The following is a 72,089-nucleotide window of genomic DNA, read 5'->3' as shown; positions in this document are numbered from 1 at the left end:
GGTTCTTCTTGGAATGTTTAGTAAAACTCCCCTGTGACGCTGTCATTGGTGATTCTTATGTGAGAAAATTACTGCAAATGTGAAGGCCAAATGGTGATTTTTAAATTCTATAATTTCTTCTTTATTAGTTGTTCTATCCTAAAAAAGGAAATTATTCTTATCCAATGCCTGTTAGTTTTTTATTTATTCATTTATATTATTATGTATTTGTTGATTCGTATTCTCTAAGTTATAATCCATTACTGTTGTTATTCATTTTATAGCTTTGGGTGAGTTCATTGCTTTCAAGGATCCTAAATGGTCTCAGAGAAGCCAACTGGGAAATATATATAAAAGAAACATGTTTGCCCATAGCAGGTGGGTCCGAGCAGGACAGAAAGTATGAGGATGGGAACAGTATAGATGATGATATATAACATGTAAATTGCAATCTGTTTATACATTTAAAACCCAGGAGTTTGAATTGATAGCTCCAGTTCTAGTTTGACACCATAGAGTCCTTTCCAGCCTCTCCTTTTCCACGTACAGAGCTCCTTTCCCAGAGTGAGGGTCACTGCCTTTTCCTCAATGGTTGCTTATGCGCTGAATCATTGGATACATGGCGACTTGTTTCAGAACCTTGAACTGTTAATGCCATGCAATGTACAACTTAACACGTTGTTTTCAGTGTTTTATTTTTAATTGAAAGATAAATATAAATTCTGGTTTCAAAAATATCTTAGGGTACTTATTTATTTTTCCCCTTTACTCTAACTTTGGAGTTAATTTGAAATATAGTTAAGTACATTTGATTTGTTTTATTCTACTTTGCGTTATTAAACACCTTTAATATTTATGTTTTACTTGCAAAAGACAGCATAGTCAATACTACACAAATAATTCTACTCATCTCCTCATCTCTTCTGCCCCAACTCCTGTCGGTAAACAATTTCATTAGTTTCTAATTCATTCTTCCTGTTCTTCTTTCTGCTCAAATGGGCAGACACATGTCTATTTTATTCCCCTTTGTTTTTGCATAAGAAGAAGCATGCTATAAATACTCTTTCACACATTGCTTTTTTCATTCAGCAATATATTCTAATATTTCTCCACATGGACTTATAGATATCTTTGTTCTTGTTTCCTCACAGTTGAAAAATACTCAGTTGATGTTTTATAGAGTTTTCTTTAATCGTCATGAAATGAGATATTGGTGATATGTGTCCTAAATGCCACTGAATTGTATACCTCAAATACCTAAGTAGAAAGTAAAAAGTGGTGCCTGCATACAGCACAGAAAAGAATTATAAAATAATAATAATAATGTATGATTAATATGTTAATAGAGGGAAAATGGAACTGAATATATCTATTTACTTAAAACAGAGGAAGACAAGAGGAGTATATGTGAAACAGATGAATCAAATGGCAAATATAGTAATAAGGAAAATATAAATTCTAGTGTATTATAATTATAGAATATGTCCATAGACAGTATATCCAGAAATATAATAATTGTTGTTTTACATAAAATGAACAATATCCAGCATTACATATTGAACAATGCACACCTCACAGATATAAGGACAAAGAAATGTTTAAATTGATGGAAAAGAAATACCATTTAAACACCAACCAGGAGAAAGCTGCATCCTGACTGTACTATACCATATTTACTATACTACACTACACTACGCTATGCTGTGCTATGCTATGCTATGCTACAATACACTATACTACACTATACCATGCCATAGCATGCCACGCAACACTACACTACACTACACTATACTACACTACACTACACTACACTACACTATACTATACTATAGTACACTACACTATACTATACTATACTATGCTATGCTATGCTATGCCATGTCATGCCATACCATACCATACCATACCATACCATACCATACCATACCATACTATGCCATGCCATACCATACCATACGATACTATACTATACTATACTTTACTATTCTATGCTATAGTCGTATCTATATATCTAGCTGTATGTCTATCTGTATATGTATCTACCTCTATACAGATACAACATATTTATATTAATATCAGAAGTAGATGAGGTATTAAGGTAAGACCCATTACTAGAAACTCTTCCTAATTATAAAACTAGTGGTGCGCTCTTCAATGCATTCCTAAAAGTCTCTTTCTCCAACATCCTTGCTTTGTGGGACATACCAATTTTCATAGTGTAATTATTCTTATCATGCCTGATGGCAGTCAGCCAACATTAGGAAGAGATGTGCACAATCAGCCAGAAGCCAACAAAAGGCAGCATTAAAAAAATCAGGTAATAAAAAGGGAAGATTATGAGGAGCAGATCATGATGCTTAATAAGTGGCTATTTGATAACATAAAAATTTTAAAAATGCATAAGCAAAAAGTGGCATATCTCAAAACAGAATGAGACAAAACCACAGTTATAATCGTACAACATGTTTTGCATAAGACTATGTATATATATATATATATATATATATATATTTTTTTTTTTTTAAGAGATGATGGGCATGTGAAAAATATTGATTTGGAATAAAGAATTATTAATAATCCAAGTAGCAAACTTAACATAGATGACAGATTAAAAACACTGTTCATATGACAGAAAGTATATTCTACAAAAGTTATATGCAGATGTCAACCATACAATAATTTTAGATCTATCTCACTGTGCTCCTGGCTACAACAGGAGGATCTAGTGATTGCGGATTAAAGAACTTAACCCTATTGACACACATCTCTAAGGCCTGTTTTATATCTCTGTTCCTCAGGCTGTAGATGAAGGGGTTCAGCATGGGGGTAACTACCATGTACATGACCGAAGCAATTATGTCTTTGGAATCCCATGATGAGGAGGAAAGGTAAACACCAGCAAGTGTCCCGTAGTATAAAGACACCACAGAGAGATGGGAGCCACAGGTAGAAAAGGCTTTAAACAGTCTCTTAGTGGAGGGCACCCTCAGGATGGTGGTCCCTATACGAATATAGGAGCACAAAATAATACCAAAACTTAAAAACAAAATCATTGCTCCCTCGGTGAATATGACCAGCTCATTGAGAGAGGTGTCTGAACAGCTCAGCTTCAGGAGTGCAGCGAGGTCACAGAAGTAGTGAATGATGGCATTGTCAGCACAGAAAGACAGTCGGACCAAGAGGAGGGTGTACAACAGGGATTGGCCACATGAGAGAATCCAGGAGCCAGCCACCAGCAGCACACACAGCCCCTCCCTCATGATGGTGGTGTAATGTAGAGGGTGACAGATGGCCATGTACCTGTCATATGCCATCACAGCCAGAAGAAAATTGTCAAGAGTACTAAAAAGTATGAAAAAATACATCTGAGAAATGCATCCCACATAGGAGATGGATTGTTGCTGAGTCTGCATGTTCATGAGCATCTTAGGGACAGTGACAGAGGAGAGAGAAATGTCAGAGAAGGCCAAGTGGCTGAGGAAGAAGTACATGAGCGTGTGCAGGCGAGAGTCCAGCCTGATGAGCAGGATGATGAGCAGGTTGCCCAGCACCGTGGTCAGGTACATGCCGAGGAACAGGGTGAAGAACACGCCCTGCTGCCCTGGCGGGATGGGGAGCCCCAGGAGGAGGAACTGGGACACGCTGCTCTGGTTCTCAGGCCTCATGCTGCTCTTCTGTCTGCTGGGGATGAAGAATGTGTGGGAATCTCAGGAACCTAGAAAGAAGACCAGAACCATCACATCTCATACTGTCATTCTCTGGGAAAACCATTAATTTTTAAATACTTTCATATTAATATCACACACTTGTGGATGTATGCATCTTCCCTCTATCCCAGCCTGGCTCCAGGAAAACATTGAACCCCAAAGTAATCAACAAGATCTCATCACATAGAAGTAAGAGGGGTTCACTGTTCATTCAAATATTACTATTAACATTAAGACTGAGTTGAGACCTCTACTAAGGACTGAAATGCAGCAGTGAACAAGAAAAGCAAGGTGCCCAACTCTATGAGTTTACATCTTTTTTGTGTGTGTGTGCTTAAAACCAAAGTGCTGTATATGCTTCAAGTATTAAGTGAAAACAATGCATTAACAAGTAACAAAAACCGGGCAAACTTCATGTTGTAGGCCATGGGGTCTCCCCGCTGGGCCTGTAGTATGAGTTTACATCTTGATGAACATGGAGGGATCATTTCTACACCAGGCCAAAGCCAAACCATAATGATTCACTGTGGCAGGAATGGAAGGTGAGCCCCTGCAAATCAGTGTCAGTTATTTCTGCCTGAAAGTAGTGTGAGACTCCAGTGCTGAGCGGGTGTTGTTGGAGCATTGTCAGACCTCCTGTGAACCTGCCGGCTCCCATTGACCCTCAGCTGTAAACTCAGGAACACTCTAAAATGGGTGGCCATTGATAGCCACTGGATGCCAGAATATCTCCAAAACCAGAATAGTTCACAAAGTATCTATATATATAAAAGGATGATATGCTAAGTGTCTCTCTGACCATGTGATCAGTCTCTTTGACGCACACTGACCACCAGAGGGCAGACGCTCAATGCAGGAGCTGCTATGATGTGCACTGGCCATTTACAAAGAAATGGCTCCAGGGACCTGGCACCAACAGAGCAACACTTGGCTTCCCCCAAGTGGGATACAGGCTCCACCACCTCCCCAGAGTGACAGCCAAAGCTGCTGAGACCCTAAGGTGCAAATTTCGGCCCACAGCCCAGCCCAGTCCAGATGAGCCCGGAAATGGTGGCTGTGGGCGCTGGGTAATGATGTCACGTAGCAACACCCGGCTTAATGATGTCACATAGCAACACCCAGCTTCCTCTTCTGAGTGACTAGCCTCCTTGGAGTTTCTTCAGCCCAGGAGCACAACTTGCTTTATAGCCAGGTGGAAGCATTTTACACTTTAACCAAATGTCTGTGAAGCTTTTTCAGGTGCCTCATCTCATTTGATCCTCACAGAAGTCCTGGAGCAGGTAGATAGGAGACTCGGTAGAATCCTATTTTCTTTTCATTAAATGGAAAATGGGGATTTAGAAAGTTTAGAAACTTGACCCAACTAAAAAGAAGTAAGAAATGGTGGAACTTTAAAATGACTTTAGGTTGGAGGACAGGTAAGGGAGGGTGGGGGTAAGGGGGAGAGATCAACCAAAGTACTTATATGCAAGCATATAGGCCTAACCAATGGACACGGACAACAGGGGGATGAGGGCATGAGTGGGGGGGATAGGGGGTAACGTGGGGAAAAGGACACATATGTAATAAATTAATCAATAAAAAAATAAATAATAAAATAAAATGACTTTAGGTTTTCTCTCTGCGCAGAATATAGTCAAACACTGCAGCAGTTATATATTTTACCCTTTGTTCTCCCTGCATGATATACAATAGTAATCTGCTTCATGTTGATATTTACTGCTGTGTTGCTGACAATTACCTGAAAGAGAAGTTGGGGTGCTTCACTGGGCTGGGAAAAGTTTAGGTAAATAGAAAGCAGGTCTAATTAAGCAAGTTTATCTATATATATATATATAGCTCTCACTGGCGCCTATTGCATGCGTGTGTTTCCATCTGTCATTGCCATTGTGATTTTGGTTGACACGTCTATTATAGAGAAAAGGCAAATAGCGATATTAAAATATTTCTTCTAATTAATTTCCTTTCAATGTGCACAAATTCGTGCACCAGGCCTCTAGTCTTTCATAATAATGCTGAACATTTAGATGAACATTTGGGTACCAGGATAAGGCCTTTACCTACATTTCCCAATTAAATTCACACTCAGCCTTACATTCCCAGATTTTAAAACCTCTTCACAGCTGCTCTAAGGATTTGTATTCTTTGACCTATTTTAGTTTTAAAGAAATAGAAACATAAATGACACAAATTCTGTAGGCACACAGCAGTACAGCAGGGACAGAATGGTGCACAAATACACATTGTGTATATCAGTATCTATAACATATGTGATATGTGATTTTATAACTTGATATATATGAAAAAATACCATTTTCTATAAATTAAAAATCGCCAACTGTTAGCTACTTCATGGGGTTCAGTCTAATATATCTGTGTGATCAGAAACCATGATCTTAACTGTTACACAGGGAAACTTCCCTTTTCTTGCTTAGGAGCCAAGCACAATATATTATTTTAGAGCTGTGAGGACCCAGAACTGTCCAAAAAATTTTTATTCCCTTTACTAGATAATTATAGTCCTTCATATTTATTTACTTTCCAACTGACAAAGAATTCTCAAATACATTAAGGTCTATTTATGCAATAACTATTTACTAAGAGTGTCTGCAAGATTCACAAAACTTGATTCATTCTTTCAATTTTATAGACGTGAAAGTGAGACCAATGTTTTATATAACTTCCCCAAGGTCCCATCACCATTTAATTCTAATTCTACCCAATACCTTCCACATATCATGATGCCTGGATTTTATGCTTACTTTTTTGTTTGTTTGTTTGTTTGCTTCCCTGGAATGTTTAGTAAAAATAAAGAAAGGTTGGAAAATTCTGAGCAACTCAGTCACACTCAAGTACATAAAAATGATAGCAAATCCATTTCAAGAAACAGGGTGTTGCTTAGAATTTGAGTATCTTAGGTAATGGTGCCCCAGGAGGAGGACACTTTAGGAAATACTTGAATCATGGATACAGATCACACACACACACACACACACACACACACACACACTGCTGATTGCAGAATGTAAGTCACCCCTGACCAAATTTCCATCCTAAAGGAAGAATAGCCAATATGTGGCTCACCTCATAAACACCCATATCTATACATACAAGTCAGAATTAACACAAAGTTGGACATACACACATACAATAATATACCTCTCACCCCAAAACACACTCACAATGCACATCAACACACCTGCTTCATGATGCACCTGGTGAACACTCACCTCACCACATACACATAACTCCAACACTACACACACTTCACCAAAAACACACAAGACCACAAACAATTCAAAAATCTTACAAGACACACACACACACCACAATACATATGCACACCCAGCCACACTCGCTACAACAAACAGTATACACTCTCCTATTAATGAGAGTGTATTAATGAGCTTCCCTTTTTCTGACCTTCCCCTTGCTGGGGGAGGGCAGTCAGCATAGGGCAGTTAAGTATATTCAGTCACAGGCACAGTCATTAAACCAAAACCAACACTCATGCATATGGTCACACACACATGGTCACATATACACAGAGAAAATCCAATAACATAACTTCCAGCTCTCATACACGAGAGTGTCACCCCCAGGCACAGCTCACATGTGCACCACAACACACTGCTGAGCAGAGGTCTGAGCTCTCTCTGAGCTGACCTTGGTACCTTATGAGGTCGGCATCTTCTTGTCCAGCAACAGAGACCACAGTCTCACTCCCGGTGCTCAACTGTGATGCCAGTGTTTACTATCACAGACATGAGTCAGGAGTCCCAACCACACACCAGGAGGCTGAGAACTTAGTCTACAAACACTAAAACGAGACTGTGAGTCAGATCCATAGCACATACACACACAACTATCAAACAGCACATATACAAGCATACACAATACGTGCACACACACAGGGTCATGGACACAGAGTCTCACATATGAACCCACTAGCACACAGGCAGGTCCATTGGCAAGTGCAGATTTCCAGCTCCTCTCACCTGAGCTTGTCATTGGTGAGTTCAGACACCTTCTGCTCCAGATTATCGCCCATCTCCTCAGCTTTTCTTCAGGAGACCTAACATCAGACACACAGAAGCAATAACTGTGGCCTTGGCACTTCTACAAACTTTCCTTTTCCTTAACCAGCTCCAGAGAAATGAGTCAACAGATGACACTTAACTGCTAATGAGAGACTGCAACCAAGTCCCCAAGCTTGTGGCTGATTTCTGACTGCCCTTTGGGGAGCTGTGTGTCCAAGAGCCAGAGGGACTGGAGTCCTAGGGGACAGTGTCCCTGATTCCAGTCATGCCCTGGACTGCTTTGTTCTTTGGCGTTGCTCCAGCTGGGAAGAAAGATTTTTCAACTTTCTATTTTGAAATGATTTTAAAGATATAGAAAAGGTGTAATAATGATATTAAGAATTCCTGGGCAATCTTCAGCCAATTCCCCAATGGTTAACATTCTACCTTCTTGTGTATATATATTTATATATGTATGTATGTTTGTGTGTATATTTCAGGCTTAGATTTATAGCTGATATACCAGTGCATATTATCAGAAGGCATAAGATAATGTTTCCAGTAGCTAGTGTTTTTATCCTTTTTTAATAAATTTTCAAAAAAATTATTGTTGAAAGTATTACATATGTCCCTTTTTTCCCCCATTAACCCTTCTAGCCTGCCCCACTCCCTACCCTAGACCTTCACCATACTAATATCTGAGTCCATTGATAATGCATACATGCATACAGGTTCTTTGGTGGATCTCTTCTCACCCAACCACCCATGCCTGCCTTCCCTCTGAAAATCGACAGTATGTTCCATGCTTCTATGTCGCTGGATCTATTTTGTGCATCAGGTTTTTTTTGTTCATTAGATTCCATATTTAAGTGAGATCATGTGATACTCGTCTTTCTCTGACTGGCTTTTTGCTCAGTGTAATACTCTGCAGGTCCCTTCATGCTGTCTCAAAGGGTAAATGATCCTTCTTTTTTACAGCTGCATAGTATTCCATGGTGTAAATGTACCACAGTTTTTTTATCCACTCATCTACTGGTGGGCACTTGGGCTATTTCTGGATCTTAGCTATTATGAAATGCGCTGCTATGAACATAGGGGTGCATATATTCTTTCTGATTGGTGTTTTGTGTTTCTTAGGATATATTCCTAGAAGTGGAATTGCGGGGTCAAATGGTAGTTCCATATTTAATTTTTAAGGACACTCCATACTGTTTTTCATAACAGCTGCGCCGATCTGCATTCCCACTAGCAGTGTATTAGGGTTCCCTATTCTCCACATCCTCACCAGCACTTCTCATTTGTTGATAAGTTGATGGTAGCCATTCTGATAGGTATAAGGTGATATCTTATTGTAGTTTGAATTTGCATCTCATCTCTCTGATGATCAGTGACTTTGAGCATTTCTTCATATGTCTCTTGGCTATCTCTGTGTCCTCTTTGGAAAAGTGTCTATTTAGGTCTTTCACACATTTTTTATTGTATTGTTTGTCTTCCTTTTGTTTAATTGTATGAGTTCCTTATATTTTTGGATATTAATCCTTTATCAGATGTATCATTGGCAAATATGTTCTCCCATACAGTAGGCTCCCTTTTCATTATGTTTATGGTTTCTTTTGCTGTTAGAAGCTTTTTATTTTGATGTAGTCCAATTTATTTATTTTCCCTTTTGTTTCTCTTGCCCTAGGAGATGTTTCTACAAACATAATGCTATAAGAGATATCTGAGAGTTTGCTGCCTATGGTTTCTTCTAATATTTTTATGGTTTCACGACTTATATTTAAGTACTCTATACATTTTGAGTTTACTCTTGTGCATGGTGTAAGTTAGTGGTTCTTTCTTTTTTGTGTTTTATTTTGCATGTATCTGTCCAATTTTCCCAGCACCATTTATTTAAATTCACCATAGCTAAGATTTGGAAACAGCCTAAGTGCCCATCAGCAGATGAGTGGATTAAAAAAACTGTGGTACATCTACACAATGGAATACTATGCTGCGGTAAAAAAGAAAGAATTCTTGCCATTTGCACCAGCATGGATGGACCTGGAGAGCATTATGCTAAGTGAAATAAGCCAGTCAGAGAAATATAAATACTACATGATCTCACTCATTTGTGGAATATAGTGAACAACATAGACTGATGAACATGGACAGATCCAGAGACAGAGAAGCAGCGATCAGACTGTCAAACCTCTGAGGGAAAGTAGGGGAGAGTTGGGGTAAGGGGAGAGATCAACCAAAGGACTTGTAAGCATCCATATAAGCCTAACCAATGGACACAGACAACAGGGGGATGAGAGCATGAGTCGAGGGAGGGGGTTGGGGATTAATGGGGGGATGAGGACACATATGTAATACCTTAACCAATAAAGAAATTAAAGATTTTTTTTAAAAAGACTGTCTTTACTCCTTTGTTTGCTCTTGCCTCCTTTTATTACTTCCTCCTTTCCAAGTTGGATGCCTTTTATTTTTTCTTCTTGTCTGATTGCTGTGGCTATTAAAACTCCAATACTATGTTGAATAAGAGTGGTAAAAGTGGACATCCCTGTCTTGTTCCTGTCCTTAGGGGAAATGGTTTTAGTTTTTGCCCATGGAGTATAATTTTAGCTATCAGTTGGTTATATGTGGCCTTTATTATGTTGAGGTATGATACCTCTATTCTCACTTTGCTGAGTTTTCTTTGAATCTTTATTGTTGAAAGTATTACATATATCCCCTTTTTTCCCCAAGGACCCCTTCTAGCTTGTCCCCCCTCTGCTCCAGGCCTTCACCATGCTGAGTTTTTATTAAAAATGGGTGTTGGATTTTGTCAAATGCTTTTTCTGCATCTATTGATATGATCATGTGATTTTTGTCTTTCAGTTTGTTTATGTACTGACATTTACTGATTTGCGAATATTTTACCAGCCTTGCATCCCTGGATAAATCCCACTTGGTTATGGTGTATGATCTTTTTAATATGTTGCTAGATCAAATTTGGTAGTTGTTTTTTTTGTTGTTTTTTTTTTTGAGAATTATAGCATCTATGTTCACCAGGGATATTTACTGTATTTTCTTTTTTTGTTGTGTCTTTATCTGGTTTTGAAATTAGGATAATGCTGGATTCATAAAAATTTGTCCTTGATCAGTTAGCTAAGGTAGTATGTGCCTGGTTCTCTACTGTAAACCTGCCATTTTTTTAGTTACTATTTTAACCTTATATTTAACTAGAGGCCTGGTGCATGATATTTGTGCACTGGGAGCAGGAGTGTCCCTCAGCCTGGCCTGCACCCTCTCCAATTTGGGACCCCTTGTGGGATGTCCCATTGCCAGTTTAGGCCCTTTTGGGATCAGGCCTAAACCGGCAGTCAGACATCCCTCTCACAATCTGGGACTGCTGGCTCCCAACTGCTCACCTGCCTCCCAGCCTGATCACCCCCTAACCACTCCCATGCCAGCCTGATCAATGCCTAACTGCTCTCCTGCTGGCCCAATCGCCCCCAACTGCCCTCCCCTGCCGGCTTGGTCACCCCCAACTACCGTCCCCTGCCAGCATGGTCGTCCACAACTGCCCTCCCCTGCTGGCCTGGTCACCCCCAATTGCCTTATCTCCCCTTCCAGCCTGGTACCCCCCCAACTGCCCTCCACTGCCAGCCCAATCGCCCCCAGCTGCCCCCCCTGCCAGCCTGGTCACCCCTAACTGTCCTCCCCTGCAGGTGTGGTCCCCCCCAACTGCCCTCCCCTGCAGGCCTGGTCACCCCTAACTGCTCTCCATGCTGGCCTGGTCACCCCTAACTTCCCTCCCCTGCTGGCCTGATCGCCCACAACTGCCCTCCCCTGCTGGCCATCTTGTGGCAGCCATCTTGTGCTGACATAGGGGTGGCCATTTTGTGCAGTCAATTTGCATATTACCTCTTTATTATATAGGATAGGTATCAGTTAAGTACATATTTTGGTACTATGTAACCATAACTTTTTGCTCATTAAAATTTCACCTACTATACTTAACATCCATTGGTGATTTTCATGAGAAAGCTATTACAAATGTGCTGGCCAAATAGTGATTCTTCCAATTCTATAATTTCTTATATATTTATTAGTTGTATTCTCCTATAAGAAGGAACTTGCCCATATTCCACTCTCATTTATTTTAATTAATTAATTAATTAATTAATATCATTATGTACTTGTGTATTCTTATTCTCTAAGTTATAATCCATTACTGTAGTTATTCATTTTGAAGCCTTAGGTGTGTTTATTGCCTGCAAGGATTCTAAATGATCTCAGAGAAGCCAACTGGTAATATATATAAAAGAAACACAAGGAATAGAAACTAGAAACTAAGAAACTAAAGGAAAATTTACTCACAGGAGGTGGGTCTGGAGTGGGACAAAAAGAATGGGGAATGGGAACAGTATAGATGTTGACATATAAGCTATAAGTTGCAATCCATTTATACATTTTAAACGCATAATTTCGAATTGATATCTCTAATTCTAGTTTGACACCATAGAGTTCTTTGCAGCGTCTCCTTTCCCATGTACAGAGCTCCTTTCCCCCAGAGTGAGAGGGACTACTTTTTCCTCAATGTTTACTTATTTGCTGAATCTTTGGATACATGATGAGTTGTTTCAGAGTCTTGAACTCACACCACTGTCAATGACACTAAATACAGCTTAAAACTTTATTTCAAGTGTTGTTGTTTTTCACTTGTGAGAGTATATAGACAAAATTTTGGGTTCTAAAATTAACTTACTTATTTCATTTCCCCCTTTAGTCTAATTATGGTATTCATTTGAAATACAGATAGGTTCATTTCTTTTGTTTTATTCTTTGATTTTGTTTTATTTTATTCTTTGTTTTTATTTTGTTAAAACTTATCTGAAGATATTTGCCATTGATTTTAGAGAAATATTGTTAAGTTCATTTGTTTTGTTTTATTCTGTGTGTGTGTGTGTGTGTGTGTGTGTGTGTGTTTATTGATTAAGGTATTACATATGTGTTTTTATTCCCTCATTTACTCCTCTCCCTCGTTCATGCCCTCACCCCTCTGGTGTCTGTGTCCATTGGTTATGCTTATTTGCATGCATACAAGTCCTTTGGTTGATCTCTCCCCCTTAACTTCACCCTCCCCTACCTTCCCTCTGAGGTTTGAGCATCTGATCGATGTTTTTGTTCTGTTAATCCTCACCAAAAGATATTTTCCCATTGATTTTTAGAGAGAGTGGAAAGGAGAGAGAGAGACAGAGAAAAATATCAATATGACGATGACTCATCAATTGGTTGCCTCCTGCATGCACCCCAAACAGGGCTGGGGATCAAGCCTGCAACTGAGGTACGTTCCCTTGACTGGAATTGGACCTGGGATCCTTCAGTCTGAAGGCTGACACTCTCTCCACTAAGCCAAACTGACTAGGGCTTTTTTGTTTTCTTCTATTTTGCTTTATTCACCACCTCTTCTGTTTATATTTCAATGGCAAAAGACAGCATAGTCAAAAGTATACAAATAACTGTACTCATCTTCCCATCTCTTCTGCCTCACCTCCTGTAGGTAAAATTCTCATTAATTTCTGTTTTATTGAATTTATTGGGGTGACATTGGTTAATAGAACAATACAGGTTGCAAATGTGCAATTCAGTAAAACATCATCTGCATACTGCATGGTGAGTTCTCCACCCAAAGTCATATCCCTTTCATCCCCATTTATTCCTTTTGTTCACTTCCACCTTCTACCACCCCTTTCCCTCTATCACATATTGTGGTTTGTGTTTATCTGTCATATATATAACATATTGTATTACATTTGTAAATATATATATATATATATATATATATATATGCTTTATCCTTCACCTGTACATCCAGCCCCAGTAACCACCTCCCCTCTGATAGCTGTCAGTCTATTCTGTGTATCTATGCTTCTGTTTCTATTTGTTGAAAAATATTATTTGTCCATTAGACTCCACATATAAGTGCGATCATATTGTATTTGCCTTTCTCTGACTGGCTCATTTCACTTAGCACAATAATTTTCAAATCCACCCATGCTGTTGCAAAAGATAACATTTTCTTCATTTTTATAGCTGCGTAGTATTCCATTGTATGATGTGCCACAGTTTTTTTATTCACTTATCTATTGATAGGCACTTGGCGCCTCCTTCCCTCCCTCCTCCCCAGCGGAGCTCCCCCTTTTCTTTCTCTCTCTCTCTCTCTCTTTCTCTCTCTCTCTCTCGTCCTTGGCTGCATTTGAACCTCAGGCCCTTCAATCCCCGGGCCAATGCTCTATCCACTGAGCCAAACCAATCTGCACTCCTCTACCTCTCTTTTTTTAGGGCCTAAGGTAGAGGGTTTCAATCACCTTCTTTTTTCTTGTAGATTCAACTAAGACCACTTGTTGAGGTTAAAGCACTCACATTTGCTTCTTGTTGATCACTGAGAGAGAAAGAATTCTATAGGGCCCCGGTTATGAGTGCCTAGGTCCTGATAAGCCTTCTCAAACTCTGAAAGAATAACAGGGTAACTCCCTGTGGACTAAAAGGCATCTATGGTCAGCCTCGGTCTTGAAGAATGTCTTGGCTTAGTAGTCCTTTTCCAGAGAACAGGTTGCCTAACTTAGTGAAGAAGTTGCACCATGGGTATGTTTTCCATCCCGTTCCTCTGACCTCATCCTCTTAGATTTCTTCTCCACAAAACCAATTTAACAGTTATATCTCAGACCCAGGATCAAAAACCTCTCGGATGAGTTGTCACACCTGTATCCTACTCTCACCTCACCCTAGCATAACCACGTGCACATGTTTATGTACATTAAAAGATGGTGAGAACATCAAGAGAGAATATTGGGAGAGAGATGGGTATATTGACTACTTATTACCTCATCCTAATCTCTAATTTATTATTGCAGTTCTTCCAGAACACTAGTATTTTGCTGTGCTTTTCTCTCAAGTTTTCCCTTCCCCTGTACTTCACCATGGACTGCACCCACTCTACAGGGACTGTCATGTGTTAAAAGCACAGTGTAACTAATAGAAATAAACAGTGCAATGCCCCCTCCCCTAAAGTACTCCTTCTACATGGAGTCTCACTGATGGTCAAAGACAAACAACAGGGTAGATGGATGGTAGAAGGTTCAGTGGGAATGGGTAGCAATTGGAGAAACAAAACCTTAAAAGAATGGTTCTTTCTCTTGTTCTTTTCCTTTTTCTTTTTGGAATGACCTACCTGTTGCAATTCCAGTGTGACTGGTTGAATGAGAAGGAACTGGGATCTTCTCTCACCTGTAAGAATGAGCTTCCCTTCTGAAATGCTAATCGACTAAGACTTTATGAAACACTGACGGTAGGGTGGGAGGGAGAAGACTGCTTAGACCTGCCAGTAGGGAAGGGAAATCATGTGGAAAGGGAGAGGAAGGTGACATTACGTCCTTCTTGTGAAAAAGTCAGCCCTTAGATTCTGAGAATATGGGGTTCTCTTCACAGAAATAAGGTGGATGAACAGCTTGGAAAGAAAGGTTCTGAATTGGATTATATATATGTTGATTTTATTAATCTTTTTGCTGGACATAAGTAGGTGGACTGTTTGGTTCCCAGTAAATTTCTTGTTGAAAATACCCTTCATAGCTCACCCCTTTCTCTGGGGAATCCTTTTTCTTTCCCCCACCTTCCCCTCACACCTACACATAAAGCAAAAATGCAGTCAAAAAAAGAAAAAGAAAATGTGGCATATACATAGATCTATTTTTTTATCATCTGTCTATTTCAGCCATTAAAAAGAAGGAAATCCTGTCATTTGCAATAACATAGATGGACCTGAAGGGCATTAAGATAAGTGAAATAAGTCAGAGGAGACAAATACTATATAATCTCATTTATATGTGGAATCTAAAAACAACAAAAACCCACAAAACTCATAGAAACAAAAAGTAGATTGGTGGTTGCCAGGAGCAAGGACTGGGCAATGGGAGAACTGGGTGAAGGTGGTAAAAGAGCACAAACTTACAGGTATAAGATGAGTAAGTTCTTATTGTAACATAACTTACAGCATGGTGACTGCAGTTAACTGTAAGACTGTATTGTGTAGTTAAAAGGTCTTAGAGAGTAGATTTTAAAAGTTCTCATGGATGGAGCTGGAGAGCATTATGCTAAGTGAAATAAGTCAGTCAGAGAAAGATAAATATCAGATAATATCACTCGTTTGTGGATTATAATGAACAACATAAACCAATGTATAAAAACAGATTTAGAGACAGAGAAGCATCGATCAGATGCTCAAACCTCAGAGGGAAGGTAGGGGAGGGTGGGGGTGAGGGGGAGAGATCAACCAAAGGACTGGTATGCATGCATATAAGCATAAGCGATGGATGCAGACAACAGGGGATGAGAGTGAGGGCAAGACTGGGGGGATGAGGGGACAATGGGGGGATAAAGACACATTTGTAATACCTTAATCAATAAAAAATAAAACAAAAATAAATAAAATAAAAGTTCTCACCCAAAAAGGAAGTTCTAATATGTGAGGCAACAGATATGGTAACTGACATTGTGGCAACCATTTTGCAATATATACATTATCAAGTCATTGCATTGCACGCCTTAAACTTACACAATGGTATATGTCAAGTCTACCTCAATACAGTTGGAAATAAATGAGTAAACATTAATGATTGAATGAGTGGAAAGAAGGAAGGCCACATGAATAGTTGGTGGAGGAGGCAGGACTCAGATCCAGGGCTTTCTGTCTCTGTAGTACTTACTCTTCATATGTAGGTTAACATTTAAAAATTAAACTCAAGGCTGAGGGAAAAGGCCCATGTATTGTGTGAGATGGTGGTTTACACTGAGAGCTATAGAGAAGTGTGCTTGTATTTCCTATAAAAATGTTGTAGATGATGTTCATCAGATTACACGATACTCTATACGAAATTCAAAATGAAATCTGTCTGGTTTCAGTGCCAGGAATAGTTGTTATCCTCATTTTTCGGATGAAGAAACTGAGGCTCATAGAAGTTAAGTAACATATTAAAAGCAACTAACTGGCGAGGCCAGCATTCTAATAAATATCTCCTTCCCTCAACTCTAACCCTCAAAACACTGCTCTGCGCCTAAACTCAGAAAACATTCGTTTTCCAAAGCCCCTTGGCTATATATGACAGTAGCCTTTGCCTGACTGTGTGCTTTAAATATACGTAAATTAGCCTAATCCGACTTAGAAAGAGTCTAATCCACATGCCTGCCCAGACACTGGGGCACACATACACACCATTGATCTACCCTCACTGAATCCCCTGAACACTGCAACATCCATGTATTGACCTATGACTTGCCCGATTCCAGAATACACCTCAGTCCTCATCAGAATCCCCAAACATAAAAATATTCCCCCACATAAATGTCTGCACACCCTTGCTAACCAACCCATAGTTGGGGAAACTGAAGCATGCCCTTGAGATGTTAAGAGGTTAAGAAGCTCTGAGATTAGCTCCAACATCTAAACAGGAAGCCTCGGGGGTCCCCTTTCCCCTTTGGAGTCAGCTCTAACTGTGATTCCCTGTCTGCTTTCTCTGCCCAGAGAGATCACAGGAGAAACTCCCCTGAGAGAGCTCACAGCACAACTCCCTCCCCTAACAGGAGCCCCAGAGGCCAGCAGAATGGAGCTCAAACTCATGAGAAGCTGAGTGAAGAGTCCTTGCCATTGAATGAGGGCATCTCTGCCTTCTGAGATGTGGAGCTGGGAAAAGCAGCCACATGCTGCGGACCAGACGTTAGGAAAGAAATGGGGGTTTGAGGCCAGCGAATGGAACTGTCTTATCCCTTTAGAGTAGTCCACCAGCTCCTCCCTCCTTTCCTGTTTCTCTCTGGGTTAATCAGCTCAGGATTTCATGGGAGAAACATAAGGGAGCTGAACTTCGGCTGAGAGCAGACTCGGAGCTGATTAGCAGAGGTGGTGCAGATCAGCTTCTGGACCGGGAAGGAAAGAAAAGCATCTGGATATGGAGGTGAGCTTCAGGAAGCTGGTTATGCAGTATTCACTTTGGTGCTTATTCTTTCCTCCCTGAGAGTTTCAAATATTTCATGGATTAAGAAGTCATAGGGTGCAACTAAAGCCTCCATCTGGCTTTAGGTTTTAAGTCCATCCAGTTGGATCTCTAGGCCATCTACCCTGTACCTTTCGGTGGAAGCAAAACCCCATCAGTATATAAAAAACAAAACAACAACAAAAAAAAAACCTATTGTATTCTCAGCCTCATCCACTCACCAGTGCTTTTAGAACTGTTCTTTCTGATTCTCAGATCCAAGACCTTCTTCCCTTTTTCCTAGTCATCAGCATGGGTGATCCTCACATCTACAATCGAAGCACTCAACTTCATTAATGAACCCAAATCTCTGCTCATTTTTTGCATTCCCCAGGCAGCCCTTTCACAATTGACTCATTTGTGAACTGACCTGGGTTTGACAAACTGATTTTCAGACATGGAATCTCCCTTGCTAGTCATAAAACATCAGGCATCAGCTTGTGGACAGGTGACCCCTTCCCCACCCCCCATTATGTAGTAAGTCCAGGGCACTGTCCAGTGCGCGACCATAACTCCATACACTTAGACACACCCCATGCATGGCCAATTTTTTCCACCCGGTTTTGGCCAGTTAATCATGGATATTCAAGTTTTCAAATTCCACCATCTGTACAACACAGAAACATAGGTCACTTCTCTTACAACTACAGGCACAGATTCTGAACGTGGGAGTAGAAAGCTTGTCAGTCAAGGGGGATGGAAGGGTAGTTCATGGGGAAATGACCACAGTGAGGAAAACAACATAGATACCAAAACACAAGGAGGTGGATCATCAGGTTTACAAGCATGAACTTCAGAGTGAGTCAGCTTGGGTGTCAAGTTTGATTGCTACTCACTTCCTAAGTGATCTTGAGCAAAGCACTTTACCTCTGTAACCTCTGTAAGCCTCAGTCTCCTGATAGCAACATATGCCTCAGAATCCCTCATCATGGATTTAGTGAGATGTAATAAATTTTCAATAAACATTGGTCATTATTTTTAACTTTAATTACTGATTCACTCAAATCATTCAGTGCATAAACAAACATTCCTTATATAAAATCTGCAAAATCATGAAATTAGTCTGACGATTTGGCAGTGAGGGATATGATATTTTAAGCATGTAATGTCATTGATTGTGAGAACATCAGGAATCGCAGAGAAGGAAGGTGATGCTGGGACTGATGAGGATCAACAGCTTCTCCTGATGTGTTTCCAATATGCTTCTCTCTCTCTAAGTGCTTTAAATGCATTATCTCAGTAGATTCTCATGAGAATGTGGATATGTGTCCAGTATCACACAGGAAGAAACTGAGGTCTAAAGATGTTTAGTATCTTACAACTAAACTGTAAGCATTTTCTTTTTGCTTTGTTTTACTCTCTCAGCAACTTTCAAATATGCAATTAATATTATTAACTATCATTTCATTGTTAATAAAATTGCAGCCTTTAATTGTTAAACGAGTTAATATATTAATATATCAATGTTAAATGAATTAATATACTATTATATATTATATGAGGTGGGGTTTTTTGTTTGTTTTTTTATATTTTATTGATTTTTTACAGAGAGGAAAGAAGAGGGATAGAGAGTTAGAAACATCGGTGAGAGAGAAACATCAATCAGCTGCCTCCTGCACACCCCCTACTGGGATGTGCCCCACCAAGGTACATGCCCTTGGCCGGAATCGAACCTGAGACCATTCAGTCCTCAGGCCGATGCTCTATCCACTGAGCCAAACCGGTTAGGGCTATATGAGGTGTTTTTAAATGCATGAAAATTTCAGTGTAATATGCTCCATTCAAAGTGTGTGAAAGAATATGCTATTCCCTAAATAAATTATTTTAAACACTTTGGTGATAAGAGTATGTTCCCTGTAGAGATTTTTATGGTAACCAAGAATATATAAATAACTAATATCTCAAAATATTGGAAATTTCACAAGGTATGGGTGAATATGCTGACTCTAAAAAAATTGACTTAAAACACTTTGCTGATACCAGATCTCTCATTGCAGAGTTTTTGTGGTAGCAAGAAACAGAGACCATTTTGATGTCCATCCAGGTAGCTAGAAATGACTGAAAAAAACATATGTACTGTAGCTTAAAAATTAACATGTTTCTCATAGATATTTTTAGATACATATATGAAAGATGAACTTTAAAACATGACTTGAATACTCAACAATTGATGCCCATCCTGTATAATTGTGATTTGGGACAGGAGGTTAAAGAAAGGAAAAACAATTCACAAAAAATGGGGAGACTTACACAGACTGATGATGATAGATTGTCATGAGTTACAGAGGCTGAACCTCTCACTCTGTACCCAGAGGAGGAAAAAATCAATACTTTATTGAACTGGGCTCAACATTCCCCTTAGATTTGCCCTGTAGGTTATTTTGGCAAACCCTTGTTTTTTCCAAGACACACCTAAATTTGCTTTGATAGGGGACTGAGTGTCCTGAGACTTTTCTATCTAAAATACCTCCATCGACACTCCCCATCCATCTCCATTCCTTTAAATACTACTTTATTTTATTCACAGATTTTATCCCTACTTTATGTTATATCTTGTATTTTGTTTGTTGATCACCTATCTTTCCAACTAGAACATGAACTACACAAAGGCAAGGACTTGTTTTTACTGCTATGTCCCCACAAGGGAAGAATAGGAATTAATGAACTTGAATCTGAGAGGTCCATCTCTGATGGTTTCTAAAGGAAAACTCTTATTCTTTCCCTCCAGCTTTCTGTATAAAGACTTTGTGATGCACGTGGGCTTGGAAAGGAAGGACCACATCAAGAACTATGAGGTTGACAAGCTGTCCCTGCACAGCAGCTAATTGTGATTAAATATAGGAAGCAAAGACTTTTCTGGGCTCTCAAGATTTGGGTTATGGAATCAGAGCATGTTAAATAACAAAAATTCTTGTATATAACTAGACCCAAGTCAATGGAAAGAGTCAACCAAACCAGCAGTGTCTCTGAGTTCATCCTCCTGGGACTGTCCTCCAGGCCCGAAGACCAGAAGCCACTCTTTATTCTGTTCCTCATCATATACCTCGTCACTCTAACAGGGAACTTACTCATCATTTTGGCCATCCACTCTGACCCCCAACTCCAGACCCCCATGTATTTCTTTTTGACTTTCCTGTCTTTCACTGACATTTGCTTCGCAACAACCATTGTCCCCAGGATGCTAGTTAACTTCCTATCAGAGAAGACCATCTCTTATGCTGGGTGTCTAACTCAGATGTATTTTATTTATGCTTTGGGCAACACCGACAGCTTCCTCCTAGCAGTCATGGCCTTTGACCGTTATGTGGCCATCTGTGACCCCTTCCACTATGTCACCACCATGAACCATCACCGCTGTGTTCTGCTGGTGGCCTTTTCCTGCTCATTTACGCACATGCACTCTCTCCTACACACACTGCTGCTGAATCATCTCATCTTCTGTGACTCCAATGTTATCCACCACTTCCTCTGTGACCTTAGTCCCCTGATGAAATTGTCCTGCTCCTCCACATTTATCAATGAAATTGTGATAATGACAGAGGGACCTATTGTTTTGGTGACCCCTTTTCTATTCATTACTTTCTCTTACATGCGAATCCTCATCACAGTGCTCAAAATCCCCTCAGCAGCTGGGAAACACAAAGCCTTCTCCACTTGTGGTTCTCACCTCACCGCAGTAACACTCTTTTATGGAAGCATCTTTTATGTCTACTTACAGCCCCTCTCCACCTACACTGTCCAGGACCACATAGCAACAATTGTCTACACAGTTTTGACCTCCATGCTAAATCCTTTTATCTACAGCCTGAGAAACAAAGACCTGAAACAGGGCCTGAGGAAGCTGATGGGCAAGAGGAAAGCCCAGGCAGCTCCCTCCTGACAAACCCACTGGAATCTGCTCCCCTTGGATCTGGCTTCTACTGGCTCTTGATGAACAGTCACACTGTTGGAGGTTAGCACCCTTAACCCATGTGAGACGAGGCTATTGTGGGCACTTACATCCATTGATGACAGCCCCACCAATTGGCCCTGCCTCTGCTCATATGATACTCTTCCTCATTATTCCTCCACTTCCCTACAAAGTAGATTCTTCACTTTCTCATCTTCCAAATACTGTTATATTTCTTTTTCTCCAAATATTTCCTAAACAAATTTCTTTCTTTTTATTAAGTCAACCTTCAAAGCCCTTCACATTTCAATATATTGCTGAAAATCATCAGTTAATGTATAGCTGTTGAATGCCTTTGCAAATACTTGTAGAGAGAAAGAATGGAGAGAGGAAAGAGGAGGAGGTAAAGGTTTCGTTTTAGATAATTTTATCATTTTGAGGATTTTTATAATGCTTTATTGTACTTTTTCTAAAAACTTTTATCTTTCTGTCTAGAGAAACCTCTCACACCATCATTTTTCTGTCTATCCTTACTTTACCATATTGCTATGGCTTTATTTCTTTTAAATTTTCTCTCATATTTTTTACCATACAATTTAAAAATGCTAATGGCCAGGAATAACAAGAATTAAGAGTGATAACATTATCCATTTCACAGTGGGGAGGTTAGAACCATTCTTCACTCTATCTATCCTAAAGCTAATGTTTAAAAATATGTGATTTAATATTTTATTCCGGAAACTCCCACCCTTAGAAATCTAACATATTGAAATATTATCACAAATGTATATTGAATATATGTATCCTATATAATAAAAGGCTAATGTGCAAATAGACCAAACGGTGGAAAGACTGGTCACTATGAAGCACACTGACCACCAGGGGGCAGACGCTCAACTCAGGAGCTGCCCCCCAGTGGTCAGTGCGCTCCCACAGGGGGAGTGCCACTCAGCCAGAAGCCAGGCTCATGGCTGGCGAGCACAGTGGTGGTGGCCGGAGCCTCTCCCACCTCCGAGCAGTGTGGAGCGGGCCTAAGCCGGCAGTTGGACATCCCCTGAGGGGTCCCGGACTGTGAGAGGGCACAGGCTAGACTGAGGAACCTACCCTTCCCCCACCCAGTGCACGACATTCATGCATTGGGACTCTAGTAGGACAAGAAAAAGAGATGCTCAGTAATTAGAAGTTTGCCCTGCACTATAGATAGGTCAATTAAAAAAGGACTAACCACAAAAGAAAAATTATTCAATTGCCTTGTATAAAAATTTAAAACTTCTGCTAGTCAAAAGACCCCTTAAGAAAGTGAAAAGATAAAAATATTTACAGTACATATATCTGCTAAAGGACATATTCAGAATATATATAAAGAGCTCATGCAAATCAATAAGCAAAAGCATACAACTCATTTTTTTTAAATGGGCAAAAAACATAAACAGACATTTTACAAAAGAAGAAACTCAAATGGCCAAGATCCAGTGTGAACAGGGACTTGACATCATTACTGATCAGAAAGAGGCAAATTAAAGCCACAATACCATACCGCTGAACACTCAATAGCATGGCTACAATTTAAGACAATACAAAATTTTGGTAGGATTTGGAACAACTCAAAGTCTTATATATTGGTGGTGGAAATGTAAAATTATAGAATGACTTTGGATAACATTTTGGCAATTCCTAATAAAATGAAACATGCAACTACCTTATTTCTTTTTTTTAAGTGTTCAAAAAAATTGTAGCGGCTTTATTCACAATAAGTCAAACTAAAAACAACCCAAGTGTTCAACAGGAAACATAAATAAATCATCAGTATAAAGCCATACACTTAATATTTAAATCATCTCACTATATTTAAATTATTATTCAATGTTAAAAGAAGTGGATGACGACATGATGAGCAAAGACTCTGGGGAGTATTCTGCATTGATGCGCAATATAGATTAATGTCAGGCAAACATGACTTCATCTGAATCTAAAGGAATATGTTTGAGAATTTGGGGAGATGCAGAGGTGGGCATGAAAGAGTCATGATGCTATGTATCACCGCACAAAAATTAACTTCACCTCACAGAGTTTCTCCTTGTCTTGTGAATCCTGTTGACTTGAATCCAGGATAACATTTGCATGTGCAGATTGGAGACATTTCTGCTCAGAATTCTATTTAAATTCCTCTAAATTTGACCGTGCATATTCCTAAAGGGAAAATGGCTGGATAGTGGCTTTACCTATCGGGGCTAAATTAAGACTGACCATACGTGATGCCTCACTCCCTCCTGGTAGGGATACCCAAGTCCCATCATTCTTTGCCTTTCTACTCCTTCCTAGAAATGGATAAAAGAAATAGCTCTAGAGAACCTAATCTGGCTGCATGCCTATAGAGGGCAGTATAGCTGTACCAGAAATGTCTAGCCAGAGAAGCCCAGTCTATGTTAATAAGCAGGTAGTAATTGGAAAAAGTGGGAGAACCAGGGCAGTTGAAAAGAGATCACATAATGGGAAATAATGGCAAGGAAGGGAGTTGCCATTCTTAAGAAACTACCTCAGTGCTAGAGAATAATATTCTGAACTGTTTCTTTCATCGCGGTGCTGAGGCATGGCCAATACAGGAAGATGCCCCAGGATTCGTTTTCCCCTGAGAAGGAGAATTGGGCCGAAGCCAGACTACAACAATTTCCTGAAAACACATCAGAGTTCCTTGATGACCTGCCTAGATAATATTAGATTAGGATATCATTTTAGTCACATTTTGTTGTTATACTTATCATGCTGATTCTCTGTATCCCTAAGAGGATTCTGCCTTTGAACCTCACTGGATATACCAGGACTGTCACCTAACAACTGCTACATTATGTTTCTGTAAATCAGGACAACACCTGGTTAAAGCAAGTCTCTGGGTATGAGGGAGGCACATTGCTGTTGTCTGCCCAGTACATTGGAATCTAAAATTTGCTCTTTTGACTACACCAGATATGGATATGAATGGAAAACTATACTAGCAAGCATTCAAGGAATCATAGTGGAGTCCAATAAGGCAATATTGGCACAACATGGTTGTCACTCTAGAACTTCCCCCCAACAAATGATTACGGGAAGCCTTTGAGATACTTGAATGGAACTGCACCTACCAAGTGAATATGCTCACCTGGCAATATCTTGAAGAACACAATACTTTTTTGTGCATATAGGTTACTTGAATTAGGCACATGTCATAAATACACATGGCAACAATACTTGTGGTCACATAACTTTGACCTAGAGAACTAAAAGGAACTAAGAGTGTTGGGAGCTTGAATCAAAAAGAAAGTACTTTCCTAAAGAATTACCATTATATTCTAAATGATCACTAGAGGGAGTCCTCTTCCAGGAAACTGGCAAAACTTAATGTTTGACACAGAAATAGGATGAAGCTGTATTTGAATAGAGTGCCAGCGCTTCTCAACCTGTGGGTCGCGAATAATGAAAATACATCCTGCATATCAGATATTTACATTACGATTCATAACAGTAGCAAAATTACAGTTATGAAGTAGCAACAAAAATAATTTTATGGTTGGGGGTCACCACAACATGAGGAACTATATTAAAGAGTCGTGGCATTAGGAAGGTTGAGAACCACTGTAATAGACCATGCATTTACTAAACTGACTCAGCATCTTGCTTGTCATTGAGTCTGAGAGAGAACACACACCCTCACCCAGGAAGGAAGAATTGCCATGTTGGTAGCAATAGGATCTAATGTATTTAAAAAGTGGTGGCCAGTTAGGTTCAAGTAAGAGGAGGTTCATTTGTGGGAACATTATGACCAGCCTAAACTACGTCAAGATGTTACTGGTAAGCATGATACTTACTGATAATCTCTTAGAGCCACAGTGCCCAAAAAGTAGAAAGGACTTTTGACTTTCTGTGATATAACTGGTAGAGTTTAAACAGGTTAAGGATCAACCTTAGATCATCCCCCTGGGAGACAAATGGGCAGTGTGCCACAATATGCCTAAGTCTTGAGTTAATGTAAAACTTATTTCATGGTGGGTGGAGTAGTGTATGCCCCCAGACCAGATGGAACCTAGAGTTTACTGAGCAATGACCTTCAGTAATTACACCAGTTGTGGGAAATGTGTGGCTGTTGAGAAAATGATATTTTTGCAGGGAAGGTTAGGAAATTGTCAAGGTTATAACTAATGTGGACATGTTATACATTATTTAATCTATCTGCCACAACGATATGGAATAGTAAGAAATTTTTACACTGAGTTATTAAAATAGGTATAAAATGGTTGTCAGAGTTAAAAGATATTTTGGGAAATCAAACTAGAACTTTCAATTGATGTAATACTCATGGAGACTTATTGGCCAGAGAGAAAAGTAAATTTAGTTTTAGAAAAGTGATATGTATAACTGAATGCCTTTGTTAAAGCCTATAAAAATGCAAATGATAGTGGAAAAGAAGAGGGAGAGAAACAGTCCAACTGAAAAAGATGTATCAGAAATGTGAGGGAATAAAATCACGGTTCAATGTGATTATTGGAAGGTATTCTAACTCCTAATTGGATGATAGATGTCTTAATGTTGCAGATTTTTAAAATGTCTATTTTTGTACATCAAATATTGTATATATTACTATATCAAGAATTTTTTGCATTATTTCTTTTTCTAATTTTATTTTTTGTTTTTCACTTACAGTTGACATACAATATTATGTTAGTTTTAGGTGTATAACACAGTAATTTATGTGACTTATGAAGTGATCACTCCAATAAATCTGGTACCCACCTGACACCATACATAGTCATTACAATATTATTAACTATACTAGAGGCCCTGTGCATGAAATTCAGCCCAGCGTGCACCCTCTCTAATCTGGGACCCCTCGGGGGGATGTCACAGGGATCTGGCCTAAACTGGCAGTCGGACATCCCTCTCACAATCCAGGACTGCTGGCTCCTAATCACTTACCTGCCTGCCTGCTGGATTGCCCCTAACCACTCTTCCTGCCAGCCTAATAGCTCCCTAACTGCTCCCCTGCTGGCCTGATTGACATCTAACTACTCCTCTGCCAGCATGATTGTCCCCAAATGCCTTCCCATGCAGGGCTGAGGGGACTGGGAAATTCTGGCTGGATGAGGCTGGGCTGAGGGGACTGGGGGACTGAGGCTGGATGAGGCGGGGCTGAGGGGACTTGGCACCGCCATCTTGTGGCTGTGGGCACTGCCATCTTGTGAGGGCGTGGCAGTCAATTAGCATATTCCCTCTTTATTAGATAGGATATCCGCATGATTATTCTGTACCTGCCAACTTGTACTTCTTAATCCCTTCACCTTTTTCACCCATCCCCCCAACTCCCTCTCCTACTGGGTAACTGTTAAAGTAATTATTTTTTTAAATGTCTAAGGAATGTATGGCAAAGAAATATTGACAGCTGTCAGAGGTAAACTGAATGGAAAGAATTAACAGATGAACTGTAATCATTTCTTCATTCTCCGGGAAGCCTGAGGATTTGACTCTTGGTTCCACATCTTTTAACAGTAATTCAAAGAACATATCTGCATATATCTGACCTAAGATATATTAGGATCCTGCTATTTAGTGAACCAGGGTGTGTGTCTGTTTGTCAAGATTGCCTATTGGGTAACTAGTAATTAACAAAAGTCAGCTGTACATAAATATAGGAGCTAGAAATACATCCCTGAGAAGACTGCATGATCATCAAGACATAAAAGTCAAAGGGACCCCAGGTCTGGTGCAATTCTTGACCTAAGTAAAGATTAACATTAAGCCAAACCGGTTTGGCTCAGTGGATAGAGCATCGGCCTGCGGACCGAAGGGTCCCGGGTTCGATTCCGGTCAGGGGCATGTATCTTGGTTGCGGGCACATCCCCACTGGGGGGCGTGTAGGAGGCAGCTGATTGATCTCTCTCATCGATGTTTCTAACTCTCTATCCCTCTCCCTTCTTCTCTGTAAAAATCAATAAAATATATTTAAAAAAAAAAAAAGATTAACATTAAGGTGAGCCAGGCCAACAGAACTGGACACCTGCATATATTATGGGCTCCGTTAGGGTCACTTGGACTAAATTGGATCTTGGCAAGATGCCCCTTAGGCTTCCACTGAGGAGAACTTTAGGAGAACTTGCTCTGTTTCTTGTAAGGACCTTGCTGAAAAGGCTTTTCTTTGTATTGCACAGTAATCTCTTCATGAAAACCCACAAGAGATATTTTTTCCCTAATCACAGAGCCAGATTTGGTAGTGTGTCTCCTAAATAAGAGAGTTCTCTTATCTCTTGGATACTGAGAACTATATCAATGATCTTCTCACCTTCTTCCCTTTGGCTATTAGGGAGTTCAGAGTTAAATGAGCTGCTAACCAAGTTATCAGAACTTCCTACTGATTTTGTGCACTTGCCTCACACTTACCATCATCATCTTCCTAACACCTCTTTTTTTGCTTCTTGTTCGTCAGCTATTTTTTTATTTGATATTGTTCATTGTATCTATCTTTCTAAACAACCCCATTATTTTTAGAAGAGAATAAAGTAGAAAAAATAAGAAAAGAAAGAGAAGGAAGGAGAGAGCAAACATGGAAGGAAGGTGGAGTGAAGTGAAGAAACCCATCCAGCAAAACACTTGACTAGTTGCTTCTGTGTGAATCTGGAGTATCCAGAGGATAAGGTTCAGGAATCTAAAATGTAGATTAATGGAAAGTCTAGTCTCTCTCCCGAGCATGCCCCCTTTCCTTTAATACGTACAGAAATTCTTGAGGACCCTTCTCTGCATTGAATGGGCAAGTCCTACATTTTTCTCCTTGATCTAAGAGCCAGAGATGCTCCCTGGAGGATAGATGACTTCACTTCAGCTAACAGAAGCCAGTAGCTGGAAGGAGCTGCTAGGCCACTATTGCAGCTTGGAACATTTCTAAGAGCTTCCCCAAGAGATAAACCACATAAAGCATTATTCTCACTCCATACTGAAAATCTAACACTAAGGAGCCCTGACATCAGCATCCCGTGAACCCAAATAACCTGATGCTATCTCATACAGCAACACACAACTCCAATTTACCTTCATGACTGTCCCTGGACAAGTGTGTCCACGGGCACACACACATAGACACACACCAACCCATACCTTTCCGTTGCCTGAAAACTGTTGTCTCCCCATATTAACCTATCCCATCCACACCAAAAAATAATTAGTCGGCTCTATTGACATCCCCCTCTTCCAAAATACTCACCATTGTTTCTCAACCCTTAGTCACCTACTAATGGGAAAGCTGAGTCATACCTATTAGATGTGACCACCATTCAGAGGAGGCTCTGGGAATATTCTCAACACCAAGTAGGAAGGCCCTCACATTCTCCATTCCCTTTGGCTATGCTTTGCTTTTTAAACTTGGAGAAGGCAAAGAGCAGAGTTTCCTGGGGGGACAGCATGGAGAGAGAATACCCTTTTCCCTCAGAGCACAAGGAACTCCAAGGAGGCCTGATGAACAGAGAGTAAGCCATTACAGGATTGGAGAGGTCTTGGGACATGTAAGTCCTGAGCTCAGTGACTCTGGGTAACTCTGTCTTCTGAAATGATGAGTCAGTGTGGGGCTAAGGACCAGAGGTAGGGAATGAGAAAGGAATTTGAAAGTGCTGGGGACCTGTTATCCCTGTTGTCCATACATACTGCCCTCCTTGTTTGAGGTGAGGGGGAATATAAGGAGTCTGGAGCCTTTAGCTGAAGTGTGGGTTCTGAATAAATTTTGCAGATGTGGTGTGGAAAAGGCTTCTGCATCTGGAAAGACTGCAGTGGAGAGAAAACATCTGGATGTCGGAAGCAACCGGGACTAAATAACTCCACCTTCACAGTCCACACCTGCTGGGTATACCTTCCTCAGGCCTGCCATCTGAGAACAGTGAGTGTTCGTGAATCAAACCTTGTCAAAATTCATTTTGAGTGTTTTGACACGATATCAATGAATCAGGAAAGGGGTATCCATGTATTATTGTCAGAACTCACCGAACAAAATTGAGGGTTATCTGTGTGTACGAAAAGGAATGGGTGGTCACTATGACTCAGCCTCTGGTTCTCACATGTTTGATTAACCTAAGTGCAGACTGGGCAGACTTCCAAGGTTTAACCATGACTGGCTACTTGCTTTACTCAAATATTTTTCTCTGTCTCACAATACAAATAGCTAACTTTGGGGGGTGAGGGTGCCGACCACCTGCCAGGCATTGTGCTTCTACATCCATTGAGTCCTCCCGATAACTCTATGAGTTGGGTATTCCCATTGTCCCCACTTGATTGATGGAGAAACTGTGTCACAGAGAGATTAAGTAACTTTCCCTAGACCCCTTATCTGATAAGGACAGGGCCATACCCAGAAAGTGGGCCACGCTCTTGGTCTCCATGCAGTGACACCTCTATAACAGCCAAAGCATTTTCCCTCTTCAGGGAGAAGCCAAGAGGCCTGGATTCCAGTCTTCGTTCTAACAATAAAATGTCATGATAATTTAGGTCCTTCCTTCCACCAGTCCTCAAGTTTCCTCTTCTTTAAAATGAAGGGGTTAAACTACATGGTCTCTAAGAGTTTCTCCAGCTCAGAGTTTCTATGAGTCATTTTCAAGTTTGAGCAATAAGAAACCAGAGGCACCTTCCGGGAGAGAAGGAAGGGTCCTGCCATTCCAGGCTGGTCTCCGCCCCACCCACAGTGAATTAAATGAAATATTGCTCTTTAGAGGGCAGCTTGAGGTCTACTGTGTTTCTTCCTTACATCTGCTCAGAATCCTAAGTGACTATCCAGGCATTCTTTCATCCTGCAAATATTTATCAAGGGACTATTCTGTTCCAGGCACCGTTCCAGGGTGGGTGGTGTAACCAAGAACCAGACATACTTGGGCAGCTCAGAGTCTAGTGGGGAAGACAATGTTGTCAGTATTAAGATTAAGTTCCATGTTGCGTGTGCAAGAGCATTGCCTAACCCAGAATTGGTGGAAGAATGGTCAGTCAGGCTTCTGAAAAGTTGTGAGAGCTATTCTGAGCCTAAATGATTTGTCACCTAGGCTGACAGAAGGAGAATGGGCATTTCAGGCAAATGCAATATTAAGTCCCTAAGGCAAGAAGAAGCAAGAATTGTCTTACAACTAGAACATGGAATGCGAAAGGGGAGGGAGGCAGACAAGATGAGGCCAGTGACCCAGCAGAAGCCCATCAGGGCAAGCTCATTGGGCCAGAGGAAGGAGCTGGCCTTTAGTCTGTAGGTTATGGGAGGCTTATGCAGCAGGAAAGTGACTGTTATGGGTTGAATTGTGTCCCCCAAAATAGATATTTTAGAGTCCCATTTCCCAGTATCTCAGAATGTGACCTCATTTGGAGATAGGATCTTCACGGGGGGTAATCAAGTTAAAATGAGGTCATTAGGGTGAGTTCTAATCCAACATGAATGGTGTCCTCATAAAAAGGGGAAATTTGAACACAGAAACATACATGAATACTGGAAGAGGTTGTGAAGGGACACAGGGAGCAGACCACCAAGGTGGTCTACAAGCCAAGGAGAGAGGTGTGGATCAGACCCTTACCTCACAGCCCTCAGAAAGAACCAACCCTGCCAGTACCTTAATTGTGGACTTCTACCCTTCAGACTTGTGAGATAATAAATTTTTGTAATGTCCCTCAATTTGTGGTACTTTGTTACCTACCAAACTAATACAGTGACTTCTTCAAATTTGCATTTTTGAACAATTGAGCTGTCTATAGTATAGAGCACACATTGAAAAGGGACAAGAATGGCTGCAAGGAGGCTGTTTTGAAGGAAGAGATGATAAAGGTCTTCATGAGGGCAGTGATGGCAGAGAAAGAGAGAGCAGCAGGCTGGGAGAGTTGTAGAGGTAAAATCTCCAGGATATCATCATAGGTTGAGAAAGGGGAGGAAATGAGGAATCAAGGGCAGTGCCTGGTCCATGTCTGTAGTTCAGATAAACATGTGGCCAGAGTACAGGCTAGTCATCCACTCCATCCAGAACCACAGGCGTGAGCTCTATAATACAGGCAACTTAGGGACACACAGAAGAGTCACCACATTCAGCTTGCAACCAGTTCTGACTTTCATCTCGAGGTTCCGCCTAGCTTATTGCATGTGAGTCCGTTTTCTCCACAAATATTTATTGACCACTCACAATGTGCCAGACACTCTACTGACCTCTGAGGATATAATGGTGAGGTAAAGGAAACAGGATGGCTGCGTAATATGTCAAGAAGACCAATATTGATTACATAAATAAATGACTCATTACAGACTGTGGTCTGAAGGAAGGAAAGAGTTCTGTGACAGCATAAAACAGGGTGACTTGATCCAGGGAAGTATTGGCTGGGCTGAATGAGATCCAAAGGACAAGAGAGAAGAAAAGCATGTAGGGCAAGGACCATCAGGAGCCAGTGCAGGGAGGAGCCTGACACATTTGAGGACCTGGATGAAGCCCCTGAGGCAAATAAGCCTGAGGGGAGGCTGGAGAGGAGTAGGGATTCAACAAGTACTGAAGAGGGACTTTGTGCTGGCTTAAGCAGTGTCCTCCTAAAATTCATACTCACCGGAACCTTAGAATGGGCCCTTACTTGCCAATAGGGTCCTTATAGAAATAATCAAGTTAAGCTGAGGCCATACTGGATTTAAATGGGTTCTAATCCAATGACTGGAAACCTTATAAGAAGAGGGAAATTTGGACATATGGAGAGGAGAATGCCACATGAAGACACAGACACAGAGGGAAGACAGAGAAAAGGCAGCCATATGAAGACGGAGGCAGAGATTGAAGGGATGCATCTACAAGCCAAGATCAGGAACAGAATCACTCATATTTTTACTCTCAGTATTAGGTACCCAGTGAGTATTTAATACAGTGGTATTGGATAATCATGAGAGCATAAATCCCCAGTGATCAGGAGTGTTTTAGAAATATGTTCATATATAATATAGCTTTTTGCCGGCTGTTAATGAAAATTTTGGCTGAAAGGATGATCATAAACACCATGTGCCTAAGTCAGCAGGCATCTTATTTACCCGGTCCACTTAATTGTTTGTTTCTTTTTGTTTATGTGTTTTGATTACAAGGGTAGTAGAGAGATGAGCCTCAACCTGACATATCTAAATAAGTATATATAGGGAACTAGAAGAAAATGCATCACTGAGGTCCACCTGGTATTCTTTCTGAAAGGAAATCCACTCTGATGAATTTCCACTCTGATGAAGGTTAAACTTTTTTATTATTCAACCTTTTGGGGATTGTGGAAGAGGAGATAGAATCATGGACCATTTAAAGGAATCCTAGAAGAGAGCAATAAATTGAAACTTGTGGAATTGGAAATTCTAGGATTTTCTGTATCCATTGGTGTATGCAGGATCATGGAGACAGACAACCAAACCAGCAGTGTCTCCAAGTTCACTCTCCTGGGACTCTCCTCCGACCCGAGGACAAAAAGCTACATTTTGCCCTTTTCTTCATCATGTACACAGTCATCGTGGTGGGGAACTTGCTCATCATCCTGGCCAGCAGCTCCAGACACCCATGTGTTTTTCCTTTAGCATCTTATCTTCATTGATGTTTGCTACACAACCATTGTTCCCAAGATGCTGATGAACTTTCTGTCAAAGAAAAAGTCCTATGCTGAGTGTATGATCCAGATGTATTTTTCTTGGCTTTTGCCAACACAGAATGTTACCTTCTGGCAGCCATGGCCATTTACCACTAGGTGGCCATCTGTGACCCCTCCACTACATGACCACCATGAACCACCACTTTTGTGTCCTGGTGGCCTTTAGCGGTTCCGTCTCTCACCTCCATTCCTTCTTACTAGTTCTCCTAATAAATTGTCTTCTCTTTTGTGACTCTAGTGTTACCCACCACTTCCTCTGTGATATCAGTCATCTGCTGAAATTGTCCTTCTCCTCCAAATTTGTCAATGTAACTAACACAGAAGGATTGATAACCCTGGTGACCCTCTTTATATGCGTTATCATCTCTTACCTATGAGCCTCATTGCTGTTCTAAAGATCCCCTCAGCTTCTGACAAGCATAAAGCTTTCTCCACCTGTGACTCCCACCTCACCATGGTGACTCTGTTTTATAGAAACACTATTTTCATTTAATTCCTACCCCTGTTCAGCTACACTGACAAGGAACAGGTGGCAACAGCTACACAGAGAAACAAAGGCATGAATCAAGGCCTGATGAAGCTGATGGGCAAGAGGAAATCCTAGCAGTATCTCCTAGGGAAAGCCTGGGAGTAGGTCTTCTCCTATAAGCCTTCATTTCTACTGATTCTTGGTGTGTGTATCTCGAGCTACTGGAGATTAGCATACGTAAGCCAAGTCTTCACAGAAAATCATATGATGACAAGACCATACTACTATACCCAATCTTATATACAGGGTGAGGCAAAAGTAGGTTCATAGTTGTGAATATGGGAAACACAGATTTTTCTTGTATTAATATATATTAACTGTTGCATTATTTTTATACAAACAACTGTAAACCTACTTTTGCCCCACCCTGCATTTATAATATATAGTTAACTATGTAAATATACAATATAGGGTATCCCCAAAAATATATACACACTTTAACAGCTGATAGTTCAATTTTGAAAATGAAATGTATTTTAATAAACATTGCCTTTAAATTATTAGAAGTATGTATATACATTTTTTGCGACACCCTATATATTTCCATCTTGTACATATACCCACCAGTCAGGGCCACCTTATTAGGGCCCCCTGAATGACCCAAGGTCTTTGCACCATTCCTCATTCCCCCCTCCCATTCTCTTTTCCTATTCATTCCTTCCAAGAACAGTGAAAACTAATATTTTTCATTAATTTTTCTTGACCAAATTTCTCCTTTTTCAATAAATTTGAGTTCCCAGTATCCTTACATATTTTTAAGATACAGCTGCAATCAAGTTGTTCAATTTGCAGCAATTTCAATGTCTCTGAAATTACATGTGTGTCTGTGTGTGAAAGTGCCTATTGTAATCTCTAGAGCAACCATAAACACAGAGGCGTAGCTAAACAGTCACTAGAAGAAATAAAATGGAATACTAAAAAAATAATCAACCTACCCAAAAAGAGGCTGGAAAGAACAGAGAAGAAAAATCAGATGGGACAAATGGAAAACAAACACCAAAATGGAATGGTAGCTTTGAACCCCAAACTATCAATAATTATATTAAATGTAATTATTCTAACTGCCTCCTTAGCAGAGATTTAAAAAAGATTGTCAGCCAGATTTTAAAAAGAATTACATGCTTTTTACAAGAAATATGCTTTAAACTTAAAGATAGAGGAAGGCATAGGGATGGTAGCCACTGCAAATATGCAGTTCTTCTCTACTTCATCATGGAACACCACGAGTCTGCAGGTAAACATTTGAGAAACACTGGTGTGGAACCCACTGGAACCTGGGAGGTAGTTCACAGACTCTGTGATCTGAGGTTGAGATTTTACTTTGGTCCTGGAGCATATTGGGAGGGTGCTACCTCAGCTCACCTTGAAGCGATGTCTAATGGCATTCTTTTCTAGGCACAAGTCCTCATTAGGTCCACCTACTATGCTTAATGCGTTAAATATTTTATGTTTATTATTTCATTTAATTTCCACCAGAATCCTGCAAGATCGGTGCTAACATTATTCCCATTTTACATGAGGACTCTGAGATATAGCTTGCTACAAACACAGTTAGTAGAATTATGGAGTTGGGATTTGAAATATCTGTCTGACCCAAAACCTTGCCCTCAATATGTTGATTGCCAACTCAAAATGGAACTCATCTATGTGTAATTAACAATAAACACCAGCCATAGTTAAAGCACCAACCAGAGAATAATATGATACTTAGTGTTAATAAAGTTTAACTAAAGGAAAACATTATTCAGGGAAAATTGCCCAAAGGACACACAGAGCCCACCCATACTTTCTCAAACCTCGAAATCCCACATATATCAACCCAGGTCACTGGAGACCTGAGCACCAGATAGCATTATTTTTGCCTACAAACTGTTGTTTATGTGAATTTTTATGCACCAAAGATTGCCAAAAGCCTAACTTGAAGCTGGTTAAAAGAAATCCAGGCAATATGTCTGTTCTTAGGACACAGATGTTAATATTTCACCTAAGTCACCCATTTGTTTTTTCTTTGTTCACTGTGAACTCGGTGACTGACCAACTCAGATTTGGAGCCACAAGGGCCATTATAGTCTGCATTTTCACAGTCATTTCTGGCTCAATGCTATGTCTCCACCCTTGTTTATTCCATCTTTTTTTTATTGTCTAACATAATGTTCAGTTTATTTTATCTTGTATTTTGTATTTTATTTCAAGCTTTCTTAAACTATCCAGAAATAAGACTTAGTTAAACATAAATAATTTTAAATCAGAGAAGGAAATCTATCAAAATTTAGAAACAATTGTTATCCCTGGAGAGTGGAAGTATATGGTTTTTAAATTTTGCTTCTTCATAAAGGGTCCCCGCTCTCTGACCATAAACATTGTTTCTTTTATAAATACAAAAATATATTTTTCGATTAAAAACTATAAAATTCTATCTAATATTATTTGTTTGGGATATTGGTAAAAGTGCAGTCCATTAGTGGAAGTTGAAGGTGAAGACAGAGACATTTTCAAGGAGGGGGACTGTGGTAGTTAACTTCATATATCTACTTGGCTGGGCCATGGTGCCCAGATATTCAGTTGAACATTGTTCTGGATGTGTCTAGAAAGGTCTTTTTTCGATGAGATTAACATTTAAATCAGTGAACTTTTAATAACACAGATTGTCCTCCTTGATGTGAGAGGGCCCCATCCAATCTGTTGAACATCTTAATAGAAAAAAGACTAACGTCCCCAAAGCAAGAAGGAATTGTGTCAGCAGACTACTTTTAGACTGGAACTGACAACCCTTTCCCCAGTCTCCAGCCTGCCAGCCTACCTTGTGGATTTTGGACTTACCAAGCTTCCACAATCATGTGAGTCAATTTCTTAAAAAATTTTTAAAAAACCACTCTTAAAGTTGGTTATATAGTTGGTTCAGTTTCTCTGGAGAACTCTGCCTAATACAGAGGTATACTATGTTAGTGGATCAGAAGACTCAATATTGTTGAGATTTCAGTTACCTGTTAGTTGATCCATTGCCAGAGTCAGCAATTTTTTTCTTTAAGTAGCTACATATAAATAGTTTAGGCTTTATAGGTCCTGTGGTTTCTGTCAAACTAGTCACTTGTGCCACTGTAGTGCAAAGGCAGCCATAGACAACACAGAAACAGATGAGCATGACTGTGTCCCAGTAAAACTTTATGAACACTGAAATTTGAATTTCATATGATTTTTATGTTACAAAATAGTCTCCTTTTGATTTTTTCAACCTTTTAAAAATGTAAAAACCATTATAAGCTTGCAGACTCTACAAAAAATAGGGATGGGCAAGATTTGGGCAATGGGTCATAGTTTGCTGACCCCTGATATATTGGTTCAATGCAATTTCAATCAAAATCCTATCACACTAGAACTGTAAGAATGTACATCTTAAATGTATGTAATTTTTATTTGTCAAAAATAGATAAAATATCAAAAGCCAAAAAAATATATATTTAATTCTACCAAGCTTTTTTGTAGACATTGGAAAACTTATCCTAAAATTTATATGGAAATGCCAAAGAATCTAGAAAAATCAAAATAAATGTGTGAGGGGAAAGAGGACTTACACTACCCAATTTCAAGACTTACTAAACTCTAAGAATCAAGAGAGTTTACTATTGATTTTATAGGTCAATGAAACAGAATAGAATATTTCAGAAATATATCCACACATATATGGTCAATTGATTTTTGATGAAAGTGCCAAGGCAATTTAATAGAGAAAGCATCGTTGTTTTTTTCAACAACTGGTGCTAGAACACTTGGCTATCAATATGATTTAAAAAAAGAAAGACTTCAATCCTTAACTCACCCCATTTTAAAAAATTAATTCAAAATAGATCATAGACTTACATTTAAGAGCTAAAGCTATAAAACTTCTAGGAGAAAATATAGAGAAAATGTTTGTAATCTTGGACTAAGCAAATATTTCTTTTTAATAAGAAATAAAAAGCACAAACCATAATAGAAAAAATGATAAATTCAGCTTTATCAAAATATAAAACTTCTGCTATTTGAAAGACTCTGTTTAGAAAATGCAAAGACAGCTACAAACTGGGAGAATATGTTTGCAAAAATACATATCTGCTAAGGACTTGTATCCAAATAGATAAAAAAAAAACTCTCAAAATTAATAATAAGACAAACAACCCAATTAAATAATGGGCAAAAGATCTGAACAGACAAAAGTCATACAGATGGCAAATAAGCATATGAAAAGATGTTCAACATCATTAGTCATTAGAGAAATGCAGATTAAAACCACAATGAGATACCATTCCACATCCACTAAAATACCAAGTGCTAGTGAGGGGAGTGTCTGGAAATCTTACCCATTGCAAAATGGAATAACCACTTTCCATTTTGGCAGTTGTTTAAAATGCTTTGACAGTTTCTTAAAACATTTAACCATACAACCAAGCAATCCCACTCCTAGGTATTTATCCAAGAGAAATAAAAATATATGTTTATGCAAAGAACTGTGGCCCAGTGGTGATAGCAGCTTTATTCATAGTAGCCAAAAAATTGGAGACAGTCTAGCAAGTGATGAATGGATGAGCAAATTGTGATATATTCATACATGGAATATTACTCAGTAATTAAAAGGAATGAGTTACTGATATGTGAAACAACTTGGATGACTCTCAAAAGCAGTAGGCAAAGTGAAAGAAGCCAAATAAAATAACACAAAAGACTACATAATATATGATTCTGTTTATATGACATTCAGGAATAGGAAACAGGAAATCAGTGTTTGCCTGGAGCTAAGAGTGGGGGAAAGGTAGTGACTACAAAGGGGCAGGAGCGGAATTTTCAGGGTTATGGAAATGTTCTATATCTTGACTGTGATTGTTGCATAACAGTATACATTTGTCAAAAGTCATCGAATGGGATATTAAACATGGATCAATTTTATTGTACATAAATTATACTTTAAGAAATAAAATACTTTGTAGAAAACAAAGGTAGTTATATTTTAGACTTTGGGCTAGGGAAATGATTTTTTTAAATAAGATAAAAATGTATTGACAAGAAAATATTGATAAAGGTGGTTCAGCATTAAAGCCATAATCTGCAATGGTCTACAGGGTTCCACATGAACTGGCCCTCTGACTTCTCTGGCCTCATGTCCTGCCTCTTTCTGCTCATTCAGTTTCATGTTCCTCAAACACACCAGACACACTTTGCCTCAGAGCTTTCACCAACCCCATCTTACACTCATTCACTGACTTCAACAGAAAGGAAGCCACTAGAGATGACCATTCAAGACCCACCCTCCAACTTGGTGCTTCAATTCTAGGTGTCATTCCAGACCAGACCCATGATGACCCTGCACCTCTCATTGGGAAGTGTGGGGAGGGGGTTAGCCTGAGAAAGGATCTCTGTTTCTGCAGTACTTGGAGTTTGTGACAGCCAAAGGCCATGGTTCCAATTAAGAGACTGATCCACTGAGAGACCAAGCTTAATTCCTGATCACCGCTCACTAATTAGGAGAAGCCAAACTTTTAACGAGAGATGTCACTTAATTAAACCATAAAGAACTTTCCAGAGTGGCTAATTAGTGCCAAAGCAGTGTAGCCAGAAAATTCTCAAATGGTGTTTCCCTGGGGCCTCGTTAACAAGATCAGAGAATAGATCAGGCCCCACAGAGGCAGCTCCAAGAGCACTGAAACTTTTCTTAAAGTATTTCACATTCAAAGCCTCCTGGCTTCCTCGAGGGATTTAATCACCAACACTATTATCAAAAGCATCTTCCCAGTCTGTGTCCTGCCTGACTCCCCGGGCTCATTTCTCATCCTGACATCATTCTTCCATTCCCAAAATAAAGAATAGTTTTCATCGCTTATGCTACCACTATTTAATTGTCTGGAGTGCTAACTTGGGAGTGATTCAAAACCCAATCCCAGTGAGAATTAGTGCTCTGTGATGGATTAGCCATGTTTGCCGTGGATGCGGAATGGGAGAGATTGTAGCATGCCCGCTAAGGGTTCACCGTCCATGCTCTCTCCCAAATCCCAATCCATACGCGTCCCCCACACACTTCACACTTCTCCACACCTCCGTGTTTTCCTATGTGATTGTAATATCCTTGCCTCTTCTCCACTTAATTAATGCCTAGCTGTCATCCTTAAAGCCCGACTTCTCCTCTATTGATTTAGCATTTTTCCTTATCTCGGGTCCCAGTGAGATTAACAACTCTCTCCATTGTGCTTTTAACATCAGCTTGTTGTGGCAAGTATTGCATGAGCTGAGCAATTAGGGTGGCATGCAAGAATAACTTCTAAAGAGAAATATTCTTGTCAAAAAAAGGAGTGGTAGTGTTGCTCTAGTGAGCAAAGGAAAATAGAAAGAATAGAGACATTTTCAGGGGGGAATAGGAAGACAAAAATAGAACCTGTAAGAATGGCCAAAAATTGAGAGTCCCTCCTCCTTACAGATACCGATGAGGGCTCAGCTACATAATAGCCCAGGATGTTGCAAGCAGAGTGAGTAATCAGTGAAGAGAAAAGCATAATCACATATAAGGAGCAGTTCTGTACTAACAGGAAACATGAAAGGAAAAGGGAAATTACCCCAGGTGGAAGCACAAAATGCAGGAAGAAATGACATGCAGTGATGGGTAAATCCAAATGAATATTGCCCATTTAAATTAATAGTAAAGATGTCTTGTGAGATTTAAAATGCATGTTGAATTAAATACATTAAAACTATAGCTCATAAGGCAAGAGGGAAGGAAAGGGGTTAAAGTGTTCTGGGGTTCTTGCATTTACCAGGATATGGTTTTTAAAAAAATAACCTAATATAAATTGGACATTAATAAGTAAAGGATGTATGTGTAATGTGCACTAAGAGAATAGTTGAAAACCTGTAAATAACAAACTACTAGAAGGGCAAAAATTGAATACTAAAAAATAACTAACCCAAAAGAAGACAGGAAAAGAGAGAACAACAGCAGGACAAATAGGAAATCTGTAGCAAGATGGTAGAATTCTGATTCCAGTAGTGGCAAATCAGCTTGTCTCAGACTGACCCTCCTATGTTAATAATTGTAAATTATTGGGAAGGAAACATGGAGGGAAAATATCTGTTTGAAGGCTTTGGACAGTACGCAAAGGCGGGTAGAAAATGGAAATAAATTAACTTTACAAGCAGGGACCACACTGAGTGGGATTCCTATTGGATTAGCTTTTCTCCTGCGGGTGCTCTACAGATTGCATAAAGCAGAGGGGCTGACACTCAAGCAAAAGCCAATAAGTCAGTATTGAGAATGATAGAAGAGAGCTATCTCTGCATGTCCTTTAGACATTAAAAGCATAATGAAGGAATAGTATGGACAATTTTATGCTGATAAATTCAACAACCTATGAACAAATGCCTTGAAAGTCACAAATGATAAAGACAAACTCAAGATGAAAAGGAAAAGCTAAATAATTTAATGTCTCTTTTAAAACTTAAGTTCATAATTTAAAACTTTTCCCAAGCAAAACCCCCAAGCCTAGATGGCTTCATTGATAAGTTCTATCAAACATTTAAAAATGATTTAATACCAACCTGACATAAACTCTTTCTGAGAATAAAGTCTATAAAGTTTAGAAAAACATGGGAGAATATCTTTTTTCACTTTGCAGTAAGCAAAATATCCTGGATAAAGAAAACTAAACAAAACACTAACCATAAAGGGGAAATGATAAACTGGATTTTATCAAGATGTTTTAAATTATGTTCTTTAAAAATGACATTTTATAAAATGAAAGAACAAACCACCAATGAGTAGAAAATATTTGCAATATCTATGACTTATAATGATAACAACAAGACAAACAACCTAATTTGTTTGGCAAAACATTTGGACCCATCATAAAAGGAGATATGCAAATGATCAACAATCCTCAACATCAATCATCGTGAGGAAAATGAAAGTTAAAACTACAGTGCGATTCCACTTCATCTCCACCAGGAGAATGGCTAAAATTAAAAAAAGTATAATAATCAAATGTTGTCCAAGGATGAAGGACAACCAAAACTCTCATACCTTGCTGATGGGAGTGCAACATGGTATTTGGAGAACTATTTAGCAGTTTCTTGTAAAGTTAAGTATACACTTACCATATGATCCAGATATTCTACTCCAAATATTTACCTAAGAGAAATGAAGACATATATCCAGAAATGACTTGTATCAAATGTTCATAATAGTTGTATTCATAGTAGCCGAAACTAGAAATAATCCAAATGTCCATCAGCAAGTAAAAGGATAAACAAATGTCTGTATATTTACAGAATAGAAAGCTACCCAGATTAAAAAGGAACAAACTATTGATAAACACAAAACCATGGGTAATCTGACAAGACATTACATTGAGCAGAGGAAGCCAGAAACAAAATGTACAAATTATGTGATGCCATTCATATGCAGTTCAAGAATAAGGTTTTCACAATAAATACAAATATTGAATCATTATGTCGTACACCTGAAACTAATATAATGTTGTACATCAAATTATATCTCAATTTTTAAAAATGGGAATACATTAAATAAGTGAAGGGGGTGGAGGAACAAGCTAATCTATGATGTTAGAAGTCAGAATAGTAATTACAGGTGATTCTCTATCCCTGATCTTCCACTAGCAAGGTTATGCCCACAGGTACTCCTATACTTTGCGAACTTTTACACTGCTTACCATCACTTCAGTGTTGAGATGCCCTCCTTTCTCAGCAATTATAAATGTCCATACCAGCTAATGCGTAAGATACAACTGCCATTCTGAATGGCACATACAGTTCAGCTATATTTATAAATCAGGGTATGTAAAAGTATTTCATTGGAGACACTTCATTGAGGAACTTATATCCATATTTTTTCAAACCAGCAGAGAACTCACCTCTGATCTCTTATCTGGCTGCAATAGAAGGATGGTCAGATTTAGACCAAGGAGAAGAAGGTTCCTCAACAATGATGATGCATGGTCACCCAGAGAGTCCACAAAGCCAGGTTATTCAATAAACCCACAGATACATTGCCTGATGGTCACTGAGCTTTTCAAAAGCTTTTGGAATTACTTGAGACTTAGAAGAAATAATGTATTGTCTGAAATCCTATATAATAAAAGCCTAGGTAGCATCATGCCCTTGCGCAACACCCTCACGTGACATTGTCACAAGATGGCCTCCACAAGATGGTTGCCACAAGATGGCCACCACAAGATGGCTGGCAGGGGAGGGCAGTTGGGGGCAATCGGGCCAGCACGGGAGGGCAACTGGGGACGATTGGGCCAGCAGGGTAAGGCAGTTGGGGGCGACCAGGCCAGAAGGGGAGGGCAGTTGTGGGTGATTGGGCCAGCAGGGGAGCAGTTAGGCGTCAATCAGGCTGGCAGCGGAGCGGTTAGGGGCAATCAGGCAGGCAAGCAGGTGAGCGGTTAGGAGCCAGCAGTCCCATATTGTGAGAGGGATGTCCGACTGCCGGTTTAAGCCCGATCCTAGGATCAGGCCTAAACCAGAAGTCGGACATCCCCTGAGGGGTCCCATTTTGGAGAGGGTATAGGCCAGGCTGAGGGATACCCCCCATGCATGAATTTCATGCACCGGGCCTCTAGTACTAAAATAAATTGATAAAATTAAAATTTTAAATGTTTAGTGAAATGTCTACAAAATGCAATGTGTTAACTAGTCAACTAATACCCGCCTTGACATATATGTAAATTATATGAAGTGGGGCATGTGGATGCATTTTAATATGTTTGGTATTATATAGGATGAGTTATCCAAAAACAGATTTTCCTTAACCAGATGAAGGCCAGAAAATCATTGCCCTGATTACATGCCATATTGAAACTTTTCTGGTACATCTAATAAATGCCTCTTTCTTTTTTGTGGACAAGGAGATCACTTCTTTCATTTCTGAACCACAAGGAAAGTCAGTCTATGTGGTCCTGGGAACCAGGAGTGCAAGCTCTTAAAGAGAAACCCCTGAATGACCACTGGGCAAGAACTGGGCAGCTGGCACTTGTCAGAGCCTTTCCCTGCATGAGCCCCTGAGCCTGGGGCACACTTGGAATCACTCCATTTCTTCTTATTCTGCTGCCCTGCATGCCATCCCGAGATCTGTGGCAGCGACCAACAGTGTCTTGGGTCACACTACCTGGGATTTTTCCATCAAGCTATTTCCCTCAACCCAGCATCCCAGATCCAGGAAAATTCATAGAGCATAAGTCATTTGAACATGTGCCAACTGGAGTTTTTGTGACTGCTGACCTTCAGAATGGAAAGGGCACGAGTTGAGGGGGCACCACGACCCAAGCCATGGTCTGCATAGGAAAGACTGCTTAGCACAGGTTGGACACAGCACTTGGCTGTGGGTTCTGACATTTACAAGTTTTATGACCTTACAGAAATCTCTTCTTCCTGAGCTTCCAACATCTCATCTGCAAAATGCAAGAATTCCAATTTATGTATATTTTACCACAATTTAAAAAGTATGGCAGACTCCTACTCCACCCTATAGGGTAAGTGGGGAGGAGGTGGAAACTAGGCTCTGTCCTGAGTCCTTCTCATTAAGAAAAGAACTGAGGACGAAGACAAGAATGGCTCTTGGATGTCCCTATGGTGGCAATGGCGGGGGCTTGGGGTTGGAGCTTCACTGATGTGGCTAGAGGGGAGCCAGAGAAGGGAAGTCAGAAGCAGATGGGGAGATAAATGGGAACAGCTTTTCCGACTTCAGGGAACCACTTCTCACTGAACATCATCGTGGTTTGCGGAGTGCAAGTCACAGATCAGAGGAAAGACAGCAAGCCTGGAAACAGTGAGTCATGGAAGAGGAAAGAAGGTGTCACTCACCTAAAGAGGAAAAGAATGACCAGAAGACAGCACATTACAGTGCAGGAGTCTCCATGCGAAGCTCCTTACAGATTCATCTGGAAGTGTATTAACATCAACCATGCACACCATATCACCACACCCTCCACCCTCCATTCCCCCATCCCTGCTGGGATTTGTTCGGCTTCTGGGGTCTTGAGTGGGGCACATGGTGGAAATTGGCCACATGTTGGACTTTCTCTGCTCTCTCCTACCACTTCGTGTAGCCAAAGGACTCTGGGCAAGTCACCTAATTTTTCAGCACCTCCACTTTCTCCTTTGTGAAGCAGCAAAAGCTACTCATAGGGCTGTTCGTATGAGTTCATGAAGTAGGCAGATAAAGCACAGCCCACAGAGTAGGCTCTTAATAAATGCATGTCCCCCATCCCTTATTTAATGGTGCATGTCAGAGTTGTGAACTCATTTTCTATTTCCATCAGGTCAGAGAGCATAAGAAGACACAGCAGGGGATTTTGAATGGAGAACAGGAACCATTTCCCATAATAAATGTGTATATAAGATGACATGTTAAATAGAGCCCTTGTTATAGGGGTTAAAACCTGCCAAATAGGCAGCTTTATTCATAACTAGGGGCCCAGTCCATGAATTCATGCGCCTTGAAAGGAACTGTGGGCCACAAGGCTGCAGTAGGCCCATCCTCTACGCCCCCGCCCAACACCTCCAACCGCAGCCCAGTCCCCTGTCTGCTGTCAGCCCCGCTCCTGCTGCCGCTGCTCCCACACACTGATGGAGCCAACCCCACTCACACCCACTTTCGGTGTGGAGCAATTGAGGCTGGCGCCAGCAGTGGGTGCGAGCAGTGGCTGTTGCCCCAATCGCCCCTCAGGAACAGGGGGAGGTGGAGAAGCTCTCAGGGGCGATCAGGGCCAGCAGCCGCTGCTCCCACCTATTGATGGCGCTGAGTGATCAGGACCGGTGCCAGGCACTGGTAGTGGGTGCAAGTGGCGGCTCTAGCATCTGCAGCGGATGCAAGCGCCAGCCAGGATGGTGGCTCATGGGAGCAAAGAATTTTCAGTAACCACCAGAGGCTCACCCTGATGACAGCGACTGGCACCCTGCCTTGGTCTGGCACCCTCGCTCACCTGCTCCACCATCCTGCTGTGGCCAACACCCACCATGTTCCACACATGCCCCCTGGTGGTCAGCGCATATCATAGTGACCAGTTGTTCGGTTGTTTGGTTGTTCCGTGTCTATTTGCATATTATTAGTACTAGAGGCCCAGTGCATGAAATTCATGCACTGGGGGTGGGGGGGGGGGGTGTCCCTCAGCCCAGCCTGCACTCTCTCCAATCTGGGACTCCTCAGGGGATGTCTGACTGCTGGTTTAGGAATCAGACCTAAACCAGCAGTCGGCCATCCCTCTCACTCTCCGGGACTGCTGGTTCCCAACCATTCACCTGCCTGCCTGCCTGCCTGATTGTCCCTAACTGCTTCTGCCTGCCAGCCTGATCACCCCTAACTGCCCTCCCCTGCTGGCCTAATCGCCCACAACTGCCCTCCCTGCTGGTCATCTTGTGGCTGTGGGTGCCTCCATTTTGAGGGCATGGCAGTCAATTAGCATATTTCCTCCTTATTGGCCGTAGGCACCACCATCTTTGAGGGCAGGGCAGTCAATTAGCATATTCCCTCCTTGTTGGCTGTGGGCGCCACCATCTTTGTAACGGCATGGGGGTCAATTAGCACATTCCTCTTTATTAATAGGATATAGGATAGTTAAACAATGCGGGGGGGGGGGACTGCAAATGCCCATTGACTGTTGACTTGATAAGTCAGTTATGGTGTACATGAAATATTTACTCAGCAATGAAGTCAAATTGCTCATACACACAGCAATATGTTGAGCAAAAGAAGTCAGACACATAATAGGGTGGACTGTGTTTCTATTCAAAACCAGGCAAAACTAACCAACCATGATAGCAGTCGGGATAATGGTTATATTTTGGAGGGTTTTGACAGGGAAGAGATACAAAAAAAGCCTTCTAGAGTGCTGGAAATGTTCTGTCTTGATTTCTTTTGGTGGTTACTTGAGTTTATACCTATGTAAAACTACATGCCCGTTGTTGTATGTTGTCCTCCAAGGACATTTACAGGTTTTATGACCTCATAGAAATGTCTTCTTTCTGAGCTTCTGTGGCAGGGGGATCTGCCACAGAAGTCTGCAGTAGTGTCCTGCCACATAGTCCTGAAACTCAAAGTACCACACCTGAAGTAGTACATATGGGTCAAAAGTTCTTTCAGCAAAAGTATAGAGATTGAGAACAAAAAACTTATTCGACCTAGGCTGGGAGGAAATCAAACATGATTAACGGGTAAGATAGTGAGAGTGTTTCGCTATAATTCCCTTAATAGTGCCCTATAAAGCCATCTTTGATGTTTTAACATTCCTTACTGTCAGTCATATAAATTTTAGTTTAAAGGCCATTTTTATAGAAAAGCATGTGTAAGTAGAAAAGTGGGTTGTAAGAATGCCTAACATGTTGATACGTTTTTTCTCAAACATTGTTAGCAGAGTGGTCTGTGTGTCTACAGAGTGGACTACAGTCCTGGCATCACTGCTATTCTGTACTTCCACAATTTAACTTCTGAAGTTCTTTGCTTACAATTATTTTGAGCCGTTGCCAGGTTAACTGTGATGCCACTGTCATGGTGTTCTTTGCGGTTCCAGGGCATGGGCCCACAGAAGCAAAACAGAACTAAAAACCCAGATCTGCTGAATTAGGCCACCCATGTTTCCCAGCCGCATGAACATCCTTCCCACATGCGGAGAATTTCCCCCAAAGGAGCAAGCCAGAAAATTCACTTCCCCACCTCTCTTGGAGCTGGAGTGCAGGCATGTGAGCTAGGCTCTGACAATCAGATGCAAAATAGAAATGACTTCAATTCCAAGTAGAGAAAAATAGGGAAGCAGGCGTCATGCAGAACCATTTTCTGGCCAGGGTGGTTATAGAGGCAGCCAGCTTTCAGGGGCAGCAAGAGCAGCGGAGGTGCCATCATGCCTGTGTGTGGTGGCAGCAGCAGAGGCATCTCCCTGGAGCAATAGCAGCTGTTCCTGGGCATGAAGTCTCTACGCATAATCCTCTGGTCCTGCCAGTGTGTCCAGGAGCTATGCAACATCTTATAATAAATTCCTTCCCGCTTAAATGGGCAGAGGGGTGTTCTGTTGTTTGTGCTTACAGCCCTGAATGAGTCATGACATATTGTGTCAGCCAACCTTCTCCAGAGAAACAGAACCAACAGAATACGTGTGTGTGCGCGCGCGCATATGCATATGTGACTTTATTTTTAGGATTGGCTCACTTAATCGTCAGGGTTGGCAAGTCTGAAATCCATAGGGCAGGTCAGCAGGCTGAACACTCAGGCAGAGTTGGTGCTGTAGTCTTGAAGCAGAATTTCTTCTCTGAAGCCTTCAGTTTTTGTTCTTCAGGGTTTTTCAGCTTATTAGATAAGGCTGACTCGAGTTATAAATGATAATCTCCTTTTCTTAAAGTCAACTGATTATAGATGTTAACCATGCATGTCTGAAAAATACATTTGTAGCCACTAGATTAGGTTTTGATTAAATAACTGTAGCCCAGCCAAGATGAAGCAATGCTAATTATCACACCACCAAATCTAAATTCCAGGAATGGGCATTGATATTACAAGCATGAAGATCTTTCACACTGAAGAAGCCTTCCTAGTGCATTTGACCAAAGTTTCCACTTGCAAAAAATCCATACACAGTTGTCCATACAAAACGAAGTCCATTCAGTCTAGGCAGCTGCATTTAAGAGGAGACTGTTGCTGAAATCCACCCCATCCCACAGCCCTTTGCCTGGCCCCCACTGCTACCATCTCTCAGCTGGACCTTGGCCACAGCCTTCTCACTGTTCTGCTGGCTTCCAGTTCTTCCTGCTCTGCTGTGTCGTCCAGCTTTCTAAAACACTGGTCTGATTGTGTCTCCGCTGATGAAAATTCCGCCCAGAGCCATCGTAGTTCTCTGTCACCTACGCCCAAGGTTTGGCTGTCCAAGTCAGCAGCCATTAAGGTTTGGTTGCAAGCAACAGACTCCAACTCTGACCCATCTCAGTGCAAGAGGGATTCAAAGAGTAGCCTGGAGGATGGAAGGAAACGCTGATGTCTTGAGGTCAGGAATCCAGGCCTCCCTGGTGATCTTGGGAGCAGGAACGAATGGACAGGCTTTTCTGACAGGGGATCAGTCAGAGTCTGTCATCTCAACCTCCATGCAACTCCCTCCACTGAAGGCCAGTGTCGCAGGAGAGGGTGTTTGATTGGCCAGGACTGATTCATAGGCCCACCCTTTGGCCAGGAGAGGGTCACTGATGCAGTCACCAAGACTGAAATTAACAAGAGGGGTGAGTTCCCAGGCAAAGTAAAAGTATTAGCAGAAGAGGGGAAATAGATATGGGCAAGTAAGATGAGACACAAGCACTTCATGCCCACTTTCTAGCACGTAAGGGACCCTTCCAGATCAGAGCAACTGTGGGAGCAGGAAAGGACTGCGTTCTCTGCATTCAACAGGGTCAGGGGGAATGGAGGCAGCTCCAGCCAACAAAAGAGAAATAAAGGCTTTCTGGACCCTAGGACAGGAGGCCCAGCCCCAGGGACCCTCAGCTTGGACTCTGTTCCTCCCGTTGTTTCTGGGCTATTGTTCTCCTCCAGGATCCCTAAAGCCCAAAGTGCACAGCATGAAGGACCTTTCTCAGCCTTTTACTTTATGCTTCTGACCTCTCCTCTCTTTGCTGGCTAAGGGGTTCTATGTGGCTGTGGAAAGGGTATATGTGCTCAGGGGTCAAGCAGTGGAGGGCAGAGCCGAGTGAGTTAGAAGGGAAATCGCACTTATTTATCGTCTGCTCTGCTCCCACTGGGATGTGAGCTCCGTGCCGGCAGAAGCCTTGTCTGTCTTCATCACTCAGTAACCTGTGACAATAACTGGCATGTAGTAAGCAGTTAAGAAAATAAATATCTGTGATCGAACAAGTAGCAAGGAAGTAATTGGGAGGCTGCACCCCACCTTCTGCCTTTAACCCTGAGCCAGACAGATGAGATTAAGCCTGGAACTGAGTCAAACCAGGAAGCAAGAAGAAGCTGGATGGCTGTCCCAACCTGGCTCTGGCCCCTCTGGGGGCATGTCACGTGACCACCCTGAGTCCCAGTTTCCTCCGTTTTGAAAGGGGGATTTTTATACCATCTCCTTTATGAGGATTAAGTGTGTACAACTCTAAGCACTCTCCTCCCCAGCTGCCCTTCATCTCTGTTGTACGCTCTGTAAGGGAGGAGACTTTTCATCAGACGGTGGGAGCTGGGGAGTTGAGTGTTTTAGGAGAACAGCCTGGAGGAGGTGATGCCTAACTCATGGGGTAAATAAAGCATCAATGGTGGGAGATCTAGGCAGTGATGTGCCCCAGGGATCCCAGGGGAAAGTCCCATGCTGCAACCTCGAGCACATCTGGCTAGTGGCTAAGAGCAAGGTCATTTCAGTGTTGCCTCTGCTTGTGGGGATGGGATCAGAAGAGATGCATAACAGGCAATTGGAAAAAAGAACTTTATTCACTTCATGGGGAACAGCTGCCATGAGTCAAGACCTGGATGGAGACAGAGCTCTGGTGGCTTCTGACCAGTAGCCTGGAAAAAGCCTACCTGTTCTTTCTATATCCTCAGACCAGAGTCTAAGTTGGGGCCCCCAAAAGAACACCCACCTCTTTGCCCCCTCCGTGCAGGCACAGATCCAGGCAATGCATTCTTGTTAATATTAGATTCTCCTGCTCTGTAGATATCTCCCTGAACAGGAAAATTAACATTCTAGAGTCTAGAATCTAGACATTGAGACCAAGACTGATCTGACATACCAACCAGTATTTTGGATCAGCAACCAGGAACATTTTGAATCGCCAATCAGAAGTCTAGAATGCAAAATAAGAACCCTCTAACTTTCTGCATTATTTCATCAGGAACTCTGAATTTTAGAATGCCTATATTCCAAATCAACCATGAATCTGGCAACCAGGAACCCAGTTTTCTGGCATGCCAATGAGAACCACTTCTAACATTCTGGATGGTTAACCAGGAATTCAGTATTCTAGAATGACAAACAAGACCACAACATCCAACATAACGGGTGAAAGACACAAAATTCTACATTTCAACCCCGATATTCTCGATGCCAAACTAGAAACCCAATGTTTAAGACGGTCCACCTTGGCCCCGGCACTCTGGAAAGGCAAGCAAAAGGCCCTCTCCTCCAGAATTCTGCTGCCCTCAGAGCTCTGTGGATGGCCGCTCCACGCCAGGCTCGTCATCCTGCAGAGGATCAGGTACGTGGAAGGAAACATAGGGACAAGTCTTGGTGTTGAGGCAAACCAGCTTCTTCAGTGTGGCCGTCTTAACAATGTTGAAGCCCATCTCACCACCAAATGTGCTTGACTTCCAGTACTCAGGAGAACAGATGGCATTCCCTAAGAGGCCCTTGAGGGAAAAGGGAGCCCCAATTTCTATCATACTCTCCCCAAAGATGGAGTTTGGATGGCACTTCTCAAGAAGCAGTCCCGGGTAGAACTCCAAGGCATCAATGTCTCCATATAGCTCCTCCAATTCAGCTGCCATCTCCTTCTCTCCTACAAGGGGAAGAAGCTGGAGTCAGAATCACTGTGCCATCCATTGAGATTAATCTGGAGAGGAAACCTAGGTCCACCTTTCTCTGGGGAAAATAAGGGACTTTAGAAAAACAGCTCGAGCAATTGAGCGCATGCCCTAAACTCTGGCATTCTAGGTTGTCGAACAGGAACCCAGTCTTCAGGCATGCCAATGAGAACCACTTTTAACATTCTGGATGCTTAACCAGGAATTCAGTATTCTAGAATGACAAATGGTGACTGACCCTTCTCCAGGACTGCATCTAGGGAAGGAATTTGCTACTTACGGAGTCAAGGGTCTACCACCAAAGAGCATGTGACCCTGAGCAACTCATCTCACTTCTCTGTGCCCTAATTTCCTGATCATTACAATAGGGAGAAGCTACTCATCTTGTTTCCTTCACAGGAAGGTTTTAAGGCCTTATCCTGGTCTAAGAGCCTGCATTCTACTGGAGTTCAAAGACATAATGTAACTAGTCCAAATCCACCCTCCCATAAGGCACTAGTACACAGCTATGGGTAGGTCATGTTACACTCTTGTCAAAACCTTTCAGTGGTTTCCCATTGTCTGTGACAAAGGTTTCCAAACTTGGCTGCCCAACAGCTGGGGATCAGCAATAGCAATCACACACACACACACACACAGTCTTGGGGAGCATCCAGGCCTACTGAATCAGAATCTCTGGAATAGATATCCAGAGTTCAGTATTTTTAATCAGTTTTATAAGTGATTCTTAGGTAGCTGGTCTATAAATGGGCATTTAAGATCAACTAGACAGAATAAAACCCAAAATCTTTAGCACAAAATCCAAGATTCTATACAATTTGGCCCCAACCTCCTATCACTACCTCTACCCCACTCCCACATAAGCTCCTTGTCCAGCCACAACTATGACTATTCTCCATAGTAGACTTATTTTTTATGACCTCTGTGCTTTTGTACTCTCTGTTCCTTTACCTAGAATGCTGTTCCCTCTATTCTTTACCCAGATTATCCCTATTTATTCTTCAAACCCAGCTCAAAAGCTACCTTCTCTCCCCTAGAAGAGTATTTGCCATCCCACACCCCCACACCCCTGTAATCCCAGTCACAGTCCTGGCCACATGTATTGGCCCATTCTGCCTCCTCAATATCTCCTACACTTCAATGCAAGTTGATTGAGGGCGTTGACCGTATCCAGGAAGCAGCTTCTCACCTGTGAACTCCTGGAAAGAGGTGTAGGGCTTCATGCCAAACCTCTTGCGGTACTCATTGAAAGGCTGCAGCCGCTGCTCTCGAGATTCCTTGATGACATCCATGGCCACGTGCAGGATGTGGTGGTCTATGTTCCTACCGCCACCAATCTGCCAAGAGATAAATACAGCCGTGGTCTGAGAGCCTGGCCACATTGCCCTGGAAAAGAACTGCAGGTCAGGAGTGTTTCCTGAGTTGGGACAGAGAGTATGGCCCAACCTAGCCCTCACCATGCCAGGAACCTGATGCTAGGTCTGCCACTACCATGCTTTCTCAAGGACCCCCTGGAAGTCTACAATAGGGATAAGCTACCCATCCTCCCCATCTCTGACTGTGGAATGAGCCAGGCTACTGTAGTAACTCACCAGCCACACCATTCCCCAACCATCTCAATTTAGGTGGGAAACCCCAACATCCTATTAAGGAAGGTTCTGTTTGGGTAGAACAAGTATAATTGAATGAAAATGAGGAAACACATATTTGGGTGAAATCATACAAGTTGGAGCAAAGCTAGCAGAGGCTGGTGGTGATCTCAGCTTGACCATTTACAAACTGTGGGGCTGTTGTGGTTGAATTGTGTGCCCCCGAAAAGATATGTTAAAGTCCTAACCCCCAGAACTGATGAAGATAACCTTATGTGGAAATAGATGTAATTAGAGGTCATACTCTAGTGGGGTGGGCCCTAATCCAGCATTTGATGTCCTGATAAAAAGAAAAACCAGAGGCACAGGTAGAACACCATGTTGAAGTGATGCTTCTACAAACCAAAGAACACCAAGAATTGCTGGAAACTGCCAGGAGCGGAGAGAAAGGCATGGCACAGGTTCTCCTTGGAACCTTCAGAGAGAACATGGCTCGGCTGACACCTTGATTTTGGACTTCTAGCCTCCTGAACTAGTAAAGAATAAATTTCTGCTGTTTAAAGCCACCTTGTTTGTGGTCCTTTTGCAGCTACAGGAAACTAACACAGGGACCTTGGGCAAGTCCCCAAGTCTCAGTTCCCTCCTATGCAAAAACGGGGAAGGTAAGAGCATGCACCTGATATGGTTGTGAAATAAGCCAGATAAAGTATGCAAAGCAGTTAGCACAGTGTTGGTCACATGCTGACCCCAAGATGATAGCCATGTGTGGTGATTATCAGGGGAAGACCTGTTTTATCACTTCTCACACTCTCTTTATATTTTTTATTTTTTTTAATATATTTCTTTATTGATTTCAGAGAGGAAGGAAGAGGGAGAGAGAGAAACATCAGTGATGAGAGAGAATCATTGATCGGCTGCCTCCTGCATGCCCCCTACTGGGGATCGAGCCCACAACCCAGGTATGTGCCCTTGGCCAGAATCGAACTTGGGACTCCTCAGTCTGCAGGCCGACGCTCTATCCACTGAGCCAAACAGGCTAGGGCTCTCATACTCTCTTTAATATCCTGGGAGTCAACACACTTCCATTGCCCTTCTGCCTTGTGCCAGAAAACAACAGGGCTTTCACATGCATTACCATGGTCATCCCTTAAAATTTCTTCAGAAACCATTCGGCCACACACAAAAGCTATTATCTCTGAAGAGAGGCCATAACGCAGCCAGCAGCTGCCCGCTGATGGCAGCATATGCTAATTTCAGTTAAATTGCCAGGAGGAAACTTAAATCCATACAGTGCCACAACATCATGATACGTCTTAGGGACAAGGATTAGTGACAAACAGGAGATGAGGGGAGCTAAGATAAAGGACCTGGGAGCTTCCAAGTGTGGACACAAGGAGATTGAGGAGGGAGTTGGTTAGGAATTCCAGGGCAAAAGGCTGTATTCATTTGTTAGGGAGCCATAACAAAGTACCACCAACTGGACAACCTAAACAACAGAAACTTATTTCCTCACAATTCTGGAGGCTACAAGTCCAACATCAAGGTTGTCAGCAGGGTTGATTTCATTCTGAGGCTCATAGATGGCCATCATCTCTCTCTGTCTTCCCTCTGTGCATGTCTATATCCTAATCTCTTATCAGAACACCAGTCAGACCAGGGCCCACACAATGACCCTCATTTAATCTTAATTTCCCCTTTAAAGACCCTATCTCCAAATACAGTCACTGGGGGTTAGGACAGAGATATTGGGGGGGAGGGGGGAGGACTTTCTCCATGTGAATTGGTAGGGAGGACATTCAACCCATAACAGAGGCCTATGATGTAATAAAGACCTGGTAGGTGCAGGCACCTTCACATATATGACCATACCCTGAATGTCCTCCTGGTCCTCAAATTGCCATGCCTTCTGACCTCAGGGCCTTTGCCATGCTGTCCCCTCCATCTGGAATGCAATCATCCCTGCCATTCCCTGGGCAATCCCTGTGCAGCGATCTCTGCTCAATCAACACTTCCTCATCCACAGTCCCCATGTCTGGCTCAGGAGCCCCTCTCCGAGGTCCCAATGCACTGTGGGCTTTGTGGAGTTTTGCGAACTGTGGTTTCTAACATGTTCTTTTTTTAAAAATTCACACCAGAGAAGCATTTGGTTCAGGGTCTAACATGCAGTAGTGCTCAAATGATGCCAGCCGTCATACGACTACTGTTCCTTTCGAAGGTATAAGCACCAAAAGGACAAGGATCCAAGAACCACACTGATCTTGATCACCACTATGTCCCCAGCAGCTGGAGCAATGCCTGGCATCGCCAAACGGACAAAAGGACAAGAGAGTGAATGAAGGCATGCTCACAGCCACTCTGCAGGAGTGGCACTGTCCCCATTCTGCAGGGAAAAAAAAACTGGGATTTGGATCCAGGTCTGCTGGATCCCAGAGCCCACCCACCTTCACCACGGCTCCTCCAAGGCTTACCCGGCCAGCGCTCTGGCGAGAGAAGGCGTCCACCAGGGCCTCCACCCCGTGGTCCACCAGTATGGAGGTGTTGAACAGGAACTGCTCATAGCTGTAGTCCTGGGAGCCCACCGTGAAGGAGTCGGGCATGAGCGGGTGCCAGTGGTAGAGATGGTTGAACTCCAAGGCGATGCGGTTCTGGTACTGGAACTGGACGCTGAACAGCAGCTCCGGGTCGAACTTGAGCTGCAGGAAGTAACCGCTCAGCTGCTGCACGTACTCCTCGATGACGATCTTGATGGTCTCCCCTGGGAGCAGGGTCAGCAGAGCACACGATATAGCCCCGCTTGGGAAGCAGGCCAGTTCATAAAGGGGGTTGCTTAGCGCTTCTTTATTGCTGCTGTTGTTGTTTTGCTTTATTTGGCTACATACACTTGTCTTTTGGGTAGTGAGTGTGAAAATGGAACTTCCTGTCTCAGGCAGCTCCTACCTTCCAAGGGGAAGTTATGGCCCAGCTAACCAGGACATGCAAAGAAAGTGTCTGAGAACTGGTTCTGTGACTCCTGGGTGACCACCCCCGCCCCCCGCCCATTTAAAGAAGTTAAATCCCGGCTGTGGTGGCTCAGTGGATTGAGCATTGTCCCATGGACCAAGCAGTCCTCGGTTCAATTCCTAGTCAGGGCACATGCCCAGGTCGAGGGCTCGATCCCCAGTAGGGGGCATGCAGGAGGCAGCCGACCAGTGATTCTCATCGTTGATGTTTCTAACTCTCTCTCCCTCTCCCTTTCTCTCTGAAATCAATAAAAATATATTTAAAAGAGAAAAAAAAAGAAGTTGGAGAGGCCACAAAAGATGGGAAAGTGGAGGCCAACTTAGTGAGGGCTCTCAGAGTATGTGTAAGGGGGGTGGGAGGGGGATTGGAAGAAACCCCCCTAAAAGCAGCTGCAGCAACAAGAGAGTGACACTGAGGACAGAAGGTGAATCTAGTCCCAAATATATTTCTTACATGTTCTTACACATCAGAATTCTTATGCAGAGATTTTCCTCTGCTCCCTTAGAAACCAGCTACAAAGCAAAGAGCAAGGGAAGAAACAAATTGGACATCCCATACCAAAATGAAAACTGGTCACCTAGCTATGAAAAGAAACGGGTATTTTGCCCAATCAGCCATTAGACAAACGGGCTTTTAGCAAATTGATCTGGACCCACTGGATTTGCAATCAGCTGACCTGGGTCCAAATCCTGGCCTCCCCATTTCTAGCCACTTGTGCTTGGACCCCGTTACCTGATCTCTCTGAACTTGACTTTCCTTGCCTGTGAAATGTGTATTATAATAGTATCAGTACAATAATGGTCATAGGGTTGTTGGGAGGAGTAGAGAATGAAAGCATCTAAACTGCTTGGCACAGGGCCTGGCATCACAGGGAGTATCAATACACGCAGGTGAGGAGCAGCAGCACCAAGTGTAGGTGTGAGGGGAGAATGCCCTCCCCAAACTCGCACATTCATGAAAGATCAGACTAAGGCTTGCATCCCCTCCCCACTCAGGAACAAGCTGCCCCTGTGAAGTGGTGGAAATAGCATAAACCTTGGTGGCAGCCAGACCTGGTTCAAGTCTTCTGCTGAGTGGTCTTAGAGAATTCACTTGCCCTCTCTGAATCTTAATTTTCACAGGAAGAGTAATCATATCTGGGGCATGAGGCATTTGGGGAGGGTTAAATGAAGCACTGGATATACGGCTTTATCACCTTTGGTCACAGCTCTATCACCAGTGAGATGCTGGGCAGCCTCCAGCCACAGACTTGCCCTCTCTGGTCAAGGTCTCTGCAATGCTGGAACTTCAGAACCAGCCCTTCTTCTTCTTTAGTCTGTATCTATTCCTGTTGCCTGGCTCTTCCAGGCTCCAGTGAATCAGGCACTATAATTGGGACTAGCCCTCCCCAGGGGTGCCCAGAGGTGAGGGAAGGGGCTTACTGGTGACTCAGAGTAAATAAGATCTGGATGGGGTGTCAGAGGCCAAGCTCCCAGGCAGGAAGCCATCTGACATTTTAGGCTGCAGACTCGTCCCCTTAGGAGACACAAAAATATCCTGTCCCTGAGTCATCTAGAAGTTACCAAACTCCAGGAAGGCAGACACATACAGGGCAGGAAACATGAGGATTTCTGAAGGCCAGAGAGCTGGGGTTTGCCCTGCACATGCCAGGGATGTCATTCTGTGCAGTACACTGGGAAACTGAGGCTTGGGATGGGTAATGAAATTGGCTGAGAGTCCACCCAGCTAATATCAACCACCACAGCCATTTTCTGAAGGCCTACTATGTGTTGAGTGCTTTCTCATTCATCATCTCAACAAGTCCTTACCATCATCATTATCCCCAATGTCCACATTTGGAAACTGAGGCTCACAAAGAGGAATGGGCCTGCTCCCAGTCTCATAGATAGTAAGCCCGCCACCCCCTGCTTCTCAGAATGGAGGGCATGACCTTTCAGGACAGGGCTGGTTCGGAGTCCTCACCTATGAGAATGAGGCGGGCCGTCTGGAAGAGCTGTTCATCTCCCCAGGTGGGGTGCTCAGCCTTCAGCAGGTCACACACACGGTTGTGTTCACGCAGCCAGAGCGTGGCATAAAGCATGAGCCCGGGAAGCAGTCCAAACACCTCCTGGCCCACAGCCATCTGGCTCTTGGGCGGAATGCCCTTTGGGTAGTGCATCAACACAGGCGCCTCTTCCACCGACGGCGGGTACATCTCTCCGCCCAGCATCTGCAGGATGGGGCCACCTGGCAACCTGGGGACGGGGCAGGGCGCCTGCACCTACCACATCTGACTCCCTCCCGCTCCTGCTTCCAGCTGGGTATCACACAGGGTACCTTCCCCCCGCTCCCTAACCAAGACTTGTTGATTCCACTGCCTAAATCTCTCTTAAAATGGGTCCCTTTCTCCCTATCCCCATTACCACCAGCAGCTTCCAACCCACCCTGACTCCTCTCAACGTGGCTCCTTACTCTTCCTCCTGCCCCCAAGCAGTCCGTTCTCAGCATTGTAGCCTGAGCAATCTTTTAAAAAACCCGTATCTTGTATCACACCCTGACTTAAACCCTTTCCAAGTTCTCTCTCTGCTCTTGGGAAAAACATCAGAAATCCTTAACACAGCCCCACAGATGTCTCCATTCCCATCCCCACCCCCACCCCCACCCCCATCCCACCCCCACCCCCATCCCCACCCCCATCATTCAGATGCCCAGGAGCACCTTCCTTATTTCACTCCCTTCAAGTCACTCAGGCTGCTTCCCTCCCCCCCCGCCAACCCCCCACTCCTTGGCACATGCTACCCAGGAAGGCCCTTTCCCTTCTTAATCTCCAGAACTCCTCCTCAAACATCATGCAACTCTTAGTTTATGTGTAATTCCCAGGAAAGACTTCCCCATCCTGTGACCACTCTCGTGGCTCCTCCCTGGTGGCAGTTACCACCAGTGTAACCGGTTATATGGCAGTTTCTTTATTCGTTCAATGAATATACACCGAGGACCTACTGTGTGCCAAGGGCTGTTTTTAGCCCTAAAGATTCAGCCCTGGACTTTTATTTTGGTTTTCATTTGTTTAGACGTTCATGCGTAGCTGTGGAGCACTAGAAATGTGGCTGGTGTGAATGAAGATGTGAATGTGAATTGTTTATTTTACTTAATTTCTATTTAAATTTTGAAGCGGATACTTCAGCTATTGGAAAATCTTTAAGTGCACTTAAAATAACTGGGGCAAATGAATCTATTGTAAATTTCAACTCTTAGTTTTATGAAATCTAAATACAGATCAGATATCCCCAATGAAAATTTGGCCGCCAAATTAAGATGTGCTATAAGTATAAAATATAGATCAGATTTCTAAGATCTAGCATTAAAAAAAGACTGTGAGATATTTTGTTAATAAGTTTGGTATTGATTACATGTAGAAATGATAACATTCTGGATATAGATGGGTTAAATGAAATATATTATTAAGATCAATTTCATGTTTCTTTTTCTCTCTGTAATGTGGCCATTAGGAAAGTTTTAATTGCATCTGTGGTTCACATCATATTTCTATTGGACAGTGCTAAAACTTTTCAGACAAAATGACTTTGTGGAACAAGCATCCTAGTGTTATGTCTGTGGCCTCTGATTGGCTGTGAGTTCCCGGAGGGTAGGGCCCCAAATTATCATGGTCACTGCTCACTAACCTGTGCCAGGCACCTCATAGAGCCCAGTTAATATGGTGGGAAAAGTAAATGAACAAAGGTAAACTGAAAATGCCCATCTCCTCTCAAGCCCTAAAATCTATCTCCCAGGAAACACGAGGGGCCATTTCTGTTCCTTGTCTGCATCTCAGGCCTGGCACCTTCTCCAGGGTCTATTGTCTCTCCTCCTCTCACACACCTCCAGCACCTGAAGCTGGCCCTCTCAGAACACCACCCGAGTCCCCAACAGCCCTTCCCAAAGCTCCATCCCCATGTCCATAGCTACCTGGTACTTGAGTTTCCCATCCTTAAAGAGCCGCAGCTGATACTGACGGTCCAGATTGTCCCCATAAATGTGGCCAAGGTCTACCTGAGGACAGAGAGGGGGCCCAATCAGATCCTCAGGTGGTCCCGCCCCACCAGTGACAACAGCACATGCCAAATTAGGCCCAGAGAAGCCCTAAGCCCCTCCTAGGTACTTACCCCATGGCCCAAGGCCTTGGTGAAGCCAGCACCCATCTTGCCAGAAGTTTTGAAGAACTGGTGGGTGAAGTGTTGGGCGAAGAAGGCAAACATGAGGTTGGCACCTTGGGGGTCAGGTATGAACTTCTTCCTGAGCAGGAAGCGCCGGCTCAGGAGCTGGGGATCTGGCAGCTGCTGCTTCCCTGGTTGGGGAGGTGGAAAAGAGCAGTCGCTGCTGCCTCCCTGCACCTCCCCCAGGGCCTCGGGGCTCACCAGACCAAGTTGGTCCATGCAGGAAGCCCAGAGCGGTCTCTAAGGGCCACCTCCCTCCCACCAGATGGCCCCTTGCACTTTCTCTAACAAAAGGCCCTAGAAGTATATCTGGGTGAAGTGGCAGGATATCTGGAATTTAATAAGATTGGCAAATGGTGCACAAGTCTTAAAACTGGAAGATGGATATATAGATCATTTTCCTTTCCTCTCATTTTAACTTTTGTGTGTGTTGGTAACTTTGAAAAAGTTAACCAAAGAGAAAGAAGAAAGAAAAAACACAAAGAAACTAAAGAACTTGGACTCCCCAGCCCTGGAACAGGGTAGCCTGGCTATGACATTCACAAACCGTGTGAACACAGATAAGTCATATCATCCCCCTGAGCTTCAACTTCCTCATCTCTAAAAGAGGACAAATGAAACCTTTTTTTATGCAGCGGGTTGGAGAAGTGCATGAAGTAATGTAAGCATGACAGAGAACTGGTGAGGTGAGATCTTTTAAATCAAGGGTCAGCGAACTTTTTCTGTAAAAGTCAAGATAGCCAATACGTGAGGCTTTGCCAACATACGGTCTCTGTCCCATCTACTCAGCTTCACTCTTGTAGCAGGAAACCAGCCATACACTATACTTAATGAGCGTGACTGTGTTCCAGTAAAGCTTTATTTAAAACGGAGATTGGGCCGGGTTTGGCCTGCAGACTGGAGTTTGCCAACCTATTTTAAACGATGCCAGTCTTCCTATGTCTGGGGTAAAGACAACAGTCGCCTGGAAGCAGGTGTCTGTCATGGTGAGAATAAGTGTTAAGGGACCTTCCCTAATTATGCCAATGTCAGATGAGTCAGTACCCAATGCATTTGCAGAAAAGAATAACTAAATTTTTGTGTTTTGGTAAAGGCATCCTTTCATGTCACCTCAAGTGAGGCCCAGGGTTGACAGTTGAAGACCAGTAAACTAGCTCTTTGAATGGAAATGGCTGACTAGTTTCCTCTAGCAGGAAAGGGTATCTAGCACCCCGAAGGGAACTCCCCAAAAGGGAACTTGGACAGGTCCCAGCAAAGTGCTGGCAGGGTCCAGAAGCTCTGCGAGACCCAGCTATTCTGGCAGAATGATTGTGCTTTGGGAAGGGTAGCTACACCTGAGTGTAAACCATCAGCATAGCGCCCTTGAGGCCCAAGTAAGGACACCTATATGTTTGCCTGTTTGAACCAGGGAAGCACACAGCCCTGGGCCTGCACACAACCCAGGATCGGGGCTCCACAGCGACACCATGTGGTGGGAACTGGAGTGATGGCAGTGGCAGACTGATGCCTCTGGTCCTCTCTGTCCTTGAAGCTGGAATGATGGCTCTGAACTGGGTAAACTCTCAGGTGTTTGGACAGTCAAGAAAGGCCCCTGCCAGTGAGACCGAGTGGGGTTTGGGCAACTAAAGAGAGACAATCTGACCTTCTATGTACACTGCACTAATGAAGCATGTAAAGCAGTGATGGCGAACCTTTTGAGCTCGGCGTGTCAGCATTTTGAAAAACCCTAACTTAACTCTGGTGCCGTGTCACATATAGAAATTTTTTGATATTTGCAACCATAGTAAAACAAAGATTTATATTTTTGATATTTATTTTATATATTTAAATGCCATTTAACAAAGAAAAATCAACCCAAAAAAAATGAGTCCGCGTGTCAGAGGTTCGCCATCACTGATGTGAAGCTGTTTACATTAGTGAAGAACCAACTAAAGAGCACACTATTACCTCCCTCCCACATTGTAACTTTTAAGTCACTCCCCTCCCAGCAGGATCCCACCCATTCAGTAGACAAGGTTCAGGCAAAGAGGCAACCTGGCAACCTGGAAACATGAAACACTAGTCTGACTTTGCCACTGACTCTCTGGTGACCTCAGGCAAGACCCTCTACCACCCTTTCCTGTCCTGGGCCCTGGTTCTGAATATGTCATGTGTCTTGCCTTGGTCCACCTATCTGTGAAATTGCTTTTTCCCAGAAAGGAGAACTGAGCATCTCCTGCGATTCCTCAGCCCCCTAGCCCCACCTCCATTACCTTTGGTCCCCATGGGTGTGGGGCAGTCTTGGGGCACGGAGGGCAGAACACGAGTGTAATAGGTCAAGTTGGAGAAGGCCTCCCAGCTGATGTAATCATGTGCTACGTTGTAGGTGGGGGGGCTGGGAATAAGGTTGGAACGCGCTGTAAAGGGCAAAGATGATGGTGACAAGGGAGTTCCCACCCCCAGGCATACACCCCCTTCCCAGCTCTCTCTTGGGTTGGACTTGTTTTATCTGGCATCTCAGAGTCTCCCCACCCACTGCCCTTATCAGATGCCAAGAGTTCCAAGAACTGGCAGGATTTCTTGCTCCTCCAGATTAGGGGGACCTTGTCCCCACCCACCTGTGAGTACCAGGCGCATGAGCATGTCACGGATGAAGGTGGCATTGATAAACTCCCAGAACCAGCGCCCGTGTGTCAGCAGGAAGTGGGTGAAAGAGGGGCTGGGCCGCAATGAATTCCGGAGCCAGGTCCACAGATCAGCTGCAAGGGCAGTGGGAGCCATTCAGTCCTGCCCTCCAGGCAGGACCAGAAGTAGCCAGGGTGGGAGATGGGAACTGGGAACCAGGGCCAGGATGGGACAGGGCAGAACATCTGGGGTGGAGGTAAGGATGGGAGTGATGACACATGACAAAGCCAGAACCTGGTGTGAGGATGGGCCAGGGCCAGGGAGTGAGGGTGGGGCTGGGCAGTGAGGACTGGCCACAGATCCCAGACCAGGGAGTGAAGACTGAGGTCAGGGAGAGTCAGGGATCAAAGCCAGGCAAGGAAAGAGACGTGCCATGGCCAGAGGTGAGGGCAGGAAGTGGAGTCTCAGAGGATGAGCCTAGGGAAGCAGGAGGGGCCCAAGATAGAAGGAGTTGGGGCTAGAGGCCCAGCTCACGGATGGTGCAGTTGGGGCCAGAATAGCCCGTGCGGGTGCAGTCACACTGGTAGCGGTCAAGGCCAAAACGGACACAGATGCCCTGGTGCTGGCATGGGTAGTAGCAACAGGGGTTCACTGTGGGTGAGAAACAGAAATCAGAGACCACCCTTGGGTGACCTCTCATTGGGGCCAGAGGCATGGACTTAGGTGGCAGTTCTGTCCTAATTCACTGGACTTCAATGTTCCCCTAAAGACCTTCTCTGTCCCACAGCTATGAGCAAAACCCCAGCCCTGCTGCCTCTAGGCCCTGCTCTGATCTCCAGTGTGGCCCCATCAGGGCCCCCAGGGGAAGTCCCCCCTCCCTCCCTGCTGCCACCAATGGCGGGGGGGGGGGGGGGGGTGCAGGGGAAGAGTCCAGGCCCCAGACTGTAGCATCAAAGGCTAGGAAACAGCTGATAAGACCCTGAAGCCACATGCCTCCAGAACATTCGCTTCCTGCCAAGTCAGGGCCCAGCCCTAAGGGCAGGGTTTGCAGCATTGAGGAAAGGGACAAGGATGGGGGTCTCTCTCAAACCAGCCCCCAACCACTGGGCACCTGGACACTAGGAAGATGAAATCGCCTTCCAGCCCCCTATTTTTGCAGAAGGGAAGGAAGAGCAGGTATCCTGATGTCCACTTGCAGATGAGGAAACTGAGGCCCAGATAGAGGGAAACCCAGGAGGGTCACCTAGCAAGTCATACCAGGCCAACTGCCATCCCTTCGCTTCCAGCCCACCTCACAGACTCAGCGATCAAGTCCAAGGAAAGAGGTTTCCCAGAACCCTGAAGAGAGTATGGGTTTGAGGGGAGTCTCAGCTGTCTTAGCTCCCATTCCTGACGGGGGCCGGGGAGCGGGGGCCGGGGAGCAGAGAGAGAAGGTGGGTCTGCCCTCTAGGATCTTGAGGTAGGTCAGGGACCAAGGGAACAGGAGACAGGTGGCTGGAAAAATCTACTGAGAGGGTGAGCAGCACTCTGGCATCAGCCCCCTGCCTCCTGGAGAAACCCCCACCAGGCAGTCCCTCCTTGAGTCTAACACGGCCTCGCCGAGCACAGCCCCCGCCCCCCATCCCCCGGCTCAGTCTTCACTGCCTCCGTGATTCTACAAGAGCGAAGTCAGAGCTCCTTAGAGCTCGCTCAGTGCTCATTCACTGCGGAGCAAGGGAAACCGAGCCTCAGAGAGAGGTAGAGAGGGCCCTCCTACAGACCCAGGGTCCTGCTCCTGGCAGGGGCTCCTTCCCCGGCCTCCCGCAGGAAGCGCCAGGCTCCCCTCGGCAAACAGGCAGTACTTCCTCATCTGGGCCCAGAGCCAATGTCATGGGGAACTTCTCTTCTTTATGAAACTGATTGTAGGGGGTCAAGAGGCAAGAGAAGGCTGGGAAGTCATCTCAGGATGCTGTGACCAGAGGGCATGACCCCGGGCAAGCTGTGACCCCTTCTCACTTCACAGCCTGAGGCCCAGGCAGCAGGGTCTTCCTCCCCCTACCTCTGAGAGGGGCCCCAGCACCACCACCAACCCCTTCCATCACACACACACACACACACACACACACACACACACACAAGCAAGCAAGAAGCAAATCATAAAAATCATGCAAATAATTTTGCTTAAACCCTGGCAACTCCCCACAACCCCCACAATGGCATCTTTGTGACCCCTGCAGGGGTGTAGGAAGGAGGGGCTGATGGAAAGGAAAGAAGGCTGGACAAAAGGCCTTATCAGGCTGACACAGGCGGACCGGCAGCAGCCAGGACCCAGGGCAAGGACCTGGCAGGACCCAGCCTCCCCCTCCCACAACCACAGGCCCAGAAATGCCAAGCAGGCTCAGGGATCTGGAACTCTCCTCATTGATCCCTCCCGCTCAGGGCACTGCTCGCCTGCCCAATTCCCCTGCCCCGGAACCTCACTGCCCACCTCCCAACCTGGACACACAAGGCCCTCACACCACCCTGCAGCCCAGTCTCCCCATCCCTCCCACAGCAGGGATCTCAAAAGGATCTCAAGAGGTCCTTGCAGCCCATTCTGTGGGGTCCTGTCCCTTAGTCCCAAAGCCGAAAGCTCTTCTTCCTTTGCCAGACTGCTGCTCCTCCTGAAAATTCCCTCCAAGTCTCCCTGACTCTCCCGACTGAGCCCACACCTTGCCCCCAGCAGTCAGCCTCCCCTGAATATCTACATGGAACTCCTTCCGCTGTCCCTCAGCCGGGCTCCAGGCTCCAAGTCAGCCTGCTCTTCTCCACCATAAGCCCACACTCTGCCCCGACTTTCTCCTCCAGGCACACAGCTGGAGCTCAACCCAGGTCCTGGAGAGATCCAGCTACCCAAGGGATCCAGATGTGGTGGCCAGAGCGCAACAAGCGTTTGTAGAATTAATAAAATGAAGCTAAGAAACAGGCCACCTCAAGTTCGCCCAAAGAAACCTCTCATCTTCCCAGCCCTGGGCCGCTGGCTCGGAATCTAGCTTGAAAACTTCCTGCATAGCCACAGAGTCCTGCCCCGGCAGGAGCAGAAATGCCTCTCCTGCCAGGAGAGGCCTCGTGCCGAACCCGCGCTCCTCCCCCCAAGGCTGGCTGTCCAACTTTCCCTCCCTCCTCCTCCGCAATCTTTCCACAAACACCAGCTGCCCCAGGGTAGGAAAAGTTCTCCCTAGCCAGGAAGGCAGCTGCTGTTGGGGCTCAGGGTGGGCAGAGCCTCGCGTAGTCACCATTCAAGTTTCTCTGCTCAGCACTCCCTGGGAGGGGTCTGTGAGGCCTTTCTATGGCGCAGATGAGGGATGCCAGGCTCCGGAGGCAGGAGCTTGCCCAAGCCCCACTGCTTCAAGGTCACAGAGCCCCTTTCTCTCTCCCCCCATTCCTTGTCCTCCAGGTTTCCAGGCCTGGATTTGGGGAAGGGTTGGGGATGGAGAGTCACTTTGATCAGAATGATCCCAGGGGAGGTAGGTTTGTCACCCTTCCATTGAGATAGACCTGAAAATCCTAAATGAATGAAACTAGAACTCCTGAGAGCTCACCATCCCCTGCCACAACCAGAGCTAAACTTAAACCAGTCTAACTTAAAGCCCACATGTTTTCACGCCAGCCCAGTTCCGGGCTCAGTGGGGGACACCTTGTGTAATAAACCACCAAGAAAGAGAACTGGGGAGATGCAGGCACCGAGTCTTGAGTTCCCACACCCAGCACAGGGCCAGGCACCAAGTAGGTGCTGGGGAAAGATGTGCCAGACAGTAGATGTTCTTTGCTGGCTCTACGTCCTTGGTCAAGTCCCTTCCATCCTCTGGACCTCATTTCTCTGTGTATCCCATGAAGGGGATGGAACTGACCAGCTCTGAAGAGTCCTCCCTTTACATCCCCCCTTCTTCTCTGGTTTGGGTGGAGAAGTCTCTCCCTCTCCATTGATGCGATTCCTCCTCTCCCTGGCCCGGTCCCATCAGCAGACAACCTTGCAACTTGCCCTCCCTCGCTGAGTCTTCAAGCCTTCCCAGAGGTGGGCTTGGTCAGCAGGCCCATACAGCACACGTTCCCACGGACAAGGGCTGTCCAGGAGAGCCTGGGCCCAGAACCATCTGAGGATTCAGGCATGGACGTGTCCCTTCGCCCAGGAATCAGGGCTCTAGACACAGCGGGGAACACCAAGTCCTCCAGGATGCAAAGCGCCAGGCAGCAAGAGGCTGGAATGAAATCCCCTAAGAATAATATTTAGAGAAACTCCAGGGGCTTGGCAGCCACCGAGGGGAAAAAAGGACCTACTAGCCAGACCCGGGCTCTAGTCCCTACAAGGTGGCAACCAGAGGCAGGCACCACCACATTAGGCCCGACAGCTGCTCCCACAGCTGGAGGAGGACAACTGGAGAGGAAGCCCCATCCCCGCCCACAGACCCGGCTGGTGCTGCAGATAGCAGGCGCCCGCGTAAGTAGCAGGGAGGCCTTGGGATAGGCTGGGTTCCCATCCCATATGTCAGGGTTAGATCCCGGGGGCCCTCTGCCTGACACCAAGGCCGTGCCCTATCCCTAACCAAGGAGAGAGCACTAAGCCAAGTCCAGGAGCTGGAGACAATGGACTTGAGCATTAAGGATCCCCTGGCACTGCCTGCCCCCTCTGTGCTGGGCTCCACCTGCTACCACACAAGAGGCAGAAGCAACATTCTCCCTGACACCTGCCCCCGGGTCCATCTGCAGCCCTCATCTTGTGCCTTTTGCTGCTCCTCTGGGGGAAAACACAGGCTTTGGATTCCCATGCCAGATGCCCAGGCACCTAGGACCTCAATTCATTCATAGACTTGGAAGTACAGCCCAAACCTCTGCCCCTGCACCCAGCTTGTCACCCATTCTCTCCTTGACCCTTGCAGCAGCCTCCTTGATGGTTCCCCACCTCCAGTCTCACCCTCCAACTCACCCATCCAACCCACTCCCCCAATTATGCTGACGCCCAAGGCCTGGTGCTCAAAGGCCTCTGGCAGGCAGGCCTTCCACTGCTCCCTATGCTCCCATCTGCCTCCCACGGTTCAGACCTGTGGCTCAGCTCCTGCCCGGCCACCAGAGAGACCCTCACAGAGTTTCACAGTAGAGTCTCACAGTATTTCCCCCGACTCGCCCCCTCCTCAAGGTCCAGGTCACCCATTTCCGCCTCCAAGAAGCCTCCCTCAGTTCCTCACACTTGAGAGGTGACTGCTCCCTCCCCTGAGCCCCTTGGATGCAGTCTGTTGGCATTTCTGTCTCCCCCAACAGACGGTGAGCTTCTCCCAGCTCTGTGTCTCAGGCTCCAGCCACAGACCAGCAGAAAGCAAACCTTCATGAATATTTGTGGAATGAAAAAAAAAAAACCCATTCTGTTTAAACATATAATGATATAAAGATAAGTAGAAAAGGCAAAAAAACAAAACGACATCGACCATGGCTCACTGGGCCTCAATGAATAGGCGTGGGAAGCCAGGCAGACCAGCCTGGTTACCCCAGGGGTTCTGCATAGGGCAGAGGGGGCCTCAGATGGAGCCCTAGGCTGATCCAGGAGCCGAAAGACTAGGCACTGGGCAGCCTGGTCACCCGGCTCTGCTTCCAGAGACTCAGACAAATGAGCGTGCCGCTCTGGGCCTCAGAGCCCCTTCTGTAGACTGGGACTGTCACATCTCCTGGGCCACTGTGAGCACCCACCACCGGGCTTTGCAAACTATAAAGGGCTGGCCACATGCCTCTTCCTCCTGTTCATCCCACAAACTAGTCCTTCACTCTTGCCTGGAGCCCCCTCCATCCTCTCCCTGGCTTCCCCAGATGCCACCCCCTCAAACCCTCTCGTCCAGGACACCTGGGCTGATCCCCAGCCCATAAATGCCTTTCCTCTCTCCTCTGAGCACCGCGCCCCTGCAGCCTCAGGGCAGAGAGCTCAGGCCCCACTCCCACCCTCTGTTCCCCCCATTTTATAAATGGGAAATGGAGACCCGGAGAGGGCAGATCTCATCGTGGGGGAGGGGAGGAAATGATGCCCGGGCCTTGCACATGTGTGAACACACACGTGCACACGCACGTGCACAGAAGTAAGGGGGGGAGGGGCGCTGAGGGAGGAGCTGAATTCCTGCGCCTGGACCCGTGCGCTGCTGCACGGTGGTGGCTAGGAGTGGAGGGTTTTATGGGATCTGACTTTCCCCATCCTCTTTGGGTTGATGAAAGGGTAAAGATCTGTGGAAAGACCTTGCAAAGAGCCTAGCAGTCAAACCCTGAGCCCAGGAGCACCGTGAGCTTGAGGGGGTTGTGACACCTATCTGAGCCTCGGTTTCCTCCTCTGCCCCGTGGGGACCTCATGGGAGAGGATCTGAGCCTCCACGAAGGAACCCAGCTCTGTCCATGTATTTCCAGCTCCCTCTGCCCAGAAGGAGTGGCCAGGCCCTCACGGGGGCTAGCCATCGGATGGATCCCCAGAAAGTTGGAGGCTGGAGAGAGGGAACTAGCCAGCCCGCTCTCCTCTTTCCCCGGGCAGTTGCGCTGCTTCCTCCGAGAGAGGCCCCCACAGGAAGCAGCGGTGTTGTTGGGCAGCTGGGGGCCCAGAACACACAGGTGAGGGGGCTGGAGGGGAGCCAGTCCTCCCAAAGCCGGCGCGAGATTCCGCCCCTTCCCCCCAAACGAACCCTGCAGGACCCTCCCCTCCCCGGCCCTCCCCGCAGCCCAGGCCATACTCCCCGGGGGTGTTCAGAGCCCCATCCCATCAACAGACTGGGCCCTCTCCCCACCCTCCTCCTGGCGCCAAGAGCAGAAAGGGGAAGCCGGACCGGCTGGCGCGGAAAGGAGGAAGAGGGGCCAGGCCAGGGACACAGGGGGGTGGGGGACTGCCTACCCGGCGAGGGCTCCCCGGCGCCCGCGGGCAGCAGCAGCAGGAGCAGTGGGAACCAGAACGAAAGACTCCATCCTGCAGGGAGAGAGAGGTGAAGGGCTGAGCCTGGCATTCAAGGCTCCGCCAGGAGGCAAAGAGCATTCCTGGGTACCGAGGCGGGACTCACGGTTCATGGTGCAGCGGAGCGAGATACAGACTGCCGGAACCTTGCGTGCCCCTAACTCCGCGGGAGCTCTGGCCGGCCCGGCCCGCCCCTCCCTACCCATTCCCTTGGCTCCACCCCTCCAGCCGGCTGTCACCTCGGCCACCACCCACTTACTTCCTCTACTCCCGGCCCCAGCCAAGATTATTAATAAATCAATACCTTATTCATTAGTCCATGATTACCACCGAGGCGATTTTTCACCTGATGCGCTTGAGCTTGTCAAAGCCCGGTGGTGCCAGAATTGTGTCCATTTGGTAGCTAGGAAACCGAGGCCCAGCGCTGATGGGCGATGCGGAGGTCACCCAAGGCTTAGGGGCAGAGCTGAATATCTGAGGCTGGAAGCTGCGGGTCTGGACCGCACACCTGCTGCCCAGAGAAGAAAGGGGGCTGGAAAGGAGGAGTCCAGCCTGGCCTCCTCACACGGATCCAACAAGAAAGTCTGGGCTCTGCCCTCTGAAGCCACATGTCGCTGCCTGCGCCTCTGCCACCAGAAATGAAGAGCAGAGGCCCCAGGTCCAGGAGACCTGGGTTTGCTGGCTGTGTTACCCTGGGCCAGGTACTTACTCTCAATCTCTGGTCCTCAGCATTCTCCTCTGTAAAACGGGGATAATAAGAACCATCCCAGAGGGTTGTTGTAAGATTCAATGGGATAATGCACACACATTATCCTGGGGCAGGAGTTTTTTGTGGGTTTTGTGTGTGCATGTGTGTGTGTGTGTGCACATGCGTGCATTATCCAAGCACATAGTAGGTGCTCAATTATCAGGAGGCATAGTTTTCAATGATCTAACTCATATTCTAGGGCTGGCCAGGGTCGATGCTCTAGCTCAGTGGTTCTCAACCTTCCTAATGCCGCGACCCTTTAATACAGTTCCTCATGTTGTGGTGACCCCCAATTTCATCGTTACAAATTGAACATAATTAAAACATAGTGATTAATCACAAAAACAATATGTAATTATATATGTGTTTTCCGACGGTCTTAGGTGACCCCTGTGAAAGGGTCGTTCGACCCCCAAAGGGGTCTTAACCCACAGATGGAGAATCGCTGCTCTAGCTAGTCTCACATCTGCCGGCTGACTTTACAGAATCCCAGCATCCAGCTCTCCTTGTAGCCGGAGAAACGGATCGTAGCAGGGGCCAGGGATCAGCGAGGTCACTCCGAGTCTCCTGGTCAGGTTTCCTCCCTGCGTTTCCCCAGCACACCCAGCCATGCTGTGGGCCATGCAATGGGGAAGGCCTGGTGGGAGGGCTCAGAGGCCCTGTGCTTGCTCCCAGGCATCCTCGGGTGTGGGGTGGGAACCATAACAGGTGGAGAAGTGAGAGCTGCTGGGAAGCCCTGTCTCCATCCCCACCCGAGCTGTTCCCATGCTCCACTGGGACACAAGCCGGCAGCCCCAGGGAGAAAGGGCAAGACAGGGCAGAGTGGGGAGGGAGCGGGCAGGGTGGAGGGCCCTGGGGTACTGGGACAGGCTGCAGCCTTCCCTCCAACATCAGATCCAGAGTCCCTGGTAACGACCCACACATGGCGGGGGAGGGGGGATGTAAGGGATGGATTATCCGACCCCCTCACCTGTGTGTTCTGGGCCCCCAACTGCCCAACAGCACCGCAGTTTCCTGTGGGGGCCTCTTTCAGAGGAAACGGCGCAAATACCTGGGGAAAGAGGCAAGCAGGTTGGCTAGTTCCCTCTTCCCTCTTGGGGTGAAGATTCAGGAGCCCAGCTACCCAAAGAAGAGGGAACTTTCTGGTGATGAAGAAAGGAGAGAAGAGCTTGAATGAGGCCCCCTCTTTCACTCCCAGGTCCTTCCTTCCTTCCTTCCTTCGGGCCCCGGGCCCAGCAATTGCCATGCCTGTACCTCCTGCCGACTCCTTCATGCCAAGTCACCCACAAATACGTGTGTGGTCCTGGCACTGGGAGAAAGAGCCTTAGACTGCGAATCAAGAGAATATCAGTTCTCAGGCCTCAGCTCTTCCATGATTTGACCCTGGTGTGGGGTGGGAACAAGAGGCCTCTGGTTCCCCATTTGAACAAAAGAAAAGTCAAATCAGATGGTGTCTGAGAACAGGTCCGGCATGGAGGGATCAAGCCCTCACTGTGGCCAGGCTCTGTGACCAGCCCTGGAAATTTCCCGATGGAGGCGAAGGGGAGGCCAGAGAGAGGCGCAGGCAGGAGTCCAGTATGGTCCTCCGGGGACAGGACAGACCCAGAGGGTGGAGTAGGGGGCGAGGAAGATGAGGGAAATGGTGGCAGAGAAGTACTTGGGCTGGGTGACTGATGGGCCCTGGGGCTAAAGGGGAGAGGTCTTTAGGC

At 44.3% G+C, this 72,089-nt stretch overlaps 3 protein-coding genes across 3 annotated transcripts; 1 reads left to right on the top strand and 2 right to left on the bottom strand.

Annotated features, from left to right (window-relative positions):
* Positions 1-2,666: 2,666 nt before the first annotated feature.
* Positions 2,667-3,644, bottom strand: LOC139020416 (olfactory receptor 1J4-like). The gene has a single exon (XM_070430054.1). It carries the CDS (start codon positions 3,642-3,644, stop codon positions 2,667-2,669), a length of 978 nt encoding a protein of 325 aa, XP_070286155.1.
* Positions 3,645-20,689: 17,045 nt separating this feature from the next.
* On the top strand, positions 20,690-21,634 carry LOC139020415 (olfactory receptor 1L8-like). Its single transcript, XM_070430053.1, has one exon. It carries the CDS (start codon positions 20,690-20,692, stop codon positions 21,632-21,634), a length of 945 nt encoding a protein of 314 aa, XP_070286154.1.
* A 28,576-nt stretch (positions 21,635-50,210) lies between these two features.
* Positions 50,211-69,794, bottom strand: PTGS1 (prostaglandin-endoperoxide synthase 1). Its single transcript, XM_070430853.1, has 11 exons — positions 69,739-69,794; positions 69,576-69,647; positions 63,239-63,355; positions 62,698-62,838; positions 62,353-62,496; positions 60,050-60,231; positions 59,853-59,936; positions 57,870-58,116; positions 55,376-55,662; positions 52,508-52,655; positions 50,211-51,293 (listed from the first exon to the last, which is right to left on the bottom strand). The coding sequence occupies exons 1-11, from the start codon at positions 69,743-69,745 to the stop codon at positions 50,938-50,940; spliced, it is 1,785 nt and encodes a 594-aa protein (XP_070286954.1). The 5' UTR covers positions 69,746-69,794; the 3' UTR covers positions 50,211-50,937.
* Between the last annotated feature and the right edge of the window lie 2,295 nt (positions 69,795-72,089).

Source organism: Myotis yumanensis, unplaced genomic scaffold (assembly GCF_028538775.1).
Source record: "Myotis yumanensis isolate MYYU_CA2020_CCGP unplaced genomic scaffold, mMyoYum1.0.hap1 SCAF_12, whole genome shotgun sequence".
NCBI lineage: Eukaryota > Metazoa > Chordata > Mammalia > Chiroptera > Vespertilionidae > Myotis > Myotis yumanensis.
Note: the sequence above shows the minus strand (reverse complement) of the source record. Positions and strands in the feature narration are given on the sequence as shown.

Bases quoted from the DNA above. Each gene is read 5' to 3' on its own strand.
- LOC139020416 (XM_070430054.1), bottom strand. From the start codon at position 3,644: ATGAGGCCTGAGAACCAGAGCAGCGTGTCCCAGTTCCTCCTCCTGGGG.
- LOC139020415 (XM_070430053.1), top strand. From the start codon at position 20,690: ATGGAAAGAGTCAACCAAACCAGCAGTGTCTCTGAGTTCATCCTCCTG.
- PTGS1 (XM_070430853.1), bottom strand. The intron at 55,663-57,869 runs GTGAGGACTCCG...CCCTGCTCCCAG, and splicing joins GGCCCGCCTCATTCTCATAG to GGGAGACCATCAAGATCGTC. The intron at 52,656-55,375 runs GTAAGCCTTGGA...ATCTCTTGGCAG, and splicing joins CTCGCCAGAGCGCTGGCCGG to ATTGGTGGCGGTAGGAACAT.